General features: G+C 36.0%; 1 long non-coding RNA gene across 1 annotated transcript; it reads left to right on the top strand.

The window, feature by feature from the left end:
- The first annotated feature begins 46,925 nt into the window (after positions 1-46,925).
- On the top strand, positions 46,926-52,664 carry LOC141553315 (uncharacterized). The gene is made up of 3 exons (XR_012485392.1): positions 46,926-47,498; positions 47,757-47,856; positions 52,037-52,664. It is a non-coding gene; the product is annotated as an uncharacterized LOC141553315 (long non-coding RNA).
- Positions 52,665-72,089: the final 19,425 nt, after the last annotated feature.

Here is a 72,089-nt window from a genome sequence, read left to right as displayed (position 1 = left end):
ATGCTCCACAGTGACTTGGGGGCATATGACATTCGTTCTGAGCCGCATTCTTATCACAGGATTGTTGTGAGAAATGTGCTTCTTAGATCTCAAAGCATTATATAACCATGTTATTATTTTTATTACTACTTGTTTAGGAGGATCTATGATCTTATTAACATGAGCATTTCCTTTAATAGGTCAAATCTTAAATATCCATTCCTTTTCCTGATGTAATTCTTGTTTTTCCGTTAAGTTTTTTTTTTTTCTTGAGAGTCAATAATATGCAGTGAATTCAGCTCTCTTTGTATTTTGTAGCTACAATTATAGCAATATTCAAGCAATCTGTCCATGCTCTCTCCCCCCAATTATAACTCATGCTTTTGTTAGTGGAGGAAGCCCTAGTAATGGATGCCCTCTACCCTTGCAAATCATCATCCACTCTTCAAATGATAGTCTTGAAGAGTTTTGAGGGACACTAAGAAGTTGTGACCTACCCGGGCCTCCGTAGTTAATGTGCGTGACAAATAGGCTTGAAACCTGGATCTTCTTGAATTCAGAACGCAGTTTGCTTTCTGTTCCATTAAGTTGCCTCCCACCCATTGATTGCCCTTCATTTTTGCTATTCTCAACTCATTTTCTCTTCTGATTTATATATACATACATACATAGGTGCATATATATATAAATACTTATCTTTGATGGTATCTTTTATGAATTTTATGGTAATCTTTGTTATTAGTAATAATAATCAAGTTATATCTTAGAATATGCAGTCCAAAGATCTGGATTGAGCTAAAAGAGTATGAGTTCTATTCTCAGTATTATCACTGTCTCCTCCACCCCCAGCTGTACCACTTCAAACAATTCATTTTATTTTCTCTGCATCTCAGTTTTTCTCATCTGAAAGATAACAGGGATTCTAGCTTGAATATTCTCTTCTGTCATTGCTGCCTATATAAAATAGGCCTTATGCTGATATTCCATTTTAGCAAGAGAATGTTCACTTGTTCTGTCTCTAACTATCGCTGAAGCATGCCAGCTTAATGCATTTTGTTTTCCACGAGTTTTTGGCAGCATTAAAAGAAATGAAGTAGGTCAGTCCTGCCAAGACAAATTTAAAAACATGTACTGTCAGAAAATGATGTACATTTTAGTGCCAGTGTATTTAGGTCTTCTACATTGTACATCTGAATAAAAGTTTCAAGGCTTAAGAAATTTTCATTGTTGGATATTTATATGTGTTTAGTGCTGTGCCACATGCTATGTAAAATATAAATATTGTATGAAATAATTATTTTCCTGCTGAAAGTAAAATGGAAGGGAAGCTATCCAGATTAAATAGTCAGTACCCAAGGAAGAGATGAATATAATTCCCATAATTAATGCAACTACTTTATGCTTATCTCATTATAGTAAACTCTGATTGAGATGGCATTCAACCCAACATATCTAGCTTTAAATGAACACCTACTTTGCAAGCTTTAATGAATTAACGTAGACAAGTGATCATTATTTATGACAGTCATAATTGCCAAGAGAATCACTAGGCACGGTTTTGAATACAGTTGTGAATGAATCCTTTCTTGGCATGTAAATACCATTAGATCTGAGATAAAAGAGAATTTCTCCTAGTCATCTAATCTATTCCCCTGTTTCCAGGCAAATCTGTAGCCTCAATACTCCTAAAGATCAATTTTTTTTTTTTTCTAGAGGACAGTTATCACATTTTATTGTTTCAGACTCTGCTAAATTATGAAAAGTCTACATTAGGACTATCTATAAAGAAAAGAGTTGTTATATATGTTTAGAACATAAACAGGTGTTTCCTAGTGAGTATTTAGATTATGGAAGAAGATGAATTCTTAAAATACTCATGAAGATAATAGAAGTCCCCATTACTCAATAACATATTCATTGTCCATCCTATGGGACTTTTCACTATCTTTCTATAAATTCACCATGAGAATGCTGAGGGTCTTTTTGCTTTCTGTAGAAATCATTATTCATTGGTTATCTGCTCTTGACCCATGATTAGCTTATTTTTACTGTTCCATTTTATTTTGTTTTTCAAAAACTAATCCTTTGTTCAAATGATCCATTCTGCTCACTCATCACCCATTTCTCTCTTGTCTTACAGTGATCATTGATTTTAATCTTTGAAGACTGGACTGTTAAATCACTTGCAGCCATACAACTTCTGAAGAATATGGACCTTTGTTTCAGGAAGAAGCCGAGGGTCATTAAAATAACTTTGCAATTCACCAAAGTCACATCTAGTTCCAAACACATAACATCTATATCCATTTTTGGTGTTCTTCAAAATACATATGCTGGTGAACAAACTCTGTAAATCTTTATCCAACTGCCGACCCAAGTCTGGACAATCATCATTTTTCATGAGCTTTAGTTAGAGCAAACTCTTGAGTAGTGTTGGAACTCATCCAGAAGGCTCTGTAGTAGTCCGTGACTTGATGCAATTAGCATAAATGTCACTTACAGACAGGAGCATCTGAACAGCATGGAAGCATTTATTATAAACACTAGGCCATGCGTTTGAGGTAAAAAAGATTTCACAGCCAATCCACCCCCAGTGTACAAATGAGGAAGCTGAAACGTGGAAAAATGATGACTTAACTAAAATCACACAGTAGCAGAGCTGAAATTCAAATCCAGGTATTTGGACTCGAATTTCAGCAATTTTTACTGCACCACATTCCCTCAATTATTCTTATGAAACCATTAAAATTAGTTAACTTTAGGGCCTCCTAGAATTTTGTTCACACTATTCAAAGGGAGCCCATGCCCAGGGCTGAAGACTTAGGAGACTAGGGAGAAAACAAGGACAATGTGGCTTCTAACTTGTTTTTTGGTGTTATGGACCCCTATGTCAGTCTGTGGGCTCCTTCTCAAGTTAATATTTTAAATGCATCAAATGAAATGCATAGAATCAAAAAAGAAAGCAATCAGGAGTAAAATAAATTATTAGAATTTTTTTTTTAAAAAGTTTGTGGATCCCAGTTTGTCTAAGAGATAGGCAAGAACATTCAGGGATTCCCATTCTCCAGTACCTTTTTCAGTTATACCTTGTTGTTGTTATTGTTTGTCCTTTATTCTGGAAGAAGACCAAAGATACCAGGAGGGTAATGTTTTGATTTGCAATTAAATTGGATTTAAGTGAGCCAGAGCTGTGCAGAGTCACCCTCACTCTCTCCTCCAGAGTCCACAGGACAGTTGGCTATAACTCCAAATACAGTTGAAAAATGCTATGACTCCAAATACAGTCGGTCTTTTTAAGCTAAGGTCTTTCCCAGATCTCAATTTGTCTGAGGCAATACCCATTCAGTAGCTAAAGGCTAGATAATAATTGAGGCAAAAGATGACCTAGTTGTAACTACCCTGGCACATGAGGCCCATTTCTTGTTTTGCATCTGCTCCACCTCAATATCCCAGTTTTAAAAGTATTTCCTAACTTTTCAAGGTCAGGGTGACTACAGATTTCTCTCTGTCTAGACTCTAGAAGTCTGTGTATTGATGGTGATTCTAGCATAAAGTATGGCTACAATCCTGGGCAAATCAATGGTACACTTTCTGCTGGTCATTCCTCTATCTCTTCTCCTAGTCTCAGTCTATAAATCCTCTGCCTCTATTACCTATTTTCTGTTTACAATCTAATCCAATTAGATTATCATTTTTTTTTAAGGATTTAGCACAAGTGCTTGGTACTTGTTCCTTATAGTTTAGTCTCATCTGACTGCACAGATACTCATTGGTTTGCCATTTTCTTTTCCACTGAATTAAGACAGACATAAACTAGGTGACTTGTCCAGAGTCACATAGCTCTCTATCCACTAAGTGTACCTATAGATGACTCCAAGTAGGGACTAAATAAATGCTGATCAATTTATTTCTAAACACAAGCCTGACCCTAGGGGTTGATGAGTCTGTAAGTCACTCTCCAGTTGCCTCTTTTATAGATTCTCACTGTCCAAGGGTATTCAGCTTTTGTTGGTCCAAATACCCTAACCTCTTTATATTCTTTTCCCCATAAGGATCCCCATAAATTTCTAAGGGGGACTGTAAGGTAGTTGCTTTTATCCACAGTATTTCTAGTACAGCCCCAGATCAATACTTCACATTCATTTTTTTAAAAAAAAAATTTATAATAGTTTTTATTTACCAGATATTTGTATGGGTAATTTTACAACATTGACAATTGCCAAATCATTTGTTCCAATTTTTCCCCTCTCTCCTCCCCCCCCCCCCGATGGCAGGTTGACCAATACATGCTAAATATGTTAGAGTATAAATTAAATACAATATATGTATACATGACCAAACAGTTGTTTTGCTGAACAAAAAAAAAAAAAATTGGACTTTGAAATTGTGTACATTTAGCCTGTGAAGGAAATCCAGAATGCAGGCGGACAAAATTAGAGGGATTGGAAATTCTATGTAGTGGTTCATAATCATCTCCTAGAGTTCTTTTGCTTGGTGTAGCTGGTTCAGTTCATTACTGCTCTATTGGAACTGATTTGGTTCATCTCATTGTTGGAGAGGGCCACGTCCATTAGAATTGATCATCATAAAGTATTGTTGTTGAAGTATATAATGATCTCCTGGTCCTGCTCATTTCACTCAGCATCAGTTCATGTAAGTCTCTCCAGACTTTTCTGAAATCATCCTGTTGGTCATTTCTTACAGAATAATAATATTCCATAACATTCATATACCACAATTTGTTCAGCCAATCTCCAATTGATGGGCACCCATGTAGTTTCTAGTTTCTGGCCACCACAAAGAGGGCTGCCACAAACATTCTTGCCCTTTCCCTTCTTTAAGATCTCTTTGGGATACAAACCCAGTAGAAACACTGCTGGGTCAAAGGGTATGCACAGTTTGATAACTTTTTGAGCATAGTTCCAAATTGCTTTCCAGAATGGCTGGACATATGCACAATTCCACCAACAATGTATCAGTGTCCCTGTTTTCCCACAGCCCCTTCAACATTCTGCATTACCTTTCCCTGTCATTCTAGCCAATCTGACAGGTGTGTAGTGGTATCTCAGAGTTGTCTTAATTTGCATTTCTCTAATTATTAATGATTTGGAACATCTTTTCATATGACTAGAAATAGTTTCAATTTCTTTATCCGAGAATTGTCTGTTCATATCCTTTGACTATCAATTGGCTTGATTTCTTATATATTAGAGTCAATTCTCTATATATTTTGGAAATGAGGCCTTTATCAGAACCTTTGACTGTAAAAATGTTTTTCCATTTTATTGTTTCCCTTCTAATCTTATCTGCATTGATTTTGTTTGTACAAAAACTTTTCAATTTCATGTAATCAAAGCTTTCTATTTTGTGATCAATAATGATCTCTAGTTCTTCTTTGGTCATGAATTCATTCCTCTTCCACAGGTCTGATAGGTAAACTATCCTATGTTCCTCTAATTTATTTATAATCTCATTCTTTATTCCTAGGTCACAAACCCATTTTGACTTGACCTTGGTGTATGGTAAGTGTGGATCAATGCCTAGTTTCTGCCATATTAATTTCCAATTTTCCCAGCAATTTTTGTCAAACATTGAGTTCTTATCCCAAAGGCTGGGATCCTTGGGTTTGTCAAACACTAGGTTGCTATTTTTATTCACTATCTTGTCCTGTGAACCTGACCACTGATCAACTAGTCTATTTCTTAGCCAATACCAAATGGTTTTGGTAACGCTGCTTTATAATATAATTTTAGATCTGGTACAGCTAGGCCACCTTCATTTGATTTTTGTTTTTCATTAATTCCCTTGAAATTCTTGACCTTTTGTTTTTCTATCTGAACTTTGTTGTTATTTTTCCTAGGTCATTAAAATAGTTTTTTGGGAGTCTGATTGGTATAGTGCTAAATAAATAGATTAGTTTAGGTAGTATTGTCATCATTATTGTATTTGCTTGCCCTATCCAAGAGCATTTAATATTTTTCCAATTGGTTAGATCAGACTTAATTTGTGTGGAAAGTGTTTTGTAGTTTTGCTCATATAGTTTCTGATTTTCCCTTGGCAGATACATTCCTAAATATTTTATACTATTGGTAGTTACTTTAAATGGAATTTCTCTCTGTTTAACTCTAACTGTTGGACTTTGTTGGTGACATATAAGAATGCTGATGATTTATGTGGATTTATTTTGTATCCTGCAACTTTGCAAAAGGTGTGAATTATTTCCAGTAGCTTTTTAGTTCAATCTTTGGGGTTCTCTATATATACCATCATATCATCCTCAAAGAGTGATAATTTGGTTTCTCATTACCTATTCTAATTCCTTTAATCTCTTTCTCCACTCTTATTGCCAAAGCTAGCGTTTCTAATACAATATTGAATAGTAATGGTGATAATGAACAACCTTGTTTCACCCCTGATCTTAATGGGAATGGTTGCAATCTTTCTCTATTACATATAATGCTTATTGATGGTTTTAAATAGATGCTACTGATTATCTTAAGGAAAAGTCCATTTTTTCCTATACTTTCAAGTGTTTTTAATAGGAATGGATGTTGGATTTTATCAAATGCTTTTTCTGCATCTATTGAGATGAACATATGCTTTTTGTTAATTTGATTATTAATATGGCCAATTATACTGATAGTTTTCCTAATATTGAACCAGCCCTGCATTCCTGGTATAAATCCTATTTGATCATGATATATTATCCTGGGGATAATTTTCTGGAGTCTTTTTGCTAATATCTTATTTAAGATTTTAGCATCAATATTCATTAGGGAGATTGGTCTATAGTTTTCTTTCTCCATTTTCAGCCTACCTGGTTTGGGTATCAGTACCATGTCTGTGTCATAAAAAGAATTTGGTAGGACTCCTTCAATTCCTATTTTTTCAAATAGTTTATATAACATTGGAGCTAATTGTTCTTTGAATGTTTGGTAGAATTCACCTGTGAATCCATCTGATCCTGGGGATTTTTTCTTAGGGAGTTGATTAATACATTGCTCTATTTCTTTTTTCTGAAATGGGATTATTTAAGCAATTTATCTCCTCCTCTGTTAATCTGGAAAGCCTATACTTTTGGAGGTAGTCCTCCATTTCACTTAGGTTATCAAATTTATTGGCATAAAGTTGGGCAAAGTAACAATACTTCCCATTTAAATGAATCCCTCTACCAGGAAATCAGGACCTGGCCTGCTCCTGCCCTCCCCAACCCTAACCCCTCTACTTTATCTGATAGAATGTGAGTCCCTAGAGAAGGGAGACGTTTTTTCTTTTATATTCCCAACAGCTAGCACTGTGCCTGAAACTTAGCAGTGCTCAATATATATTTTTCTTCATTCATTCCTAGCTAATATTTTATAAATACACATAGCTACTACATCACAAAAATTCAGAGAGGAAATGTTCCTCCCTGGTCATCTATTTCAACCAAAACTGAAAAAAAAAAAAAAAAGCCAACCAGCTGTTGCTAAATTGTTCAAGAAGTTTTTCCTGCTATTAAGCCTAACTAAATGTGCCTCTTTACAACTTCTAGCTATCATTCCTGGCTGTCCCCTGGGGCAAAACAAAATAGATCAATACCTCTTCTAGTTGTGGCAATTCTTCAGATATTTGAATACAGTTATTGTGTACCAGCTAAATCTCCTTTTTTTTTTTTTTTTTCTAGTCTAAATGTTCTTAATTTCTTTAACCAATCCTCTTGTAGAACAACTTTGAGGCTTTTAAAAAAAATCTTGGTTGACTTCCTTTGGATATCATCCAGTTTATCAATATCCTCCCTAAGATGTGTTACCCCCAAATAGAATATAATACACTAGTGGCAGTGTGATCAAGTCAGTGCAGAGCATCTCCCTACTCTTGGACATAATGCAATTTGAGCTTGAATTTAAGGTAATTTAAGAACAATGGAAGAAGATGTTAAGATTTTTTTAGGGTGCCTGGAACCAAGGCAGATTGCACCAAGTATTAAAACAAAAGGGAAGGGCACATGGACGAAGGATGGGGGTAGGGTGAAAACACTGCCTCCTTACTGTCTGCCAGGCCACAGTGCTGTGTACAGATCCATTGGTACATGCCTCAGGCCAAATCAGGGACTAAGTAAAATGCAAATATTCTTACATGACAAATAAGTCTCTTGTCTAGTCAATTCTATTAATATTCTGGGACAGCCTAGTCTATTTAGCAGGAATTTATTAAAATAGCCACTGACTCTGTGATTAAAGAATCTGTTCAGCATAGAATGATAAAGATAAGGATATAGAAATAATAATGCATATTGCCATTGCATATTAAACACTTTACTTACACCTTCCGAATTAGACAGCAAAATTATTTTTAATCCCATTTTGCAGGTGAGGAAACCGAGACCCAGAAGGAATAAATTGACTTGCCCCGAGTTATAAAATAAGGAATTATCAGAATTAGAACCAAGATTTCCCAGTTTCAATAAAGTAATACCACTTACTTTATACTAAAACACTTTATTCTGTATGATGATGTGTTTCATTTTACTTGATTTAAATGATCATCATCACCACCACCACCCTCTTCACCAAGGAATCAACACTGCCCCTAGTAGAGCATAATCTGTTTATCTTGAATAGCCATGTAGCTACAATACAGAATAATGTACCCCTTAGGGCTACATTTCTTTTTTTTTTTAAAGGTCTCAGTACCTAATTTGCAACCTCAAATTATGCAGCTGCATGTGTGGCCAAGGAATGCTGTGCTCAGAACATGCATTCTTGTGTGATCTGTGGGGAACTGCATAAGCAGAGAGGACACAGGATGCAGGATAGGTCCAATTACCTGTCTCTGCCTGAGTTAGCAGAGGCCCTGGGTCTGTGTACTTGGGTGTGTGTGGGCCTGTGTTTGCCTAGTCCTCTTCATTTAATTAGGATTTAAAAGGCTTTAAGAGAAGAGATGCAAAGACCTATTAGGCTCCAGCTTTTTGAATATAATTTTCTTTCTGTCAATAGCTCCTTAAAACATGACAGATTCCACACAAGTTATTTTCTCTTATAAAGAGATTCCAATGAAAAAAGCACACATTTTCATAATCTTAATGGTAGTGCTTGGAAAGAGACCAGGCCTTCAGCCTTCTGCTGGGTCTCAGGAGGCAGTGACTGAGTATGGTGCTAAACATGGACTCTTTTTGACTTTAGTTCCAATGATAAGTGGGCTTCTCCTCTCCGATTTCTATCTCATAGAAAAGAACCAATAACAAATATCTGACTTAGTCTTAATTTGTTCATTATTTCAAGAACTATTCATTGGGAGTCTATCATAGGCAAAGTAATATAGATAACTATGATGGGATAACAAAGAATATATAAAATAAAATCTGACAACTTTATTCATTGTCTCCATGTACTTCCTGTTTTCCTAGGAACTTGTTCAATGAGATTGTCAAGACATGCTTTAAGATACAAGGTGAAAGATGAGGAAGTAGTAAGGATGTCTGGCAGTGCTTTCTTATTTCAAGCCTGACAGATACCATGAAATCCTTGCAATAATACTCTAGTGTGATTAGTGTTTTACTTCTAGGATATTATAATTTAGTGGGTCCAAACAATAGCAATTATTTTCTGTTTTGGCCAGAAACCCTGAGGGTCTTCTCCCCCCGATTGATTTTTTTTTTTTGACTAGGTAAAAGACACAATTTTCTGCCTCATTTCTTACCTATTCTTAATTACTGATTGGGTGTCAGTCAACCTCAATCAACCTGAAACCTGGCCAAGGTTTTCCATTGCATCCAGGGCTATCTCTAGTAATCTAGACTATATCTTGTCACTGAACCCAGATGGCTCTGGAGGGGAAAATGAGGCTGGTGACTTTGTACAGCCTTCCCTTACTTAAATCCAATTCACTTGCATGTCATAGTATCACCTTATCTCTTCAAGAGCAAAGGACAAATAACAATTAGCACTTGGGATTCTGCAAAGAAGAAACAACTGGATCTAGTTTAGTAAATAATTTAAACAGGGACCCCTTAAATAGCATAGTTCTAATGAGATTGAATCTCAAGTAAATTCCATTTTGGCTATCCTGACCTGTATTCTGTACTTCCTTCCCTTTCCCAGCCTTCCCTTCAATTCCTTCTCTGTCCAAATGAATTGTTCTGGGCATTCACATTTCTAGTTAATGTTCTGTGGGGAAAAAAAAAAATCTAAGTAATATTTACTAGCCAATTGTGAGCATTTACATTTTTCAGCGTTTCAGGTCTGAGCTTACCCTGACACAGCCAGACACACAGATAAGAGCTGACAGAGTTTGGGTGAGATTTTGTTCAGATTTTCTCATGACTTGAGTCTCATGATCTTATGGAGACATCTCTGGAATAAGAATCTCAAAGCTTGCCCATGGAGGAAGAAAGTAATAAATAAACGACTTTGGAAAGGCTGTTTCTCAAATGTCTGTAGTGTTATTATCTGTAGATCCCTTAGAGCAAGTAACATGCTTACTATGAATGTCATTTTTGTGATAATTAATCTGAGGCCTGCATCTTATCTTGGCTTTCTTTTTTCCTCTCCCCTAACTCTCCTTCCCCCATCAGAAAGACTGAAAAACCTCTGATGGCTGAAATCCAACATGTGGTTAATTGATAACATCCAAAGCAAGTCAAATCTCCCAGAGTAAGTATAAGCTATTAAATAGCTGATTATTATTTTAAACAGGGTAATAATAGCTCAAATTTAAATAGAGCTTGCTTTTTTATAACCTCAGGGTAGTGTAAATATTGTCCCTATTTACAGATAAGAAAATTAAAGTTCAGAGCAGAGCATTTAAGTGATTTGCCCCCCAGAACATATAGCTACTAAGTGATAGAAGCAAGGATCAAACCCAGATTTTTTTGTACAATGCTCTTTCCCCAAAACCACAAAGATCTTCATCATTTTAGGTTACTTTTGACTAAATCACAGGATTATAGATTTAGAGAGAGGATATTCAAAGTCATCTAATCTAACACTATTTTATAGATGAAGAAACTTTGGTCTTTGGGGATTAAATGGTTTGTGTGATGCTATACAGGTAGTAAGCAGGCTGAGATTTGAACCTAGCTACAATCCCTTCAAATTCAACTCTCAATCACATTATTTTGGATGCTTCGTGGTCAGCAATAGCATCTAGTAGTATTCTTTATGTTTGATGGTGGCAGCTATAGGGTTTTGTTTTCCCATCTGCCACCCTTGTTTGCTCACTTGATCTAAAAGTCCACTTGGAATGTTCTTTGAAGTTAGTACAGCAGTGATCCGCACAGGGAGCTGGGATTCCTGGGGGGATAAGATGGATGTTCAGCCCTGTATCCTTTCACCTGGAGATGCCAGACAAGTTGAATGGAGTGACACTGGGGGAGTAAGCCAGGGCCAGATTCCCTTGGTTTCAGTCTGCCTTCTGTACAGTTACAGATGGTGAGAGATGAGGGGAAATCCCAAAGGTGTGACCCCCCTCCCCCATATGTCTCCAGTGGGTTTGCCAGGCTCCTACACAATCCTGTGCCACAGCACCTCTTTAAAAACTGATTATGAAGCTGGTCCCCTTTGTGAACACTCTCATTATCATTTCATTGTGTTGGGGGCAATTCTTGTCCTGGGCAATGAATATTGACTCCATGCTTGCCTTTCTAATTGAATTAGAGGGGGAACAGCCTGAGTGACGGGCTTCCTGCTTGCAGTCCTGCTTCCCTGGCAGCAGCTTGAATAGTCCCAAAGAAAAGCTGTTTGCTTGAGCATTTAAGGATAACAGAGACCTGTCACAGAGCTGCTACAATGATTTATTAAAAGACAGAGGGAAATGGGAGAAAAAAGTCCTTGCTCACTTCTAGCACCAGCTGCTTCTTTCTTTCTTTTTCTTCCTTTTTTTTCTTTTTCTCTTTCTTTCTCTTTCTTTCTTTCTTCCTTCCTTCCTTCCTCCCTCCCTCTTTCTTTCTTTCTTTCTTCCTTCATTCCTTCCTTTCTCTTTCTTTCTTTCTTCCTTCATTCCTTCCTTTCTCTTTCTTTCTTTCTTTCTTTCTTTCTTTCTTTCTTTCTTTCTTTCTTTCTTTCTTTCTTTCTTTCTTTCTTTCTTTCTTTCTTTCTTTCTTTCTCTCTCTTTTTTCTTTCCTCCTTTCTTCCTTTCTTCTCTCTTTTCTCTTTCTTTCCTCTTTTTCCCTGCCTTCCTTTCCTCTTTCTTTCTTCTCTTTTCTCTTACTTCCTTTCCTCTTCCTTCCCTTTTCTCTTTCTCTCTCTCCCTCTCTCTCTTCCTTCCTTCCTTCCTTCCTTCCTTCCTTCCTTCCTTCCTTCCTTCCTTCCTTCCTTCCTTCCTTCCTTCCTTCCTTCCTGAAAGGGGAGGAAAAAGCCATACTATAAGCAGATGCTTGAGGAGAATTGGGTCTGTTTCTAACACCCACACTTCCCAGCCCAATAAAGATAGCTGGGTTTATCATTGGTGGGAATTAGCAGATAAGGAGACATTAACCACTTGTATAACTTCTGTGGTGCTAAAAACTGTAAACAGCTCATAGCTATTCTTGAAAGAGGAAATTTCTACTCACTAGATAAAACCTGGCAGTGACATTTTCTCCTACTGACACCTCTTTCTCCCAGCAGGAACTGAACTCAATTTAGATTTCAGGCCCTAAATTCTTAGTGAGTGTACTTGTATAGCAAATGAATGAATGATTAATCAGTTGGCAACTAGTTTTGGGTTAGACTTTATCCAAGTTATATTGGGCAGCTCATACAGTCCATTCATGTTTAAATCCTTCCTGGTCTCATGAAAATAGTTCATAATTCTATCCTCAAAGTTGGGTCTAGTTAAATTGATTATAGTTATGTCTGATGAATAACTTTAATGAGACATGCACTGGGAAAATTATGGGAGAAAAACTGAATCTTAAGATGGAAGAACAAGATCTACTTCTAGCTCGAAATAATTTGTCTCTTCTACAATTTCTCAAAATGTTTTGACTTGCTGGTTCTTTCCCTTCTGTTTTTCATATTCTCCCTCATATCACAGTTATTTTTACATCCTTCATTTCTCACCATTCTCTGTCTCTCTCCCTCCTTCCTTCCCTCTCTTTTTCTTGAGATTTTAAGCTTCTTGATAGTCTTGTTTTATATATATCTACATGTATGTGTGTGTGTGTGTGTGTGTGTGTGTGTGTGTGTGTGTGTGTGTGTATATATATATATATATATATATATATATATATATATAATTAAATATGTATGTAAATCTTTATGTATGCATACACACATTTATTTGTATCCCTGGTACAGAGCATGGATCTGAAGAGGAGTTCAGGCCCCTTATTCTTACAATTAGGTAAACTGAGACATGAAGATATCAAATCACTTGCTGAAGATCATATAAATAATAAAGACAGAGCTAAGATCTGAACTCGGGTTCTCTGCCTCCCAATGCAAACTCTTCTACTTCATTTTGTTTATTAACTAAATTGACCCTGCCTGAATTTGCAGAGTAACATTCATTAGGCTTGTTTCCTAATCTGTAAAATGGGATAACAAGCTTCATTCTTTTCTGGTTCTCCAGCTTCTTGAAAGATCATCAGCTAAACATTTCTGAGGTAACCCAGATGGTATTGTTACAGAGGGAACATTGCTCCTTTTTTCCCCTTTTGGAAACAAAGCAAAAAAAAAAATACATGTTAAAAAATGAGCAACAAAGAATGTTGTCTTCTACCTTATCTGATCCATTGAGGATTTGGGCTTTTTCTTCGTATCCCCTGGTGACTTTCCAAATGTAGCACACAGAGCCCATACATTATTTCTCTGCCTTTCTTCCCTTCCTTTTCTCTTCCTTTGCCCTCCTGTGCAGGCTGGCTCAGGCTCCTGTCTCCTTTTCATTTTTCCCCCCTCTTGGCCTGCCTGAGTTCCTACCTTTCATTATGTTTTCCACAATCCCCATTTGGTGGCTCCTTATCTTCCTTGGAGTAGCTCTAATTAGTCACCTCCCAAGCACATAAATCAGCTGCTCCGCCCCCTCACTCCTTTCTGCTGGGCTGTTGCTGAATACAGAGCTCACCTTTCCCAAATGATAAATCAGTAATTAATCTTGGTTAGAAAAGACTTTCATTGGCCCGGCTTCTCTTCAGTAGCTTCTAAAGTGTATGCAAACAAAGAGGAGGGATTTTAGTGACCTCAGGAGAGATAGGAGCCCACAGGTGTATTTATTCTCAGGTTTACAGGCTTTTTTTTTTTTTTTTTTATTTTTTTTTTTTAAGTGGTAAGAGCAAGCATGAAACTGGAACTCTTTCTGCTTTGCCTTTTTTTTTCCTCTCTGACCCTTGGGCTGGCTACTTATTGCTCTCTCCCTCTCTCCCTCTCTCCCTCTCTCCCTCTCTCCCTCTCTCCCTCTCTCTCTTCTCCTTCCTTCCTTCCTTCCTTCCTTCCTTCCTTCCTTCCTTCCTTCCTTCCTTCCTTCCTTCCTTCCTTCCTTCCTTCCTTCCTTCCTTCCTTCCTTCCTTCCTTCCTTCCTTCCTTCCTTCCTTCCTTCCTTCCTTCCTTCCTTCCTTCCTTCCTTCCTTCCTTCCTTCCTTCCTTCCTTCCTTCCTTCCTTCCTTCCTTCCTTCCTTCCTTCCTTCCTTCCTTCCTTCCTTCCTTCCTTCCTTCCTTCCTTCCTTCCTTCCTTCCTTCCTTCCTTCCTTCCTTCCTTCCTTCCTTCCTTCCTTCCTTCCTTCCTTCCTTCCTTCCTTCCTTCCTTCCTTCCTTCCTTCCCCAGGTTTGTTCCTATGGCCTTAGTTGGGCTGATCCCTGGAAGTAGTGAAAGAAGTCAGTTCACGTTAGTGACTATGCAACTCAAATAGGACAGCTACCAAGATGTGTTTATGAGCAAGTGAGGAGGTTAGAATCTGATTGCCTTAGAGTTAAGCAACAAGTAAACTAGAGGGTTTGAAGTCTATAATGTTTGGTGGTTAGAGGCATTTCTGACATGCTTTGCAAGGTGACACTCTGAAAAACCTGTAGATATTTCTTGTTGGTTTTTCCATGTGTTGATGGTGCAGTATATTTGATCTTCCTTCCCCCCCCCCCCCTTAGGTGGCAAGAAAGCAGCTAGAATTAGTTTGCAGCTTTGATTCATTCACTTATTCACTCTACTTACTCCTTTCCCCCCTTGATTTCTCACCATATTTTTTTTTAAAGATCATATTAAAAGCTAGACTTTATATTTTTTAAAGTTTGCAAAACATTTTAGTTCTTGGGAGTGTTGGATCTGGATTGGATCCCTCCTCTGTGCAATCTGTGACTCTTATTGCCATGAATGGAACAGTCAATTGTTATTTAACTTAAAGCCAATGGGCTTTTCCTGGCCTCCCAAATTTCTAAAAGGGGGAGAATAACACAAAGCAGAGTTAGGAAACTGTAAATCTTAGCTGGATCTCAGCTGCTATGGAATCAATCTGAGGAAAAATTGTCCAATGAAAGAATGTTTCTTTTGTGCTTTTCTTTTTCTTTTTTTTTTTTTTTAAACACATTTGGAAAAATGCAAGGTATTAAGAACTTCTATTCCAATATAGATGGATCATTGGGCCTGGAATCAGGAAAATCAGAGTTCAAATATGGCCTTAGGTACTTATTAGCTGTCTGACAATGGGTAAATTACTTAACTCTGTTTGCCTCAGTTTCCTTATCTATAAAATTATCTAAAGAAGAAAATGGCAAAATGCTCTAGAATATTTGCCAAGAAAATATTAAATTAGGTCACAAAGAATTGTACATGACTGAAACGACTGAATAATAACAACAACAAAACCATGTTTAGAAAATATTTAATTAGTATGGCAGAAATTAGGCAATGACTTAAACCTAACACCCTATACCAAGAGATGGTTGAAATGGGTTCATGATTTGGACATAAAGAGTGATACTATAAGCAAATTGGAAGAACTAAAGATAGTTTACTTCTCAAATCTGTGGAAAATGAAGGAATTTGTGGCCAAAGAAGAACCAGAGTACGTTATTGAATACAAAATGGATAATTTTGATTATATTAAGTTAAAAAGTTTTTGTACAAGCAAAACCAATGCAGACAAGATTAGAAGGGAAACAATAAACTGGGAATTTTTTTTTTTAAATATTCAAGGGTTCTGATAAAGACTTCATTTCTAAAATATATAGAGAATTGATTCAAATATGTGAATTCAAGCCATTCTCCAATTGATAAATGGTCAAAATATATGAACACTTTTCAGATGAAATTAAAACTATTTCTAATCATATGAATAGATGCTCTAAATCACTATTGATCAGAGAAAATGCAAATTAGACAATTATGAGGTACTAGTACACATCTCTCAGATTAGCTAAGATGACAGGAAAAGATAATGATGAATATTGGAGGGGTTGTGGGAAAACTAGGACATTAATGCATTGTTGGTGAAATATTTGATAAGATAATATTTGAAAGATAATGTAAAGATTAAATTGACAGGCTTTGGCAGCAGATTGGATATTGTGACTACTTTACAACTCCAGAAACTGTGCATTAAAGTAAAAATTTTCCCACATCCCCTGCAGCTTTTGTTACTTTTCTTTTTTTTGGTCAACTTTAACAGTGTGATGGGTATGAAGTAGAACCTCATAATTGTACATATAACCTCAATTTGTTTTTCTCTAAAATTAGTGATCTAAAGCATTTTAAATATAGCTATTAATAGCTTGAATTTCTTCTTCTGAATACTGTTTGTATATATTCTTTAACCCCTTATGAATGGAGAAATGGCTTATATTCTTATACATTTGAAACCTATACCCTATGTATTATGAAAGTGAGATTTATCTGAGACTTCCTATATAGAACTTTCCCTTCATTTATCTGCTTTACTTCTAATTTTAGCTGCATTGGTTTGAATTGTATAAAATCTTTTTAATTTTATGTAATCAAACTTCCTTTCTACTCTTGTTTCATCATTTCTTCTGCTATTTCATAGGCAATTTCTTTCCTGCTCTGTTTATAATGTCACTCTTAATATCTTAATATCTAAATTGGACTTTATCTAATTTCTATTGGACAGCTTTGGATTTTCCTAAATATGTTTATTGAATATTGATTTTTTTTCTAATAGCTGAGATGTTTGAGTTTATTTGGAAACATTAAGCTGTTATGCTTAATTTCTTTCATGAATTATGTATTTTATCTTCCACTGATATAACTCTATTTTTAAACTAATAAAAGTTGTTTGTGATGATTTATAGTGTATTTTGAGATCTTTTACTACTAGGTCCCTATTCTTCCCATACTTTCTCCTATTTCCTTTGAGATTTTTGATCTTTTGTTTCTCCAGATAAATTTTATTTTTTATTTCTAGTTCTATGTTCTAGTCCTAGTTCTATTATTTTTGCAGTTTAATTGTTATTTCATTGAATAAGTATATTTACTTAGGGACACTTTAATTTTTATATATTGGCTTGGCCTATCTATGTACAATTAATATTTTTCTAATTATTTAGATCTGCATTTTTTGTTAAAGATACTTTAATAGTTGTATTCATATAGTTACTGTGTGTGTGTTGGCAGGTAGACTTCCAAATATTTTGTACTTTCTGTTTATAATAGACATTCTCTTTTTATCTTTTCCTGCTGGATTTTGTTGGTAATATATAAAAATACTCATGATTTATGATAATTTATTTCATATTCTGCATCTTTTCTAAAGCTTATAATTCTCTCAATTAATTTTAATTGACTCTATTGTTCTGTAAATAAACAATCATAATCAAGTACAAAAGTGATAATTTTGTTTTTTTCCATCCTTGCTTATTCAATTTTTTTCTCAACTTATTAATTAATATATATAGCTAGTATTTTTGTCACTATTTTGAATAGTAATGGTGATAAAAGGCATCCTTGCTTTATATTTAATGTTATTGAAAATTAGTCTGTTGTTTATCCCTATTACAGATAGTTTTAGATAGATGCTACTTTTAAGGAAAATTATATTTATTCCCATGCTTTCTTGTGTTTTTTTTTAAACAGGAATGAATATTTTATCTTGTCAAAAGTATTCTCTAAATCTATTTTATGGCATCATATGCTTTTTATGGTCACTTACATTTATAGTTATACTAATATTGAATCAGTATTGCATTTCAGGTATAAATATAAATTAATCATTGTGTGTATAATATGTCATCTGTTCCTATTATCTCCTTGCTCATATTTTACTTAATTTTTTTTTCTATTAATATGCACCAGGAATACTGACCTGTAGTTCTCTTTCTGTTGTAATTCTCCACAGTTTGAGTATCAAAACCATATTTGCATCATAGAAGGAATTTGATAGGACCTCTTCTTTTTTCTATGTTTTTCAAAGTTTATGTTATATTTGAATTAATTGTTCTTTAAAGGGTTGAAAGAATTTGGTTTTAGATCCATTTGGTCTGTCCCCGCCCCCCTCCTGCTTTGGGGAATTCATTTTTGGCTTATTCTATTACTTTTCCTGAAATTCAGTTATTCAAGACTTCTATTATTTTGTTAATCTGGGTATTTGACACATTTATAAATATTTATCCGTTTCATCTAGATTGTCAATTTAATTGCCATAGTATTGGTTGAAATAGTTAAGATAATTAATTGTGTATTTTCTCCATTCTTTTCTCTTATATTTTTTCTTTTTCTTCCCTCTCCTCTCCTTTGTAATAGAGAAAAGAAGCATAGTGAGAGAGGAGTGAACTCAATAGCAGTCCGTTAGGTTTAGTGTAATTTGTTTTTGCTCTCTGGCCCTTTTTCTTTTTTCCCTCATATAGACCCCAATAACATGGTTTTTATCCTTTTCTGCCTTTCTTGTAAATATTTCTTCAAAATCCTCTTTCCATTTGTTTTGCTTAAGAAATACTGAGTTCCACACAGCTAATAGTTTACATTTATATAAGTATTTTAAGGTTGGAAAAACACTTTACAAATATTATCTCATTCTGTCCTTACAATAATACTGGAGATAAGTTCTATTATCTCCATCTTCCAGGTGAGGAATGTCAGACAAAGGTAAAGTTGTTCATGAACATGCACCTTCTAAGAGTCTGAGCCTGGATTTGAACTTAGGTCTTCCTATCTCTAGATTCAATAGCTTGTTTAACAATATAACTTTTCTCTTTTAATCTTTTTTCCCTTTTATTTTCCCCTTCCTCTCCCATTTTTCTCTTCTTCCTTTTTCTACCATTTTTCTATTGAGTGAAACATATTTCTGTACCCAATGGTATGTATATTCTTTCCTCCTTTGATCAGTTCAGATGATAGTGAGTTTCAAGTATCACCCAATTTTCAAACCTTAAGCCTTAACTATATAAACATCTACTTGTATACCTCATATGGGAGACAGACTTTCTCTAATCTTCTTTTACCTTACCCTTAACCCAGCATATCCCTCTTTTTCTATTGTTTTAAAATCATCAAAAACACTCTTAGAATTCTGTCCAATTAGATTCCCTTCATGATCCCTGATGATAGAATTCTAAGATGAAATCTATCAACCCCTATATTAGAATGTAAATAGTTGATATTTGATTTGTCTCATGATTTCTTAATCACGCTTACTTTTTTATGATTATCTTGTCTCTTATATTTGTAGTTCTAGTTTATTTTTCAGAAGTGCTTAAATATTCTTTATTTTATTGAAGATTAATTTTCCCTTCTATATGATTATACTCAATTTTGCTGAGTAATTTATTTTTGGTTATTAATCTATATACTTTGTTTTCTCAAATATAATATTCCAAACTCTCCACTCCTTTGTAGCTATGGTTGCTAAATTGTGTGTGATTCTTATTGTGACTCTTTGGTAGTTGAATTTTTTCTTTCTGCTTTCTTACAGTATTTTTATTTGATTTGGAATCTTTGGATTTTTGTTTATACTATCTAGTGAAACCATTTTGTGGTTTTTTTTTAAGAAGTGACTGGTGCATTTTTTCCATGTTCACTTTGCCCTCTGCTTTTTAAGAGTTTGGACAGTTTTCTTTTATGATATCTTGTAATATGATATCCATGCTCTTTCATCAATAAGTAAATTTATTAGTTTATTTATTTAGGTCATGGCTTTGAATTACTTCAATGATTCTTAAGTCATCTCTCTTCAATTTGTTTGCTAGATTAATATGTTTTTGCTGTGAGATGCTTTATGTTTTCTTCTATTTTTCCAATTTTGATTTAAAAATATTTTATATTTTTCATCATTCTTAGCTTTTATATGGTCCATTCTAATTTTTAAAGATTTTGTTTCTTGAGTGTGTATATATATATATGTACACACTTTATATATAGTATATATTTATATACATATACATATATACACACACAAACACATACTCCTATTAACTGCCATAATAATGAGAAAGTTCTTTTTTTAATTTTTATTTTATAATTATAGCTTTTTTTTGGACAGTATATATGCATGGGTAATTTTTTACAACATCCCTTGCACTCACTTCTGTTCCGATTTTTCCCTTCCCTCCCTCCACCCCTTCCCTAGATGGCAGGCAGTCTTATACATGTTAAATATGTTATAGTATATCCTAGATACAATATATGTGTGCAGAACCAAATTTCTTGTTGCACAGGAAGAATTGGATTCAGAAGGTAAAAATAACTTGGGAAGAAAATGAAACAGTTTACACTCATTTCCCAATGTTCCTTCTCTGGGTGTAGCTGATTCTGTCCATCATTGATCAATTGGAACTGAATTAGATCTTCTCTTTGACGAAGATATCCACTTCGATCAGAATACATCCTCATACAGTATTGTTGTTGAAGTGTATAATGATCAATGAGAAAGTTCTAATGAGTTATAGGTATCATCCTCCCATGCAGGGATGTAAATGAATAAACCTTATTAAATCTCTTATGATATCAATTTCCTGATTACCTCCTTTAGTTTTTGCAGAGTCCTGTATTTGAAAATCAAATTTTCCATTCACCTCTGATCTGTTCATCACAAATGCTTGAAAATTCTCTATTTCATTGAATGACTACCTTTTCCTCTGAAGGATTATACTCAGTTTTGATGGGTAGGTGATTTTTGGTTGTAATCCTAGCTCCTTTACTTTCTGGAATATCATATTTCAAGCCTTCTGATTCTTTAATGTAGAAGCTGCTGAATTTTGTATTATCCTGACTGTGGCTCCACAAACTTGGATTGTTTCTTTCTGGAAGCTTGTAATATTTTCTCCTTGACCTGGAAGTTCTGGAATTTGGCTTTAATATTCTTGAGAGTTTTCCTTTTGGGATCTCTTTCAGGAGGCAATCAATGGATTCTTTCAATTTCTATTTTAATCTCTGGTTCTAGAATATCAGAACAGTTTTCTTTGATAATTTTTTTGTAAGATGATATCTAGAATTTTTTTTTATCATGACTTTGAGGTAGATTAATAATTTAAAAATTCTTTCTCCTGGATCTATTTTTCAGGTCAGTTGTTTTTCCAATGAAATATTTCATATTTTTTATTTTTCATTTTTTTTGTTTTGCTTTATTGTATCTTGATTTCTTATAAAGTCATTAGCTTCCATTTGCTCAATTACAATGTTTAAGGAATTATTTTCCTCGGTGTGCTTTTGTACCTCCTTTCCATTTGGCCAATTTTGCTTTTTTAAGCTGTTCTTCTCCTTACTAGCTTTTCATATTTCCCTTTGTACCATTCTCAATTCTTTTCATAATTTTTCTTTTTTCTCTCTTATTTGATTTTCAAAATCCCTTTTGAGCTTTTTCACAAACTGAACTCATTTCTTGTTTTTCTGGAGGCTTTGGATGTAGGAGCTCTGACTTTATCATCTTCTGAGTGTGTGTTTTGTTCTTCCTTGTCACAATAGTAACTTTCTGTGGTTAGAAACTTTTTTGTTGTCTGCTCATTTTCCTAGCCTATTACTCAGCTTTGTTAAAGTAGGGTTCTATTTTCAGGGTGGAGGGTGCACTGTCCCAAACCCAAAATGGTTTCAATGAGATAGTATAAACAAAAATACAAAGATTCCAGATTGGGCAGCTATTTTCAGAAATCCTCCTAGGAATCTACAAATATTCTTTACTGCCGTGGAGCTGTTAACCTGGCCCTATTGCAGCTGTGCTGGTTGGGGCTAGGGCTAGTTATTGGCACTGCGCTGAGTGGGGCTGCACACAGGATTCTAACCCTGGTGCCACAGACCCTCACTGCTGACCTTCTGAATCTGCCCTGGTGTCCCAGGCCAAGAGGTCCAGAAGTCTCCAGCACTGCTGCTGATTCAGAGGTCCCACCCCGCTGAAGCCAGAGTCCTGGCTAGGGCTGGGACCAAGGCTGGGCTGGGGCTGGGCTGGGGCTGAGTCTGTGCTGGGATTATACACTGGGTTCCCACTCTGGTTCCACAGTCCTTTTCTGCTGTCTTTCCACCTCTTTGATGTCTCTGAGCTACTACTGAGCAGTACTACCGCTGATTTAGAGGTTGGGTTGGGACTGGGGCTAGAGCTGTGCTGGTACATCCTGCACTAGGACTGTGCTAGACTCCCATTCTGGTGCCACAGACCTTTGATGTTGACCTTCTAAGTTGCCTTCAGCTGGAAAATGTTCTATTCTGTTTTTTTTTGTTTTGTTTTGTTTTTGTTTTTTTTGGTGTTCTGATGCTCTAAAATTTGTTTAGAGTCATTATTAAAGGAATTTGGAGAAGTTTGGGGGAGAGGCCAGGCAAGTATCATGTTAGTTGGATAGGGGAGATGCTTTCCAGTATCTTTTACCCTACATTAATAAAGTTACTGATGACTTTGCCAATATTTAAGACCACCTCTGCTCTTATACATCAGGGATGAGAATGTTTCTTGAACATGAAATTTAATGACAGTTTTTTTTTTCCTGTTATCCTATCCTCCAAGGAGCTTTGTCCTGTCCAACATTTTTATCAGTGATTTAAAATCTGCAATATAATAATAATTACAAGTACTTGGCACTGGATAAAGAATAGAAAAGTAGATCAGTAGAATAGATTAGCTAAAGAAAAATCAGAAACAACTGACCTCAATAATTCAGTCCTTAATGAATTTGAGAATATAAATAACTTGGAGAATTCCATTTCTGATAAGAACAGCAGGAAAGTTGGAAAACAATCTGGAAGAAGTGAAGTTGAGTCCAATATCTGACATCATTTAGTATATTAAGTGCAAAGTAGATATGCAACTTGGATATTAAAGATCATATAATTAAAATAATTAGAAGAGAGCCAGATTCTTTTATAGTTATGTTAGAAGGGGAATTTTTAACTGAAAGAGGATGGAGGAGATTGAGGAACATAAAACTGCTATCTTCAATCACATGAAATTTAAACAAAAACCTTTTGCATGAACAAAATCAATGCATCTAGGCTGAGAAGAGAAACTATAGATTGAGAAAAATCTCCACATAAGTATTTCTGATGGAGATCAATAACCAAGATATATGGTGAATTATCACAAATATAAAAAAAATCAAAGTTATTTTCCAATAGATGAGTCAAAAGAGAGGAACATATAGCTCTAAAAAAAAGAATTTGTAAACTATTAGCAACCATATGAAATATTGTTCTAAATCATTAATAAGATAAATATAAATCAGTCTGACCCTGAAGTTTGACCTCATCCATCAAAAGACAGAAATAGTTTTTGAGAGGATTTGTAAGGACAGATTCACTGGCAATGGAGCTGTGAATTGGTCTAGTCACTCTAAAACGTAATTTGGATTTATGTCAACACCTATTGAATCCAGAAAATCCAATGCTAGACATATAACTGGTTTAACAATGACTAAAACCGAAATATCTAGTAAATATCAAAATTCTTCAAGCACCATCTTTTGCATTAGCACAAACTAGAAAGAAAGTGGACATATATAAGCACTGTGTGACTTGTCCAGGATCAAACAGCTAGTAACTACCCAAAGCCCAGGACTTGAAGCTTCAACTTTTGCATTCTTTCACACTATAATGTACTATTCCTATTTTTTTCTCCCTTTCCTTTTACCTGGGCAGCTTCTTTTTTATCCAGTCCTTTCCTGTGGCTAGTGGTAGAGATAGGACTGGGGACCCTCAATTAAGTTTCCACCTAGGGCAATTGCTTTGGGGACTTGCACCTTTGTTATAGCCATACTATAACCTTGGTACCTTATCACTTTGCCAGGGGTTATAGAGTTAATAATTAATGTACTGTTCTTCAAAGGAAAAAAGTTTTCTTTATACTATTACTTCAAAGTATTCTTTATAACACTACTGATAGAGGTGGGTTTATTTTTTTTTTAAGCTCTTCCCACCCCACCCCAACACAATATTGATGATGGCTTTGTGATGAATTATTTTGGTCTTTTCAGGAGATTTCATGGAATCATGAATGTTTAAAGTTGAGTGGGACCCAAGTAATCAACTTCCAGGATGACTAGTTGATGCAGGGGAAATTTCAGGCCTGGAGTTAGGAAGACTCATCTTCATGAATTCAATTCTAGCATGAACTTGTAGTATATGTGTGACCCTGGGCAAGTCATTTTGTTTACCTTAGTTTCTTCATCTGTAAAATGAGCTGAAGAAGGAAATAGCAGAATCACTCCAGTATCTATGCCAGGAAAACCCCAAATGGGGTCATGACTCACACACAACTGAAAAAGGACAACAAGAGAACAATGATTCTAAACCTTTTTTATTTTATAGAGGAAGAAATCAAGTTCAAGGAGCTGAAATAATGATTGTTTGATATCACAGAATTGTTAGTAGAATAGTTAAGACAAAAAACCAGGCCTTTGGATACTTAGTCCTGTGAGTTTTCCAATTTACTAAATTTCTCTTTAGTGACAGTTGTAAGATGGTTGTCAGTGTTTAGGGAACACAGTCTGCGACTCTGAAATGAGAGTCAAGTAAATGACTTACGAGTTGATAGAAGAGGTGATGCTATATGAGTATGAAAATAGCCTAGAAAAGCCCTTTTTTTTGGTCTTACTGTTATATAACTCAAAAAATACTTAGAGGATCAGATGCAAAAAAATTGATAAATGATTGGTAACTTTATCTCTTAAATACTACTGTTTATTTTTGAACTATTATTATTACTATTTTTCATATTATATAGTAAGAAGAATGTCAAATTTGGAGTCAGCATTTGGGCTCCAATTTTAGCTGCCATTTATTTCTTGTACAATGTACTTGAGCAATTAACTTGACTTTTTAGGTGTCAGTTTCCTCATCTTACAAATGAGAGACTTAGACTTGATGACTTCTAAAATACCCTTTAGCTCCAATTTATGGTTCTTGGATTACTTGGCAATGTGACCTGTTAGATCACTTCTAGCTTTAAGTAAGTGGATGTGGATGAAAATGTATGTAGGAAATGGGGTAGGGAGAATGGTCTAAATGAGAAAGGCCAGATTTATATCAGTCAGTCAATAAACATTTATTAAGCACTTTCTTTGTGAAAAAGACAGTTCTTGCCCTCAAGGAGATAACAATCTAATTGGGGGAGAAAACAAGCAAACTATATAAATGATAAATAGGAAATAGCTAAAAGAAGCAAAGCTCCTAATAAATGGTAAGATTTTAGTTAGGACTATGTTCTTCAGTCATTTTCAGTCATGTATCATTCTTTTTGACTCCATTTGGGGTTTTTCTTGGCAAAGAATAGTTTGCAGTTTCCTTCACCAGTTCATTTTACAGATGAGGAAACTGAGGAAAACAAGGTTAAATGATTAGCCTAGGATCACATAGCTAGTAAATATGTGAAGCCTGATTTGAATTCAGGAAGATGAGATCAGAACTTTATCCATTACACCACCTAGCTGCCCCATAGCTAGGACTTAAAGCCTATTTAAAGAGATAGTGCAAAAATAAAATGGACTCTTCTTAGCAACAGTTTGGATGTGGGGGAGGGGAGGTGAAAGAGAGGGAGCAAAAGTTGGAAGAAAGTTCACTTTTTATCTGAGGTTGGAGATCAGACAGGTACAACAGGATATGTAATTCTCTTTGGGCAGATACAAGAGGAAGTCATTTTGGAGCAGATGAAAGTTGGCTGCTTCCCTCAAGAGAAATGGGAAGCAAAAGATAGAAGGCTCCTGCTTAGAGGAGGGCAGTACAGTTCTAGTCTTGGAGACAGGAAAATATAAGTTCCAAACCAATATCAGACACTTAAGAGTTGTATAACTGTTAGAAAATCACATAACCTATGTTTCCTTACTTTCCCAATCTATAATATGGGGATAATAATAGCCCTTACCTCTCTGGTTATTGTGAGGATCAAATGAAATAAGATTTCTAAAAAAAATGGATAGCACAGTTTCTGGCATATAGTAGGTGCTTATTTCTTTCTTTTATTCCCTACACAGAAACACTTGACTAAAAGGCTGTGACAGACAATATAAGAAATTAATCCACATTTTAGTCTGTCCTGGCACATACTATTTACATTTCTTGCTTTAATATTTCAGGAGTCAATGTTCACTCTCAAGATACCAAAAAGAAATAAAACATTCTCTCAATCCATTCAATCCTGAGAGCTTCCAAATATCTTCATTTGGATATCTGTGAGAGCTAAACACATCTATCTTAGAGAAGGCTTTGACCCTCAGAATTATGGATTTGCTAACTAGAAACTTGTGATGGCCTCTGTCAGGAGAGGGAATTTTAAAAGTTGTCTCCTCAAAGTGCAAAAGGTCCATATTTCCAAAGTGTTGAATGTACTGTGTTGAATACACAATAATGAGCTTTCCTGGCATTTCTCTGCTCTGTGTCTGACAGAGGAAATCCATGTATCCCCAACATTGCTAGACTTTGGGGTAGAGCCACAATTGAGCCTTTGAAGCATCAGGATTAATTTTGATCTTTTGCTTAGATTTGAGGTTAAAATAGAAAGGAAGTTTTCTGTAAACCACCTACATGCTGTTTCTGTGCAAAACTAAAGTCTTTGATTAAGAAGCTGTTCACATCCGTAAACTGGGTGAACAGGCTGAATGTCAGTCACAAACAGGAAAGACGAGCTCCTGTGAACTTGAAACCCATTCCCATGACTTATTGTGCTCAATCAAAAATATGGCTGAAATATGAAATATTTAACCCTTGCTTCTTCACTTTGTTAAATATAGTTCTAGTCATATTGCATCCACATTTTATTTATCCGAAATCCTTTTTTTTTTTTTTTTTTTTTTTTTTTTTTTTTTTTAAAGGGGAAAAAATATGAGCTGGTCTCTGAATACAGATTTCAAAGAAGTTTTATGTCATATATACCAAAAGTAAATTATAAAGTAGTAAAATGCATCTGGCACTATAAAATTCAGGCAACTGATTGTATAGTAGACAGAGCACCGGACCTGGAAGCAAAAAGACCAGAGTTCAAATTTGGCCTCAAACACTAGCTATAAATTGCACAAGACTGGATCACTGACTTATAGACTGGATCACTTTCCCATGTATCTGACAAATTTCCCCACTACCTCTTCCTTCCATCCCTTCTAAAGTCTACCCTTCTTCCTCCTTACAGATCCATTCAGATATGTGAAGACTGAGGATAATGTTCATTTCTGTTGAATTGACAAATGCTTGATCTCCCCAGTTACATGTAAAGCAATTTTTAACATTTGTTTCTAAAACTTTGAGTTCCAGATTTTCTGGTCATAAGAAAGCAATGATGAAAATGTTAATACTGCAAGTTAAGCTTAAAAATGTTTTTTCTCTGTGAGGGAACCTTACTCTCATCAGAATTGGCTCAAAAAGGGCATAACATATACATTTAATTGGGTATAGAAATCCATCTCACCATACAGGAAAGTAGGAGGAAAAGAGAATACAAGAAGGGGGAAGGATGACAGAGGATAGTAAGAAATGATACACTTTTGAGAAGAGTTAGTGAAAGAAGAGAGAGAATGGGATAAATGGGGAAATACAGTTAGCAATAATAAATGTAAAAATAAATTTGAAGTAAGTTTTTCTGAGAAAAATCTCCTTTTCCAAGGAGCAGCAGGATTTGTGTGTCTATTGTCTGAGAAACAACCTTAATAAATAGGGGAAGTTTCACTATTAAAATATTGGTCACTAGATACTGACATTTTTGGGCTGCAAAAAGTCATGTAAATAATTTACTAAGACATTGAAAGGATTGCTGTTTATATCAGTGGAGGAAATATCAGTGATATAATCACTGTTCTTGTGAAGTATTTGAAGTGTAGAATATTTGTAAATCTTACAATAATGATCAATATTTGCATAGAATCTATAAGATTTTGATCTTTTAATTTTTCCAAAGTCTTTAAGTGATTTTCTGCTTTTATTTTGAATCCAAGAGTTTTCTTCTACTTTTTTTGGTGATATTCATTCATTAATTTAAGATACTTTGTTTAATTATTCTGTTCATTGGCAGAATTCTACCAGAGTACCTATTAATTAAAGCTAAATTTCCTTATAAATGCCATCCCTGAAATGAACATTGTATTCTGTCTGACAAGAAAGAAGCAGAGATGTCGATAAGAAATGAATAATTTGAGTGCTAACTTATGTTCATAATTAATCATTTATTTGGGAATAAAGTTTTTCTCTAATTGTTTTCCTTTCTACTACTGTAGCCACCATCTTGGCTCAGATGCTTATCACTTCATGTCTAGACTATTGCAATAGTGTCTTATTTTCTGTAGCTGTTTTAAACTTCTCTCTACTATAATCCATCCTCCACATAGTCATGAAAGTAATTTTCCCAAAGCTCATGCCTAACTAGATTACCTCTCAACTCAATAAACTCCAGTGATTGATTCTCTATTGCTTCTAGGATCACAACTCTCCCTACTTTGGCATTTGAATACAAAGCTCAGCCCCTTCCTACTTCTATCATCTTCTTTTGTTATTCTTAGCTAAAAACTCTATAATTCAACAATGCTGGGCTATTGTTCCATACACATACCATTCTATCTTTTGTCTCTCTGCCTCTGCATATTCTTGGAAAATATTCTCTTCCCCCCTTGACTTTTTATAGTTTTTGCTATCCTTGAAGATTCACCTCAAACACCACTTTGTGGATGAAGCATTTTTTGATCTTCCCCAGATATGGGTGCACTCCCTATCTCATATTATTTTGCATTCATTTTATATACGAACATGGGATGCTCTGGTTTTCTCTTTCAGAGCAACATTGGTTACATATCCACTCAGAGTGCTAGGATAATCTTAGGGTTTTGTAAGTATCTTTTTTTTTTTTCCATGAGCTCATGCTAAATTCTAAGTTCTGGCTAAATTCCATTTGTTGGAAGATAAGTAAGGAGGGCTCCACTTAATTGAACAACTTAATACCCAGTAGCTTTTACAAAGGGATATTTATTTCAAAGATATAGCAAGTTCAAAGTACAATCATTTCTCTCAATAGGGCCTAATTTCCCTTATCAAGAGGGAGGGGAAGGGAGGAAGGTTGGGCTTCAAACTTAACTCATTTTTTCACATAGCACTAGTGCAGATATTATATCACTTTTGAGTATCCTGCCACTGTGCGAGGGTCCCCAAGGTCACTACTGAAGATTATTCCTTGCTTCCCAAGGCATCAGTGGTAGTTTACTCAACTCCTATATTCCTATAACCTGCCCTCCTTACCACAGCTGAAGAATCCATCCCCTTCTGTAATACAATAAAAAAAAATGAATAAAAAGAAAAAAGACAGAAACTTACTTCTCCGGGGCCATATCTTAAGCAAGGGGGAAGAAGGTCTTCTGAGGTCTTTTCCCTTGCAACATAGTCTCCCACTGAATGCTGTGAATGAAGGAGCCACCTCAGTGCTTCACTCATGAATGTAGAGAGAGTCAAAGCTGACTCAGGCCTTTTTGAGGAAATTATCAATTCTGTCTATTCACCCAGTGAAAAAAGTCTCCTCCCAAGCACATAACCAGATCAGCCATAATTAGCTGCAGAATATAGTCTCATACTCTATAGTATAAAATCTGTCATCATGCTTTTTCTGCAAGCAGTTCCCTCGTAGAGAGATGGAATCTGAGCAAGCTTAAGGGGTATGTATATGTGCTAGATCCCTATTTATATATAGTTAGATCTTCCATATCATTTTGCTTAGAGCTTGGTGCTCCCACAACCTGAAAAATCCATGTAAAATTTTTTTCAACCTCCATATCAGAGAAATCTGATTTTTTATGGGTTACTTATAGTACTTTATTGTAAAATATGGCTTAAGTTGTTTGGTCATAGTATCTGTGTTGTCTTCTGGATTTTGAGTGTCATCTGTGGCTTCTACAAAACTTCAAAAAAAATTCCCATTTAATTTCTTATGCTGACTTACAATATTTTGAAACCACATTGGGGAAAGTTGTCATATGGGAAGGATAGCTACATACAATGCACACATGTGTCTTTCCTTTTAAATTCTTTTCTCAGTTCTTATTGGTTCATTTTTATCTTTATATTCCTAGTAGATAGCACAGCTCCTGGCATAGAACTGCCATATAATAAATGTTTGGTTCATTGATTGTGGCCTATCAAGGTACTATCACAGTTCTTTCTCAAGGAAAGAGTTCAGAATCAGAATATATTACTTTATCTTGTGCTAAAAAAAGGATAGCTTCAATTAACCCAACAATATTCTCTTTCTATCTTTGTTTTTGTCAGGCCAGTCTGAATGGTGTAGGAGCAGAAGAATGCATGGAGATAGGTAAGCCTCAGTCTTCCTTTAACTGTGTTTGGCTTTCTGGAAGTTTTTAGACTTGCCTTGATCCTATTCATACATTTTGTTCTTGAAAAAAGTGTCTGTAATTTCAGGTAACATGCCTTCCTCTTTGAGGAGGGAGAAGGATTTGATGCAGGGAGTCAATTCCTCTGACAGTCAGTGAACTCCCCAAGTCTCATCATTCCAGGACTTCTACTACAGCATGAACATGTGCTAATAAAAAGCAAAACAAAAACAAAAACAAAAACCAACCAGTTTTGGTTTCTCTTTTGTGGAAGTTGATGTATAGTTGCCCTAGACTGACATCAGAGGACCTGGTTCCTAGAATTGGGGTGGAGTAGGGTCTGGATGTTTATTATGGTTACTATATATCTTGACATTTGCTTTTATTGAATTTAGCACTTCAGTCTAATCTGTCTTTTATTACTTTCATTGTTGAATGGGAGTCTGTCTTGCATAGTTAATGGGGCCAGAAGTCATGTCTTCTAATATTTTGCTATCCCCTTAGTATCTTGTGTAGTCATTTATCATAGATCATATCAAGTATGAGGGTGTATGAAGTGCTCAGAGAGAACTAGTACCTCGGGTGTGAGGGCTAAGGAGCCCTTTTCAGAGCTACTCACCTGACACACACACCTCTCACCTGGTAAATTCACCTCAGAGAGTGGGCTAAACTAGACTGAGAGTACCTGACAGACCTCCAAGTGTCAGTAACTTAGAGAGGAGTCTACCTCAAGCTGCGAAGACTTGCTCTGATAGAATGGGTGGGTGAAAACAGTTAGTCCCAACAGCCACCAAGACAGCTGAAGCAGGGAAGCCTTAGAGCTTGGGCAGACACCTAAGTTACCAAGGTTATCCACTGCATCCCAGGCCATCCCCAGTCATCCTGGCTTCTGTCTGAACGCTGAATTTCAATGACTTTGGAAGAGAGAGTCATCATGATGACTGTGTGCACTGAAATCCAATTCAAGCACAAGTCAAGACATCACCCTGTGATATCACTGATCCTTTTCCAAAACGAAGGATAAACAATATCATAGCGGAGCATGTGGAAAATGCTCAATACATATTTGTTAAATTAAATTGAACTTTTGGATAAAAAGCTAGAGTCAATAAATCAATAAACATTTATTTAGTGTATACAAGACCTTGTATTAGATGTTGTCAGGCTACCCAAGAAGGAGAGTGGTAGGGAAAGGAAGGATCTTATATCTTATAGGCAACATGTGCAAAGTATATACAAAACATATACAAAGTGTTTTTAAAGGGAGATACTACTAGTTGAGGGAAATCCAGGAAGACTTCCTGAGTTTTAAAGGAAAAAAAAAATCATTCAGTAAGAATTTAAAGAGAGAATTTAAGAATTTTAAATCCCATGATTTGTAAGGCATTCCTTGTGTTGGACTTCAGTGATACAAAGATTACCAAAAAATTCTTGCCTTCAGGGAGTTTACATTTTATTGGGGGGGACATACATAGATAATACAATACAAAATATATACAAAGCAAATATAAAAGCTGTTTCAGGGAGGGCACTAATGACTGCAGGGATCAGATCAAGATTAGTAAGAGAGATGCGAACCATCTGTGGACTGCTGAAAATTTGTTTCATTTCCAGCCAAGATAAATAAATATTTTTAAGTGTAAGGAAATTTATCATTTCTGTGTTTTATATAAAGCTTCCACTTTCCAGGTTTCCTGCTGCCAGCCACCCTCGATGAACTTGGTGGCCTCCCAAAGGGGATGACTTTTTTTTTTTTTCTGGGAAAGCTTTGTCTTGCAATAAGAACTCACTCTTTCTTTCTCTCTTCTCTCTCCCTCCTTCTTTCTTTCATTCATTCTTCCTTCTTCTTTCCCTCCTTCCTTCCCTCCTTTCCCTCCTTTCCTTCTTCTCTCCTTTACTCCTCCCTCCTCCTTCTTCCTTCCCTTCTCCTTTCCTCCCTTCCCTCCTCTTTCTCTCCCTCCCTCTATCTCTCCCTTCCCTCCTTTCCCTCTTTTCCCTCCTTTCCCTCCATCCTTTCCTTTTTCCTTCCCTCCCTCCCTCCTTCCTTCCTTCCTTCCTTCCCTCCTTCCTTCCTTCCTTCCTTCCTTCCTTCCTTCCTTCCTTCCTTCCTTCCTTCCTTCCTTCCTTCCTTCCTTCCTTCCTTCCTTCCTTCCTTCCTTCCTTCCTCCCTCCCTCCCTCCCTCCCATCCATCCTTCCAAGCTTTCATATTGACTTAATCTCTCATGTAGCAACAATGTAACTGAGATAATCTTAAATTAAATCTTTAATCTACATGTTGCAATGTGAAAGTAGCAGTTATTTCCTCCTTCTAACCAAGTTTCTTGGGAAATAGAGCTGGACAGGGCCTTTAGAAGTGATGTAGTGTAAGTCCCTCATTTAATAAGGCCTGGCAAATTGAATAGTTCAATCAAGGTCTTTAACACAATTTTAAAGAGTAAAACTAATATTTGCAGTCAGTTCCCTGGCTTCCCAATCCAATGTCCTTCTGACCACCACAGTTCTTCTTGGCAACTTTTATCTCATGGAGAAAAGTATCTCAAAGTAAGTGAGGCAAAGAAAAATGTCTATTTCTCTCAGTTTAATCGATGACTTTCCTCTTTTGAGCTGATACATGAAACAAAGTCACTGGAATCCATTATTTTTTCAAGAAATTATCTTTTTTATTAAAAGTTTTTAATTTTCAAAAATTATCATGAGTAATTTTTCAAAATTTCCTCTTGCAAAATCTTATATTCCAATTTCCCCCCTCCCCATCTCCTCCCCATAGATAGCAAATAATCCAATATATGTTAAACATTGTAAAAATATATGTTAAATCCAATATATGCATACAAAAACGAGAAAGAAAATAAAATGCAAGTAAATAACAAAAAGTTGTGATCCACATTTAGTTCCCAAAGTGCTCTCTCTGGATGTAAATGACTCTCTTCATCACAAGATCATTGGAACTAGCTTGAATCGTCTCATTGTTAAAAAGAGCCCTGTCCATCAGAATTGATCATTGTATAATATTGATGTTGTTATATACAATGATCTCCTGGTTCTGCTCATTTCACTCAGTCTCAGTTCATGAAAGTCTCTCTAGGCCTCTCTGAAATCATCCTGCTGGTCATTCCTTACAGAACAATAATATCCCATGACATTCATATACCACAATTTATCCAGCTATTCCTCACAGATGGGCATCTCCTCAGTTTCCAGTTTCTTGACACTACAAAGAGGGCTGCCACAAACAATTTTGCACATATGGGTCCCTTTTCTTTCTTTAAGATCTCTTTGGGATATAGACCCAATAGAAACACTGCTGGATCAAAAGGTATGCACAGTTTGATAACTTTTTGAGCCTAGTTCCAAATTGCTCTCCAGAATGGTTGGATCTGTTCACAGTTCCACCAATAATGCATCAGTGTCTCAGTTTTCCTACATCCTCTCCAACAGTCGTCATTATCTTTTCCTATCATCTTAGCCAATCTGAGAGGTGTGTAGTGGTACCTCAGAGTTGTCTTAATTTGTATTTCTCTGATCAGTAGTGATTTAGAGTATCTTTTTATACGACTAGAAATGAAAACTATCATTTTTTACAGAAAAAGAAACTGAGGCTCAGAAAAACCCAGGTCAAGTTGAGAAGGGTAGAAGTTTCCCAATTGTCTATCAAGGGCTACAAGTAGCAGTTATAACTTCAGAGCTGCAGGAGTAAAGAGACTTATTGGTCTTTAGAACTTAAAATTAAAAGCAAATAAGTATCTAAATGTGTGTAACTCAACTCATAATGACCCCAATTCACTGGAAATCATCAGGCAAAAGCACTGGATGATCACTTGTGGGTATGTTTTAAAGGTTATTTTTTTATATGTATGGGTTGGACAAAAAGATGACCTTTAAGGTCCCTTCCAACTCTGAGAGTTTGTGATATGCTAGGGGAGAAAAACAGGCCTTTTTGATTTGTGCTCTTACAGGATGCTGAAAAGTATTAGCTATTTGTAAACCAGAGGCAGTGCCCAGTACTGAAATATAGAAAGAGTACTGAAATAGGAGCCAAGAAATCTGTATTCTAGTTTTGAACCATTGTGTAATTCTCCACAAGTTTTGGCTTTTCTGGATCTTATTTTGCTTACTTATTAAATGATTGGCTTAGATATTCTCTAATGCCCCTTCCAATTATCACATGCTATGAAGTCCCATAAAACTTTCAGATTGTTCCAATTTCCTTCTATCTCTTTTCTCCTGACTGACCTTTGGCTATCTAGATATTGCTTCTATAACTCAGACTACCTTATCTCTCTCTTTTTTTTTATTAAATTACATTTTAAAATTAATTTTATAATTATAACATTTTTGACAGTACATATGTATAGGTAATTTTTTACAACATTATCCCTTGTACTCCTTCTGTTCTGAATTTTTCTCCTCCTTCCCTCCCCCCCTCCCCTAGATGGTAGGCATTGCCATACATATTACATATGTTATAGTATATCCTAGGTACAATATATATGTGCAGAACCGAATTTTGTTGTTGTTGTAGTTGTTGGAAAGGAAGAATTGGATTCGGAAGGTAAAAATAACGTGGGGAGAAAAACAAAAAAAAAATGCTAACAGTTTACACTCATTTCCCAGTGTTCCTTTTCTGGATGTAGCTGATTCTGTCCATCATTGATCAATTGGAATTGGATTAGTTCTTCTCTATGTTGAAGATATCCACTTCCATCAGAATACATCCTCATATACTATTGTTGTTGAAGTCAGACTACCTTATCTTGCTACTGTCTTTGAGCCATTACATTTTTATTCCTTTCCCAGGGTTCTTTTTATATCCTTGGTGGATGGTGAGGGGTGTCTAGCATCTACCATTGGATCAAAGCCCACACTTACTGCATTTTCCCAATTTTAGGGGCGGAGCATGCATCCTACTGCCATTGAACAATTTAACACAGATTAACTTTTACAAGAAAATATTTCAAAGGTATAACAAGAACAAACATGTAAATTTTCCTCCTCAGTACCTGGAAGGCATGATTCTCATTCTTTGGGGAGGAGTGGGAGGTGAGATTCACAGCTTAATTTAGTTCCTAAATAGCAATAGTTTCACCAGATTTCAAGTCCAGAACTTCCCTGGGCTTATATCCTAGGATTCTTGCTTTTCAGGCCTTTTCTGCTGGATTGATAGCAACATACAGCCTGGAATCTTGGCTGTGAGATCACTATGGCTCAAGCTCTTAGGTCAGGGACTTTATTCACTGTGCCTAGAACTGAAAAAAAAAATCAAATCAAAATGCAAGTCCTTTTCTTGGTGCCATGGGGCCTAAGGGAAAGGAGAAAGTAGCCCTTCCCTCTCCTAGCTTAGTGAATGCTTCCTATGCTATGAATGAATTAGATTTTAGAATATCCTGGAAAAACAGCAAAACCCTTTCAGTCTGGTAGTATGAGAGATATAGCCAGTTTCACTATTTATTCATTGGAAAGAGACCACTCATATGATAGGGAACTTAGAATGTCTTCTCCCTGAAGAAGGTCCTTGCTGCCTCTCACATGGGTACTTCTAGTGCCATAGGTGATCCTGACATGTGCAAAAGCCCAGTTATAACTCCAATACAGATAGGTCCCAGGAAAAAGGGAAAATTCAAATCAGTCATTTTTTCAAATTGTTAGAAGTTTTGCTAATTGTTTTGATTCATAGGGGAATTTAATTCGTGGTTCAAATGAAGTTTCTGTATTTTTGGATTTAAGTCATCTTTGACTTTGCTTTTCCCAAAAGAACAGAGTTGGTTTTAAATAGATGTGCATATGCTCAGTTCCATGTTAAGTATACACAAGTGTATGTATACTTTTAAAAAGTCATTCAGTCAACAAGCAGGAAGTGTACGGAGGGGAATAAAGTATAAGGGGATTGCAAAAAAAAAAAAAAAAAAAAAAAATATATATATATATATATATATACATATATATATATATATATATATATATATATATATATATATATATATATATATATATATATATATATATCTAAGAGTCACCTGCAGTATTAATTCAATTTAATTAAATATTTATCAAGCACTAAATATGTGTAAGGCACCAAAAATGCAAAGGTGAAAAATGATAGTCACAGGATTTACTATGTATATAAGGGCAGGGGATATTTCATGTCTATATTTATAATACAAGGTAAAATGTGAGAAGGGCAAAGGAAAGATTGTGTTAGCCAATTAACAAACATTAAAATGCCTACTATGTGTCAGTCATTGTGGTAAATGCTGGAGATATAAATACAAAAAAAATAGTCGTTGCCTTCCAAGAACTCACTATCTAATGGAGGAAGACAATTCACAAAAAGAAGCTAAAAGGGGGATGAAAAGGACATAAGGTAAAGTTCAAAGGATTTGCCAAAACAATAAAGACTTACTACTTCAGACAGATTATAAGGCAATCTCTTACCTCATTGCAGAAGAGCGATGGACTAGAGGATGAAGCATGCATTTCTAGATATGGTCACTGTGATTTGTTTCATATTATTGTACTTATTTATTATAAAGGAGGAAAAGGAAGTAGGTAAAAAGTGATAGTGACTTAAGGGGGAAAAAGAGCAAAAACTGATCAGTGAAGATAACACACTAGTGCATGGTGGAGGAGATAAGGACTTGATGTAAGTTATTACATTGTGAGTGAAGAAAATATGCTATAACATGGAGTTAGTATAGATAGTTCTAAGCAACTAAAGTGAGAAAATAAGGAAGAGTCAATAATGATGACTCCTAAATTTTTATCTTAGATGCCTGGGAAGATGGGGATTCCATTAATAGAAATAGAAAAGTTGGATGGAAGACAGATTTGTACAAGGGGAAAGAATGAGATTAATTTTGGATAAATTAGATTTGAGGGTGAATGTCCACATGGAGATATCCAGCAGCAGTTTGAGATACAGGACTAGAGCTTGGGGAAGAAATTAGAGTTGGTTATCATCTGCATAAATATGATTGTTGAAACCATGAAAATGGAGAGAGTATATGAGAGAAGAGGGATGAGAACCAAGCCTTAAGTTACGTTTCCACTTGGAGGGTCATCTGGGTATGAAGAGTTAGTGCCTTTCACACTGATGGTAAGAACTTTTAACAGGGGCATTTTGGGTTTAGATATGAAATATATCAACGAAAGGCAGGAAGAGATAAACATTTATATTGAGCATCTGCTAAGTGTCAGTGTACTAAGCACTTTATGAATATTATTTCATTTGATCCAATGAGAAATGTATATTATAGCAAAAGAAAGGTTTAGAAGAAGTGGTCAGATATGGAGGAAAAGAATCCAAAAAGAGCAGTTCCATTAGACCAAAGAGAAGGAAAAAAATATCCAAAATGTGGCCGAGTATCAAACAAATCTAAATTGTATTTATTCTTCCAATGACCTATTTAACACATTTATGTATTCTATTGCAACACATTGTGTAGTTACTTACCCTTGACATAACACAGAATTAATTTGATCATTGTTATAGGTAATATCATTGTTCCCAAACCAAAGCAATGTGGGAGGTAGGAGGGTCACTTTCTGCCTCATGTTACATTATATCCTTTCTGGTTAAATGATGGTAACATGAACCAGAACCTCTAAGTGCTTAGTCATGGATACTATCAAATTTGTGTGGAACAAGCTCCCTATTGGATAGCTGAATGGAACAGAAAATGGTAGGAAAGATCAGTGTGGGGGAAATTTGGATGCTCCAAATTTCCATAAAGTTCCTTTTTAATCATGTCACTTGCTTTAGTAGTTTTTAATTGTTGAGTTACTTTTAATAACAGCTGACATTTATGTAGGGCTTTAAAGTTGCAAAGCCCTTTATAATACATTATTTGATCCTCACAGCAATCCTATGAGGTAACTACTCGATACTGGGGTGTTATTATCCCCATTTTACAGATGAGAAAATTAGCCTGAGAGTTTGTGACTTTCCCATGGTCAAATATTTATCACAAGGCAGATGCAGTACTATTGAATCTGATGTCTTCTTCTATTTTTCAATATGTCAAGAATCTATTATTTCATTAGTGTGGGAACACCCTTCAATAACCCAGATTGTAACCCATCTCTAGCATAGAAGATATGTCTTAGAAAGTTGTATGAGACTCAGGAAGTAAAATGACTTTCTAGTGTTGGGATGGGAACTCAGGCCTTCTTGATTATAATTCTAGTACTTTATCTATTATATATATATATATATATATATATATATATATATATATGTTTGTGATATACATATAGCCATGTATATGATGTATAATTATTATTATAAAGTTTTTTTTTTTTAAATTCAGACGTGATTATATTTTCCTTTAGACTGAAAATCTCTCCATAAGTGCAGATCACCAATTCCTTTTGCAACTTTTAGTCTTAAAGAGTAGCCTGGAACATTTAGAGATCAGGTGATTTGTTCATGGTCCAAAAGCCAGAGTGTGTTAGGGGCAGAACTTTAACCCCATTCTTCCTGATTACGATGCCAGCTTGATTCTCTATCTGCTCGCCCACGTCACCTTTCCCTAGTGCTGTTGTTATAATGATAACAAGGCTATAGCAAATCATCCTGTAAAGTGATTGGTTAACTTAAAGAAGGAGATGAAAGCACTTGGCCTGCAAATAACATCATGAATCCTCTGTCCTGTTGCCATTCCAACCACATTGCATAGATATGTTTTCCAATTGAAGTGGGAATGAACTTCAATCACAGCTCTATTTCCACGCACGGGGCACACTACTTGCTCGATACTGGCATCAACTTGCTTAGTACTTCAACCACTTATTAAAGTCTAGACGCAACATAAAAGCATGCAAATTGGTTCCAGTCATTGCTAGTAAAAACCTCAGCTTGAGCTGGAGAGGGATTGGTGCATCTTTTGCTGTAATTAAAATGGACTGTTAAAGTTTCTCTAGTTTAATTGGTAACACTTTCTTTGGAAGTCAGTGCATCTTGCTGGGAAGCTTAAATGCATTCTGTATATAAGATCAGAATTCAAATATAGTTTTATGGGCAGATTTACAGTTATGTTCTACCCGGGTGGTCTTTTTTTGCTTCTATCTTTCCTATTTAAGATTTATGCTGTCATTCACCACAGTCTAATTGTGTTTTGATAAAAAAGAAAAAAAAAGACCCATTGCTGACGCATTTCATACTGAGAACTGGGAATATTCTGAAGTTTTCAGTAAATTTGTCTGAAATTTGGCCCAGACCAAACTCCTTCTGTATCAGAGCCTCAATTTAGGATCCCAGTACTGTAGCTTTTCTAGTAAGCTCTGAAATGAGAAAGTTTGACCATTAATTATCTCAGATCTAAGATCGCCATCAGGGGGCAATGCATTTGTTCTGGTCCAACACATTAAGTCCCCTTAAGGTAATTAGGTGGATGTGTGTCAGTTAGTTTCTGTGTACTGGGAGTTCCTCATACACCTTGTCTGATTCTCCAAGGCATGAATGGCACAAGCTATCCTGATATCCCTAATGTGAACATGGGAAAGGACTTTGCTTATTGTGTGGTTCAACTTCCTCATTGTTTTTGATGAGTCACTTTTTGATGAGCTGAAATTCTCTCCAGGCTGCCCTCTGGACTTTCTATACTGTGCCCCAGAAACCTCTTCCTTCTGGAAGCTCACTTCAGTCCTGGAATTCACTCATTGGAAGTACCTTTTTCCATGGCTTCTGCCTCTGATTGAATGGCTCTTTCCATAAGCTCCATTTGGGGAGGATGCTCAGGCCAGCCTTGTCTTTATTCCTCTCTAAGCAGGCTATACTCCAGAATTCCCTGAATTCCTTTTGTGTGTTGTCTGAGGCAAGGGCTATCTTTTTATTTATGGTTATAGTCCCAGCACTTAACAGAGGGTTCATTACATAGTAAGGGCTTAATAAATACATGTGCACTGACTGAAAGGTTGACTGACCTACAGAAAGTAAAGTGATTTGTCTCAAGTCTCATAGCTAGTTAATGACAGAGATATAGTGTTCATACTTAGGCCTCCTGATTATTGTCTATTCCTGTCATATTATGCCATAATATGCCAAGGGAATTGAATTGTAATATAGCATACAAACATATGTAACAATACACAATACATTTGTATTTATTAGGCACTAACAGATGCCTAATGATTATTAGGCAATAGGATTATATAAGGATTATTAGGCTTTAGATGATAATTGATAAATACACTTGTATATTTGGTAGCTCTTAACAAAACAAAAGTTTCCATTATGGGCCTGGTAACAGACTATAGGTATAGCTAGAGAAGAGATTAGTGAAATTTGGAAAGGCTTAGTCACTAGAAATTTGTTCACTAGGCGGTTGTTTTTCTAGTCATGTTAACTTTTAAGTAACTGAAATTTGTGTTAGTACAGGGGGATTCCCACTGATGAAATCATGGATTTTTTGAAATATCCAATATTTATGTATATATTTAAGTATGTATGTATGTATGTATACAGAAATACCCACAGGTAGGGTAGTCCAGAGGCAAGTGCAATGGATTTGGAGTTGGCAGACCTGGTTAAATTCTAGTTCTGATATTTGCATGAATATGACCTTCTTTAGGCCTCAGATTTACTACTTAATATTTTTGCTAATTTCCTCACAGTCTTGTTTTGAGGAAAGTCATGAAAAAAAATGACATAGGTGATATCTTTTCATTTATCCAAAATTGGATTTATGTGAAACGGTTGTGAGAAGTTGGTTTCACTCTCCCAGATTTATTGGAGTACAGTAGCAAGACAAAAGTTAAAATCACTGGTGATGATCTGAGATGCAGCCTGGTGCCTTTGATATCTGACCAAGCTCTAAGCACACTATAGAACCTGCTTCAGCCCCTTCATGACTGTTGGAACAAATTGTTTTCATCTACCCATTCTACCAGGGGAAGTCTTCACATCTTTGGGCTAGCCACCTCCCTAACTCACTGACAAGTTTGAGACCTGTCGGTTACCTTAACCCGGTTTAGTCTGTCTGCTGAGACAACTTGCTGCAATGTGGCCACTTTGTATGCTACAGCTTCTTGGAGCCACAGGTGAGAACTGGGTGGCAGGTAGATACCAAAGATAAATAAGCCCTGGAAAGAACTCACATAGAGAGTTACTAGTCTCCCTTGAATATCCAAGTATTTATTAAACAGCTACTCTGCCAGACACTATGCTAAAAAGGATGAGTAAGGTAAGCAAGTACCTGACCCAGTCAGGCCACCTTAGGAGAAGTCCTATCTAGTACAACCTGGTGGGAAAGGAAGAGTTGACTGGGCCTGAGTGCCCCTCCTTAAATAGGATTCTAGGAGGAGTCATGGAGTCAAAGGGAGGAGCCCCAGGGTGGAGGTTAGTGAATTCCAGTAATCTGAAGTGATCTTCCAGGATAATTCTTCGTCACTACTAGGGCAAAGTGGAGAAAATCCAGAGGAATGTAACCTAGTGGGAAATAAAAATCAGAGTGTTACATAAACTAAAGAGTCTTATGGAGCTGAGCTTTTATACACACATATTAATCCACATCCACATATATGTACATACATGTATATATATATACACACATATCACAAGACTTATATGTATATACATATAACAAAATGCAATCTATATACATTTGCATAATAAGACTCACATGTACCTTCCTATATATACCTTTAAACATATATGTGTATGTAACATACTGTTGTCTCCAGACAGTTGCCATTAACTCTCGTCCAGAGAAGTGACTTGCCTTTCTGCAGAGAGCCGTGTCAAGCTTGGTCTAGAGCAGAGATTCCCTATCTCTGGAGTGCTGTCCTCTTTATCCTCCCAGAAAATGGGCGTGGGATAATGCAAGGGCTTCTGGGAAGAATTACTTCAACCAATGAGCTTGCTCCTCCTAAGCGTGCAAGCTCTTCCCCAGGAAAGGCTGGAACTAGAGAATTGTCAAGTACCGACTTAGCACTTAGTAAGAACCTGATATCTCATTATCTCATTAGCACTTAGTAAGAACCTAACATGTGTATACACAAATATACCTATGCATATATGCATAACATTTACATTCATAACACACAATACACATAACACAGGCAACACACCTAGCATATATATTTATGCACAATGCATATGATGCCATATACTTAATAGAATCCACATATAACACACATGTATACACACATCTAATGTGTTTATACATATATGTATGCACAGAAACTAGGTTGGAAAGAGTGAACATGTGGCTAGTGATAGATTGTGAATTTGTTGTCTTAGAGCCCGTGTAAATTTAGATGGACTCAGCCTATTGGCCACAGGGTTGTCTTATGGAAAAATAGGGCACTGGACTTAAAAGGAGGAAGATTTAGTTCAAATCCTGACTCAGAAACTGAGTCACAAATACCTTTGTGAAATAAAGGGGTTGGATTAGACACTCTTCAAAATTTCTTTCAGTTATGATTCCATGATTTAAAAAAAATTATGTCAATTGTGTTTCTGAAAGACCATTACCAAATGTGTGGGGGAATTATTATTTGGAGAGAGTAAACAACCCCCCCTCCCTCCCCCCCCCCAATCAAAGATCTATGGATTATTAGACTTGAAGCATGTGAGGCAGCTTGGTACAGGGAAGAACCTGGGCTCTTGGGTCAAAAGATATGGGTTCAAATCTTGCCTCAGACATGACCTGTGTGATCCAATTGTTGCTTGTCTTTCATTTTTAAAGAAGACCATTGGCATCATGTGTGTCCTGTCTTATGCTTGAATAGGATTTAAGTGAGTCAAGTTCCACAAAGTCATCAGACTCATTTTCTCTTTCAGAGTCATTACAGTCCATTGGCAAGACAAGAGTCGGGACAGCTGGAGCTGGGATGCATTAGACAGACTTGGTCTCTTGATGTCTGACCAAGCTCTAAGTGTTTGCTTCAGCTGCCTTCGTGGCCATTGGAACAAATTGTTCTTAGCTCCCTATTTCATCAGGGGAAGTCTTTATGTGCTTGGGGCAGACCCCCCCCCCCCAATTCACTGTTTATGGCCCGTCCATTATCATCAACCAGGTTTAGCCCATCTGCTGAGATAGTTTGCTGCAAGGTGGACACTGTTCATGCTATAGCTTCTTAGAGACTGGGTGGGGGGAACATGTATATGTGCATACATGTACATCATATTGTGATGAATATGTCTATGCACATGTGCATCACATGTTGTGGGTTTTGGGCACATGATATAACATGTATGTGTAAATGCACACAGATTACATGTGTTGTGCAGACTTATATATACACTGTGATATATGTACGTATATGTATGCATATATGTTATGTGTGTGCATGCTATGTATTGTATATTAGGAATGGGGATATTATGCATATATATGCATAGATGTATGTGTATCTGTGTGTACACTTGTATGTTTAAAGGTATATATAGGAATATGCTTATGTAAGTCTTATGTGCAAAGATAGATTGGCAAGCCCTCACATCAGAGGTGCTAGTTCTCATTGAACACCCATATACCAATTTAGTATGATCTAGTACAAGTCATTTAACTGAGACTTTCCCTGGGACTCAGTTTCTGTAAAATGAGGGGATTGCACTAGGTAGCCATGAAATCTTTTCTAGTTCTATTTCTACAATCCTAACATGTGTGTGTGTGTATGTGTGTGTGTACACATTGGTAATAACATTACCAATCGCCTTAATTTGCTCGAGTTCCTTTACTATCCAGAAGAGGCCAGACTGCCTGGGAATCAGATAAAACTGAGCATTCCCTAAGCTGGTTGTATCTGAAGTTCTTGCTGTATTCATGCATTGGAAGTTCCTTGTGATGGCATACTGAACCCAGAATTTCCTCTGCCATGCCAGATAACCAGCTCATACTGATTCATATCAACTCCCAGTTCTGAAAAACAACCCAGCCCAGAGATGACCTGATAAGACCACTGTGTTCATTTTATTTTTATAACTGTTGCTGCCTATGCCCTAGAACTCAGTTCTAACTGTGCTCCCATTATACATGTCTACATACTTAGGAGGAATAAAGTCACAGGTACCACCTGTTTTGTCTTAGACTGAACTCCAGAAAAAAGATTGACAATGCAAACATATACATGTCTACACATACACACACATACATACATACATATGTCTAAAGATTTGTGATCTGTAGGGTCCATCAGAAAACCAGATGGTAATGTGTCTTTTTAATGACATTTCCATGAATAAAACCATAACAATTTCTGATATTTTACCACTTAACAGTGTCAAGGACTTTGGTGACAGAAACTTTTCTTTCTGTGTCTTCAGGGACTGTGCTTGCTGAGGAGTCCAAAGCAGCAGTGCCTGCCAAGCCAGTTTCCAGCTTATCGTTCCACATGGGATGATTCCTTGGACTATGACTGTAGGGACCAAAGGGTTTCTGGCCCAGGGGTTACTGATTTTCTTGGGGCCTGTTGGGTTAAGGATCCTAGGCTATATCTATCAGGGTCTGAGGGGGAAGTGGTGATAGAACTGCCTTGACTGCCTTTGTACATGCTATTCATTTTCTTTCCCTCAGGCTGCTTTGCTGTTTCAGCTAGCCTGGCTTATTTGCCTTGTCATTGGCAATTGGTCAACATTTGAGTAGATTGGATCATCTTGTTTTATTTTCTTCCCTGTGAAAATCTCCCTTTTGTACCTGGATTTCCATGATTTACTACTCAATTTAAGAAACAATTTATTAAGTACCTATTTTTTTGCTCGGCACTGGAATTACAAAAACAAAAATAAAATAATTCCTACCCTCAAGGAGCTTACATTCTACTGGAACAAATAAATCTGTGTACAAATAAAGTGTATACAGATAAGCAAATTATAAATATGATAGGCCAGGGTTCTTTTGTCCTTCTTAGTCCCCCCTCTACCTCTACTTCGCTTCCCCCCAGTCTTCAACATATAGGTTAAACTAGTTTTTAAAAGACAAAGAAGCTATATCAAGACTTAGTCTTCATACATGGTAGAAATGCCAAGGCTGTGTAAATCACAAACATTTCATCAGATGCCCCAGCCTACCACAAGAAAGCATATGTGTACTTTGACAAAGTTTTTTTCAGGAAGAAGAGGACACTCATATCTGGGTGGGAGAAGCTCCAAAACTGTCTGACATAGGAAGTTCTTGAGGTGCGATTCCTTGGAGGAAGTTAGGAATTATCCAAAGGGTGAAGATGAGAAGATGGTACATTCCAGATATGGAAGGCCATCTGGGCAAAAACATGGGGGCTGCCATTGTGATTTTCTTTCTTGTTTTTTAATATGTGTACCTTTTCTGATTTCAGAGAAGAAATTCCTCTAGGAAAGTTTTATTTATCTATCTATCTATCTATCTATTAATTAATTAATTTATTTATTTACTTATTTACTTATCTATCTGTCTGTCTGTCTGTCTGTCTGTTTGTTTGTTTGTTTATTCATTTATTTATTGTTTTTGTGGAAAAGCTCACTTTGGCCATTAGCTCTCTATTGGAACATGGGACACCTTTTCCTCAAAGATTCAAAAGTTTGCAAATATTCCTTTTTCTCATGCTTAGAGTTAGAAGAAAGACCTGAGTTTGAGAAATGCTTCAGATACTTACTAGCTTTACTTTCCTTGACATTAGTTAATAATAAATTTCCATTTCAAGAAAGCATATATAATAATAGAAAAAATTATATTTATGAGTGTCCATCTTTTCTTTGCTTCCTTGAAGGTTATTTTTTTGATTTCTGCTGCACATTTTTTACTTTATTCTTTGTTTTCCCTTTCATGTCCCCTACTTTCCCAAGTAAGCTACAGTTAAGCACAAATATATTTATATGTATTCACACCCACTCACAGACCCACCCACATATGCATATATCTCTCTATAAAATACATAGACTTGCATGCATGGTCACATGTATTCACATATATGTCTATATGCACATATACATTTACCCATATGTAAGCATGCATCTAAAACAGTATTTTATATAGCTGTTATAATGTAGATTTCTCTCAATCAAGAGAACTTCTGATAAGTAAATATTCTTTTAAAATAAAAAAGTAGTTAAAACAACAACAATAATGGCATATGCTTGTGTAAAGGACTATAAATACTCCTTTATATTTTTCTAAGTGTTTTTACATCCATTTACTGTTACTTTAGATAAGTGCTTAATTTCTCTGAAATTTTCTTTTTATAAAAATGAATGATTGAGTCTTAAGAATAGTGAGTCTTAAAGGTAAAAAAACTGGACACTGATCCAAGGACTGGCTCTATCTATTAGTTTTATAACCTTAGACAGATCCTAACCTCTTCCCTGATATGTAGAATGAAGAGAACAATACTTTCACTACTTATTCTATAGGTTGTGGTGAGAGTCAAATGACATCATCCATGTGCAGTAGATATCATAAACACTATATACTATATACTATATAAGTGTAATCTGTAAATTTAAATAATTTGATTTTCAAAATATAACTCATGACATAGACTGAAAAAGGTTCTTCTAGCCTAGTTTGGCAGATGAGAAAAATAAGGCACAAAGAAATCAAGTGATTTGTCTAACTTACTGGCAGAACCAGGTCTAACATCTAAGGCTGCTGATTTCTCTGCAATGCACACTGTTGTCAGGGTTCTGGGTAATATTACTGCTCTATGAAATGGAAGATCAGAGAATTGTATTCAGGAACAGGTGACTTCCTGCTCTCCATTCCCTTAAATTTGGACCTTCACCACTGTTCACTTACCCTACAAAATGTCCATGTTCAAGTTTTCTTGGTTCTAGGCTGACCCAAATGGCCATCCAAGTGGCACTCAAGGTATTGTGGTATAGTGGAAAGAGTGATTATGTAAAAGTCAAGATATCTGGATTTCAGTTTTGTATTCTTGGCAGGGATATGCTGGAGCTAGTTCCAACTTCATCTCAAGAACTGATTGTTAAATTTTTCAATGTAAGTATTTATATCTCAGAAATTAGCAAACTTCAAATGATTCTTGTTTCATTGATTATCTAGACTGAGGAAAATATTAATATGTAGATTAAACTTAAAATTATTTTATCTTTCCTAAGTTAATATGATTATGGTCATTTCATACTAGAAGCTGGGGGCTTGAGTTCAATAGGAAAGAATTTATATATATATATTATCTTTTGCCAGACCTGGAGAATATGATCCCAAGAACTCCTCTTTGCTGTATTCTATGTCCAGGCTTAAGAAGAGTGTGAGATTCAACTTCATACTCTCAGATTCTTAAAAATACTTTGGGAACATAGACATCTGCAGAGATCCTGACAGTTTTTCCCAGAGGGTAAGAATTCAGAATAAACACAGCAAATATTTAGGAAATTGAGAATAAACATCAAATTACCATATTTGTACCACTGCTAACTCTCTGAAGCATAACTAGGCTATTTATTAATAATTTTCAACACAATATACCATGAACCTTGGAAAATTTGACCTGCCTTGACAATCAGATTCTGGAACTAGATGTAGTGTGGACTTTGCTTAAATTCTACCTCTCCCATTTTACTCAGGCTCTCTCCAGTTGTCTTGATCTAGATCTCAACACTGCACCCATATAAGGAGAAAGTGAGATGGGTGACCTTGCACAGCCCTCCTGCACTCAAATCCAATTCACTTGCATGACATGCATTACCTTCCTGATATCATGTCCTCTTCGAGGATGAAGGGCAAATAAAAACAACAGCAATCTCTAACTTAGGTATGGGGAAAGACTTTGGGGTTCTCTTCAAGTGTTTGCTCCCAGTTTCTTGACTCATTGTTAATGCATAGTTTTCTTACCCAGATAGGCAAATAATAAAACATGTGGAAAGACCAAAAGAAATGGAATCAGAGAATCTGAGTTCTAATCCCATCTGTAAATTTGTAATATTTCATGAATACAGGAGTAGTACTTGATCAATCAATCTGTTATTGTTCAGTCTTACTTTATAACTATTTCAATTCCTATTCTTTCTATGAATGTAGTTTTGATAACATCTTTAAAGTCACACAAAACTAACTTAGATGGGGGCACAACCATGGAACTATAGATTTAGAGCAGGGCAAAGAAAAAGGACAACTAAGCAGCACCGAAAATAAGCACCAGGTCTGGTGTCAGGAAAATCTAAGTTCAAACCTGGACTCAAGACACTTACTATCATGTGACCCTGGGCAAGTTCCTTGTTCACCTTAGTTTCCTCCTTTGTAAAATGAACTGGAGGAGGAAGGGGTAAAACACTCCAGTATCTTTGCCAAGAAAACCCCAAAGGAGATCATAAAGAGTTGGACATGACTGAACAACAACAAATGAGATGAGGACTTCATAATGGACCGAGTAATGATAATCATTCTAGTATCACTAGTATTTTCTAGCAACCTTACCAACAACTATCTGGATTCTAATTAACCTCATCACTTATTAAACACTTTTATTAAGAGTCTTCATTACTTGTTTTAATTTTTAAACTTCATTAGAGCATGTTTAAAAGGCTCAGAGATTTTCAGAAATACATTTTGTGGGTTTTTTAAAAATCAAAGTAAAATGGCTTTTACATTATGAACCAAAAATTATTTTCTTGAAATAGTTTCTTATTTTTAAGTTCTTTGTTGTTTCTTGGAGGAAAGGCTTTTGAGATTTTTTAAAAACTTTTTTTTTAATTCATGTTTTTTAGAAGTGTGAATATGGAAGCATTTAAGCCTAATATATAGAAAGTATATGTGTGTGTGTGTGTGTGTGTGTGTGTGTGTGTGTGTGTATTGTATATGTGCAAAAGTTGGCAGAAGCCGAAAGGAGAAGCAGAAAATATATTTAATTGTGAGGCATTACAATTCTTGGCAGTGCCCCTTTAAAGAGTGGTTGTTTGTGACAATGAAATCTTGCCTTTGAAAGATGTATTTCTGGTGATTGAAAAGATGAGGGCTTCTTGGTTTGTTCTTTAAATCTCCTCTTAGCCAAGAACAGTGGGAGAGGAATGATGATGAGCGTGCTAAAAGCGATTGCTTTAAGCATATTGGGTTTTCTTTTCATATCTGCAACATGATCCCATTATTTTGAAGCAATGAGGTCATTTAAGTGTGCCAGGCCAGAGGTTTGCTGTTTTTCCTCTATTCTTTCCCTTAAATCTTATTGTCAACCATATTCTCCTTGACTGGCTGAGCAGCTGCCCGGGTAGTTATAATCCCATTAAAAAGGCCTCTATTATGTCAATAATATATTTATAGATAAATTAGTCACCTGGGGTTATTGGGCGATTCTCCTATTTAGGCGTACTGTACCCAAGGAGAAGCTGGACTGATCCCCTTCTTGTTAGACATGGCTGGCTGCTTTTGTCAGAGTGCCATATTGGCTGAAGCAGATTAGCAATTAACGCGGAACATGCCTTCCTCTGTTTGCAAAGTCTCTGTAATCTTTGCCACTGATCATATTCCCATCAAGCTTTTCTGATAATGCTGAGATTGCAGATGTGTCGGAGCTTATGAAGCTTATAGTATTAAGTGAAAATATGACAGGCATTAAATGAACATCCTGGCAGGAGAGGTGAGGAATCTGGCCAAAGGGACTCTTTCTAAACATGTTCAAGTGCATTTGACCAATGTCCTAAAATTAGAAGTGGGTCTTCCTCATTAGGCTCCATCCAGGGAACAAAATACCTTTTTTTAAAAAGGAGATTTATATACTTGCCATCTGAGTCCAAGTTTAATTATAATCTAAAAGGAAGCCAGGAAGGAAATCAAGGAGAAGAAGTATGTTAAGTGGAAAGAGAATTGTGTTTGAAATCAGAGGATTTGAATTCAAATATTAACCTTGGATGAGTCAGTGAATCTGTTTGGACCTCAGTTTCCTCATCTGTAAGAATGATGGACTAGTTTGTCTTCAAAGTATCTTTCAGCTGTAAATCTATGATCCTATAGTCTTGTTCAGTAGCAAAGAATTTAAGTTACAATATAGGAATATACTAGAATATTAAATAGTCTGCTATTTGTGGCTTGAGGTTTGCTTTTTGGAAATATTTAGATATGGCAAACCACAAGACACAAGGCAATTTCAGTTCCCCCTTTTTTACAGAGGAAGACAGAAATAGGTCTAGAAGATCTAGAAGATAGAGGCAGAGGAACTGGGTTTTAATTCTAGCCCTATAACTTATGTGTTATAGGAGCATAGAAAATCCACTTAAATTCTGAGCCACCATTTCCTCATCTGAAAATGGGGAAAACAAAACTTGTACCTCTACTTAGTAGAGTGATTATGAACAAAATGTTTTTCAAACTCTAAAGTTCTATATAATAATAATAGCTAACAATTGTATGGCACTTATGATGTGTCTTAGTGCCTTGGGAATTAGGTACTATTTTTATCACTACATTGTTTTCTCAGTCGTATCTAACCCTTTATAACTCCATTTGGGGTTTTCTTGGCAAATATACTGGAGTGGTTTGTCATTCCTTCTCCAACTCATTTTATAGATGAGCAAACTGAGTCAAACAGGGTGCTGACTCAGCTAGTAAGAATCTGAGGCCTGGTCCTAACTCCAGACCCAGCACTTTATCCACTGAAGCTTTTAGCTGCCCTGACCCTTTACTACAGATGATGAAACTGAGGCAAACAGAGGTAAACTGACTAGCTGAATTCACAAGAACTAGTGACTTGTCTATAAACTAAATGGTTGTATTGGAATTTAGATCTTTATAACTCCCAGTCCTAGACTGTTTTCATTCTACACCATGATCAGAACATAGAATCACTGGGTTTCAGAATTAGAAAAGACCTCAATAGACATTTCAGACAATTGAAAACCAACACTCCCTTCCCCTGTCTACTCTCAACTAAAATAATTCTTTCTACACATACTTGACAAGTGATTATCTGAGATTTGTTTAAAGACCTCTGGTAAGGGAGGGGACAATTTCTCAAGTTAGCTTATTTTTCTAGATGTTAGGATATTTCTCCTTATTTCATGTCTATATCTGCTTCTACAACTTGTTCTCATCATTATAAGCTCTATTCTCAATTGCCAAGAATAAAATTTTAAATTTTCTACATGATAGCCCTTCAAATTCTTGAAGATACTTATTATATTCTCAGTAATATTATCTTCTTTGGGTTAAACATCTTTATGTCTTTCAATTAATTCACATAGCACATGGACTTGAAGCCCTTTGCCTTTATGATTGCCATTTCTTGGATGTTCTCTAACTTATCAAGATCCTTTCCATACTGTGATGTCTGGAACTGAAGATGGTACATGAAAGGGGTAATTCTTGAGACACAATACCATCTTCTTTAGACAAATAAAGGCTTTTCTGTAGGACTGAATGAGTCTTGCCTAAGTGTTTATTTCTCAGTTACTTAAAGGACTTTGAAGACCCAAGTGTAGAACAGCTACACTCAGAGTTTCTTTGTTATTTGATCTCAGAATGTTTATAAGAGGTTTGAAGAAGTTGCAAATGAAAGATAAAACTGGAAAATGTTCTTCTTGTTTCAGGTGTCACCATAAATCCCCCAAATCATGTCAACATTTTAAGGAAGCCTTGATCAGATTTCGGAGCACATCTTCAGGTTGTCTTGCTGGGGTAAAAAGAAAACTGAATTAAAAACCATGGAAAGGGACTTTGAGGTTTGGACTTCAGCTCAATTTTTCTTTATTGTCTGAACTTTTCCAAATCCCAAATTCAAATTGGGATTCATAGAAGAAACTAGTTTTTGTAAGATCCTTTTTAAAACTCAGAAAACCCGTCAGGTTTCCTGAGAACCCTTAGATTCAGACTCACAAATTCCTTACTAGAAGATATATCCATTTATCCTCTTTTTATTTGTTGGAGTTGGAACTCCCCAGTCATTATAGTCCATGGAAATTGCTTAAGTCACTAATATTCCAGTGATGTTGAAAGATCTCCCTCCCAAGAGACTTTTAACAAGACAGAAATTCCTTGGTCCTAGAGAAGTTATGTGTTAGCTTGATTAGAAAGCTTGATTAGAAAGCTTCCATCCAAGGCTATGATGATCTGAAAAGCACTGTGGATAAAATGAAGTGTTTCCTTTAAGTGGTCACAATGTGTGTTTGGCAACTTAACCACTGACCATATATTATTAAATTTTTTTGGTTATAAATTTAGATAAAATCTCAAAGTTTCTTTTATTCTCATTGTTTCACAATATGACTCATTTTATAATTGATATATTGTAAATTATCATCTTTCTCTCTGGAGTTTTAACTAGGGTAGAGAGAATAGAACTTTGACTTATTAGAATTGAATTTAGAGGACACATATCCTATTTGCCTCTTTTCACATAGGGGAAAATTGCTGAGCTTAGCATCTGACTAGCAAGAGTAATTATTGAAAGTAGGAAGCAACCACTTGGTAGGTACTTCGTCCCCTATGTAGGTCTTATTTCAGGTGAATTTCTCCCCAACCTGGTCTTGCTCTTGGTATCCTATTATTATCCTAGACCTAGAGTTCCTGTTTTCCTCTTTGTACACCTTAAGTGATCTTCAAATTTGAAGCCCAAATCATTCAATCAATTAATAAACACCTACTAAACACCAATTATTATGGGAGGTTGGTTAGCTAAGTGGTACAGTAGATAGAGTGATAGATTTGAAGTCAGGAAGGTCTGAGTTCAAATCCAGACATGGGCATGTCGCTTCACACCATTTGCCTCAGTTTCCTCATCTGTAAAATGAGCTGGAGAAAGAAATGGCAAAACCACTCCTGTATATTTATCAAGAAAACCTCAAGTGAGGTCATAAAGAGTCAAAGTGACTAAAAATGAGTGAAAAACAGCCTATTGCAGATATACTGCTAAATTCTGGAGATTTTTTTTTTTTAAAGGAAAAAGATCTGACTTCTTGGCAGCCCAAGGCATGATCCCAAAGGATATGAGATAGATCACAGAAGATAGGAAGAAGATAACAAAAAACAGAGTACCTAATTTACAACAAAATATTCTCTTTGCCCATTATGGCCCAGCCCTTTCCTAATCTTTTCTTCCCACTTACATTCCAGGGCCATACAAGTTCCCAACTTCTTCCCTTCTCCTGAGGATATTATCAGTACTTCAGGGCAGACATAAGTCATCTGCAATCCTGCTACATTCACTAGCAGTGCAAGCAGAATCTTCCTTTCTTTTGTCTCCCCACAGGATCCCTCCCCTGATTCCCAGATATTCCCATGGTTTTGGCAAGCCACCCTGAGAAATTAGACTTCACATTTAGAGCATCAACCAGAAAAAGGGGTCCTGACTTCTGTCTTCATTTTGGTGGGAGACCAAGTTGTATAGTATGGGCAGGAATTGGTAAATTGCACCATTTCAGAATTGATTAAATTGTCTTTCCCTCTCAAACCCCACTATCTTTGGGCTTGTCATTTCTTTTGAGGGCACTCCCTATCCTTCCAGGCACTCAGGCTTGTAACAAATATTTTTCAAGATTCTTCACTCTCATTCATCCCATATATTCAGTCATCTACCAAATCTTGCTGTTTCTGCCTTCATAACATTTCTTGCATCTATTTCTTCTCTCTACTTACAGATAGAACTTTCCTGATTCAGAAATAATCGTTTATAGCTTGGATAATTACAATAGTCTATTACTGTTTTCCCTCTCTCCTCATTTCAACACATTTTCCACACAGCTACAGAAGTGGTTTTCCTAAAAGACAGGACTAACCATGTCACTTCTCTATTAAACAAAATTCAGTGGCTTTGTGTTGGTTCTAGAAACAATTATTATTTCAGCTTCATCTCATGCCTTTAAAGATCTATCTTTAGCAAGCAAATATAATAAAGATGACAATACTACCTAATCTATTAATTAAATACAATTAAAAACAATCAGACTCCCAAAAAACTATTTTAATGACCTAGAAAAAATAACAACAAAGTTCATATGGAATAACACAAGGTCAAGAATTTCAAGGGAATTAATGAAAAAAAAAATCAAATGAAGGTGGCCTAGCTGTACCTGATCTAAAATTATATTATAAAGCAGTGGTTACCAAAACCATTTGGTATTGGCTAAGAAATAGACTAGTTGATCAGTGGAATAGGTTAGGTCCAAAGGACAAAATAATCAATAAGTCTAATAATCTAGTGTTTGACAAACCCAAGGACCCCAGCCTTTGGGATAAGAACTCAATGTTTGACAAAAATTTCTGGGAAAATTGGAAATTAATATGGCAGAAACTAGGCATTGATCCACACTTAACACCATACACCAAGGTCAGGTCAAAATGGGTTCATGACCTAGGCATAAAGAATGAGATTATAAATATATTACAGGAACATAGGATAGTTACCTCTCAGATCTGTGGAAGAGAAATGAATTTATGTCCAAAGAAGAACTAGAGATCATTATTGATCACAAAGTAGAAAACTTTGATTATATCAAATTGGAAAGTTTTTGTACAAACAAAACTAATGCAGATAAGATTAGAAGGGAAACAATAAAATGGGAAAACATTTTTACAGTCAAAGGTTCTGATAAAGGCCTCATTTCCAAAATATAAAAAGAATTGACTCTATAAGAAATCAAGCCAATCTCCAATTGATAAATGGTCAAAGGGTATGAACAGACAATTCTCAGATGAAGAAAATGAAACTATTTCTAGTCATATGAAAAGATACTCCAAGTCATTATTAATCAGAGAAATGCAAATTAAGACAACTCTGAGATACCACTGCACACCTGTCAGATTGGCTAGAATAACAGGGAAAGATAATGCATAATGTTGGTGGGGATGTGGGAAAACTGGGACACTGATACATTGTTGGTGGAATTGTGAATACATCCAGCCATTCTGGAGACCAATTTGGAACTATATCAAAAAGTTATCAAACTGTGCATACCCTTTGACCCAGCAGTGTTACTACTGGGTTTGTATCCCAAAGCGATCTTAAAGAAGAGAAAGGGACCTGTATGTGCAAGAATGTTTGTGGCAGCCTCTTTGTAGTGGCCAGAAACTGGAAACTACATGGATGCCCATCAATTGGATATTTGCTGAATAAATTATGGTATATAAATATTATGGAATATTATTGTTCTGTAAGAAATAACCAACAGGATGATTTCAGAAAGGCCTGAAGAGATTTACATGAACTGATGCTGAGTGAAATGAGCAGGACCAGATCATTATACACTTCAACAACAATACTATATGAAGATCAATTCTGATGAATGTGGCCATTTTCAACAATGAGATGAACCAAATCAGTTCCAATAGAGCAGTAATGAACTGAACCAGCTACACCTAGCGAAAGAACTCTGGGAGATGATTATGAACCACTACATAGAATTCCCACTCCCTCTAATTTTGTCCACCTGCATTTTGGATTTCCTTCACAGGCTAATTGTACACTATTTCAAAGTCTGATTCTTTTTGTACAGCAAAACAACTGTTTGGACATGTATACATCTGTTGTATTTAACTTATACTTTAACATATTTAACATGTATTGGTCAACCTGCCATGGTGGGGGTGGGGAGAAGGAGGGGAAAAATTAGAACAAAAGTTTTGGCAATTGTCAATGTTGTAAAATTACCCATGCATATATCTGGTAAATAAAAAATATTAAAATAAAAAAAAAGATCTATTTTTTAAAAAAAATTACATTATTTTCATAACTATATTATTACTATGTAATACACAAATAAGTAAATCTATAGAAGTACATTGATGGTATTCACCATCAAAAAACCTTGGAAGTTACTACTAAAACTAATTGCTTTTACTGATACCATTCCTAAATGATCTCAGCAGTAATGAATTATATCTTAATAGTGTTTTCTATGAAGGATTTCAAAAGCATGCGGGCAAGTTGTAGTAATTTAGCTACATGGTAGGAAATCTTCACCATAAACAGGTTGAGACTTGCTTACAGTGACACTGAGAATCTCTTGTGACCTTCTTAAAAGATAATCTTTGTTTAATCCTGGAAGGGAAACTGAAAGATTCTCTATTGAGTCTTTGCAGCTTTCAAGCTAAACTACCCCTAGGCATTTAAGGCCAATAGCCTGGTATCCTTATCTGAAATAGCTCTTGGGGATGAAATTCTACACTGTCCTTTCCTGTTCATTCCTCAGTCTCCCAACCTTCACTCTCAGGAAGTTTAGGTTTACCTGTCGTCTGCCCATATTTATTATGTAGATTTTCAATTTAGCAAGGAAGAACTAATATGTCTTAACAAGTGGCAGATATTTGGGATAGTAATTGAATATTAATAGTAATAATGATGATGATTACAGCAATTTTGCAGGCTTAAAAGTTTACAAATTTTCTTTTATTTCCTTTTATCTCATAATTTAGGTGTTAGCTGTTATTATTAACCTTACTTTATAAATGAGGAAACTGAGGCAGAGATTAAGTGATTTGCCCACCGGGACCACACCAATGTCTGAGTTGCATTCCTGCCTCCAGGTCTGTTGTTTGATTTGCTGTGTTACCTCCTTGCCTAGGTGCCACTGAAGGTGGGATAAAGAAAGTGAGGGACTTTTAAGAATAGGATTACAAGTGATTTGGAAATCTAATGGGTTTTTGTGTTTGGTTTTGCATAGAATTCAGTAAATAGCAGATTTGAGTTTTCATTGTTTGAGAGGGGAAAAAAATAGCATTCTGAGTTGCCAGGTGACTTTCAATTTTAAGAAATCCAAATTTCTAAACCTCTGCATGTCTTGATCTCTGTTATGCTGTGTACTTTTATCAGGTCTTGGTCTGTAATCTCCCATTTTATGTGGAAATCCTTTATATTCATTTCTAGAGAACTATTTTCTGGGGGGGGGGGAAAGTTAACATGGAGCAGTTAGATCCTTGTCCAGTTACCCTAGATTAAGGAGGAAGGAAAAAAGTATTTCTTAAGTGCTTATTATGTTCCAGGCACTGTGCTAATGGCTTTTCAAGCATTATCTCATTTGATTCTCACAGCAATCCTGTGTGGTAGCTGTTATTATTATGATCGCCATTTTCCAGCTGAGGAAACTGAGGTATATAGAGGTTAAGAGTCACACATCTAGGAAGTGTTTGAGATCAGATTTAAACTCAGGAAGATGATTCCAGATACAACATTCTATCCACTGTGTCATATAGGATCCAGCATAGTCTTTTTTTTTTTTAAGAATTTCTAAAGAAGATAAAGGGTAGCAATGATTATATGACTCCAGGAACTTATTGTGCACCTAGTGTATACCCAGCACTGTACTAATGAACATGGGAGAAGAAAAAAAATCTACAACTCTATTCTGAAAAAAATTATAATCTAATTGGAGTTACATATGAAACTTTTCCTGGTTCCCATTCATGCTGACACTTTGCTTTCAGAAAGTTACTTTATATATATATTTCAATATACATTTATCACTTCAGTTAGAATGTTGTTTCCTTGACGTCAAGAACTTTTATTTTACTTTATTTTTTAAACCTCAACTCTTACCTAAGTGCTTGGCAATATAGTTGGTGTCAGATAAAATTCTTATAATTGATTGTCAGTCTTTCCTGGAAATGGATGATGATAATGGTGATGGCTGACATTTTTACATCATTTTAAAGTTTGCAAAATTGTTGCACAGAAATGACTTCATTTGAGCCTCTGTAATTAGGGACTATAGAAACTGTCCTTCTATATAAGGTGGAAAATCAGCTGGGCCGGTATCAGAGAACTTGGGTTCAAATCTCACTACTATTTATTTGACTTTAGTCAAGTCATTGATCCTCTGTAGGCCTCATTTATAAAATGACATGGCCTGTAGGGCCTTGGAGCTCTGATTCTGTGATCACATCATGATCATGCTGGTGCCCTCTGGAGTCCAGTTTTGCTTTGGGCTGGGGACACCAAGGACTGGCCCTTTGGGTGGATTAGCACAATTGAAAGCTTTATCTTCTCCCTTTGAGGTTTTCCCAAGGGCTTCTCAGGATTAAGAGGCTTAGTTTAGTGTTTTCTTAGCAGGAGGACTTTGTAACACTTGATTGGGGGGTGGGGATGGGAGTGGATAAAGGGGTGGGGGGAGAGATTTTTCTAGAGAGATCTCCTGCTGGGAGAAAGAATTCCTCAGCAAGGACTTGCCCAGGTCATACATGTGTTCAACTTCCAAATGGGTGCTCCCCTAGCAAAAGTTTGTTTGCTTGTGAGTGAATGAGGTAGTCTTTGAATTTAAAAAAAAAAAAAAAAAAAAAAAAAAAAAAAAAAAAAAAAAGGAAATCACCACCCCTAACAAGCCCAGACAGCCAGGAACTTGTGGAAAGTGAATTCATGCTGTCCCGCTTTCCCAGTCTTTTCATTGCCCAGGGTAGGGGGAGGGTAAAGAGGGAAAGTTTCTCCAAGGATCTCCAGGATTTTTTTCACACAGCTGTTGGAGGGCTCATCTCACACTCTGTCTGCCCTTTATCACTGCCTTCCTCTCAGGCTCTCAAATGGCTTTTGAGAAGAAACAAGTGCTAAGGCTGGCTGAGACAGCCTGAGCGAGCCCCTCCTGCTCCTTCTCACTCTGACACTTCCTGTGCACGGAGGCTCATTCGTCTGCTATTCAGTAGCCTCACCAGCCCCAGGCACTTCCCTTAGGGAGTGTTGGAGATGCTTTCCAGCTAGCTCAGGGGGAGATGCTGCTTTTTCCTTTCAAGATCCAAGGCTGGGGCCTTAAGCTTTTGATACAGCCTATTCCCTGTATCCTTGGATGAAGTTGGGACGTCTGAAGGGTTAGCAGAGGCCTCTTACATACAAAAGCTCTCTTAATCATTTCAAGTTCTTTAGTGCCTAGAGGGGGACTCCTTGGCTAGACCAGGAAATTCCTGTGAATAGCTTGTTTCTTCTCAGTGTCAAGAATCAAAGGGGACTTTAGTTGAAGCTTCAAGTTGAGATGTCAGAAGATTGATTCTTAGCTGCATAAAATGATTTAGGTATGGCCCTTGTTCAAAAAAAGGGATGGAGGAAGACACTTCTTAATAATAACTGTCATTTATGTAGTGCTTTAAAGTTTATGAAACACTTCCCAACAGTCTTGGGAAATATGCAGAGTAAGAGAAATTGCTAAGTGCCTAAATTAAGCAACTTGCTCATGGTCATCCAGTCAGCAAATATTGGAGTCAGAAATCAAACCCAAGCCCCTTTTCTTTGGGTTCAGCGCATTTGTCACCACTGTACATCACCTCTCCCCATGATGAAGTTCCTTGAAGGCCCTAAGAGTCACTTAGTGAGGCTTTCAATCCATTAGTCAATCAACAAGCATTTAATTAAGCTCCTATTATGTTCTAGGCGCTGTATTAGACATTGGTTATCAAAAGCAAAAGCAGTTCCTATTCTGAGGAGCTTATATTCTATCAGGGGAAAAAGACAGCACAAATACAGATAAAAAGATTAAAAAACATACAAAGTAATTCTAATAAGGTAATGTTGAAGTAAGCAGAGGCAATAGAAGACAATGGAGTTGTTTTTCCTATAGTGTATACTTTCACACATATTTTAGTAAAGTTTTCTGAAAGCAAGTTGAAGGGAGTCACCACATATCTGAAAATATATGAGCAAGGTGAACTTACTCAGTAACGAATGTCATGCTAAAAGAAAAAAAAAAGCACAATCATTGATTAAAAACTTTATAGTTCAGAGGATCATGGATTTAGTGTTGAGAGTCCTAGAAATCATAAAGTCCTTAGTCTTTTTACAGATGAGTAAAGTGAGGCCCAAAGGGCATAAGTGACTTGTTCATGACTGTCCAAGTGGTGACAGAGGCAGAATTTGAACAGGTCTTCTGACTCTAGTGTAGTAAACTTTCTATTATGGCATACTACCTCAAGATCTTGGTCTCAAAATTTACTTCCATCAATGGATTTAGCAATAATATGGCTCCCCAAATTGACAAATAAATGGGCATGTTCTATGCTTTCCATAGGAGAAGACAGGGAGCAAAGATAAAAAAGGAATGATTATTCCCAAGCAACTTATAAAAATGACTTCCCCATACTCCTCCACTGACTCCCTCATCCCTTTAACCTTTTGACCCATGTTTCACTGAAGCTTTCAATAAGGTAGGGAGTGACTTCCAGGTATTCTTTACACCTCCTTGTGGGATGTATCCTCCTACTCCCTGTTAAGCCCTAGGGAGGGAGAGATGGGATAATGATTCCTTAGTCCTTTATACATTATCATATTCCTCATAGCATTCCTTTGACATGGGTCAGTACTAGCTATATTTCATCACAGTCCCTGGGAATTTGCTCCAGTCTAAAGTCAGAGCTTTGACTTCACCATGATTTGGCCTACTAATCAAAAGTTGAGAGATTGAAGAACAGAGGGACGAGTTGTGTGAGAAGAAGTTGAAGATTGACACCTTGCCAAGATGACCCACAGAGAAGGAAGAGGCCCACAGAAGCAATTCTGGGGCATGGAGATGGTGGCAACTCTGGAGATTGAAAGTGTAGACTCAGCCAGAAGTATTTTAATGGTCAGATACACCAGAGAAAGAGATGTTTTTTGTTCATCAGAGAGCTACTTTCCTAGCTTTGTTCTGACATGGAGAAGGAGAGAGATAAAGAATAGCCTTTTCTATCATAGAGCATCCTATATCACCCAACTTTCACTTATTCACACTAATCAATTGATGCACCTCTCCACCCACCAAGATGTGTGTGTTTAAGTTGTGTGAAGGGTCTGCCCTAAAATTAACCTCTGGTATTGCTATCAGATGAGGTTCCATTAGTCAAAAAGAACACATTCCATGTTTTTGAACCAAAACTTTTGCCTTTGGCTCAAAAAACAATAAATGAATCTTCCCAACTTTTAAACAAAAAACTTTAGACATTTGGATTTAGGTGAAAAGGCCTCTGGTTCCCTTCATATCTGCTGTTTTTTGTTCTCTTTTTCATATTGTTCTACTGATCTTTTTTTTCTTCCTCTGATTGGACTTTTCTGCTAAGAGCTAGGAATAGTTTTACAGCATTTCTCCATTTCTGCCAGTCATGATCTCATGTGTAGTGCTGTTGGCAGATGCCTTAAAATTGACCCTTCCCACAGATGGTGAGTTGTTGGGGATATGGGATGAGGAAGGACAGAATTGTTATAATTATTCTTCTTTGAGTCTTATTGTTTGGAAATCATAAAATCACATATCTAGAGTTAGAAGGAACCTCAGAGAACTTCCAGTTCAACCTCTACATGTTTAAATAGAAGGAACTGAGGAGACTGAATGATTGCCCTAATTACAAAGGTAATGAACATCAAATGAAGGATTTGATCCCAGAGTTAATACTATATCCATTGTATTCTGCTCCCTCCTGTTTTCTTACACCATTTACCATTAAGCTGATGGGGTAAATCTAGAGTAGATGGACAATTGTTTATTTTTAGGACTGTTCACCTATATTAGTTTATATAGTATGATCAATTGATATAAAATATAACTCCACAAGTCTGGTCACATTGTCTTAGAAGTACACAGAAGTCCATGGGAGAATGAGTTCTGACTATAAAAAATACTTGTGGTCAAAGTATAAATTCACAAGTCCTGGTTACAGGAACTTTCTTGAGTCCAGAGTCAGCATTCCTCATTATTTCAAGGAGTGATGTTCTTTGAGACTGTTTCCTTCCTTATGTAGCTATCTTGTGTCTATGTCTGAAGTCATCTTTGGTATGTCACTCTCTGGTCCTAGTTGGATACTTGTATTTATTGGTCTATCTTCTCTAATAATATGGTTAATGGGGGTAAAGAGACATATAACATTCCTTTTGGCTTTCTCTCTCCCTTTCCTTACTGTCCACTCATATGTGAAAGGCCAACTTATTTCCAGCACTGATAAGGTTTATGTCTGTCATTGCTTGAGTGCTTTGCTGCTGGGCTGCCTTTTGCTGAAATTCCTTTTGGTATTTTAAGCACCCAGAGGAATGGTTAGCTTTTTTTTTGTTAACCAATCTGCTATACTTTTCTTGACCTAATAGAACATGAGATATGAACCACTCCATTTATATATTTAAAATTCTACCATTCACCACTAATTACATTATATTACATTAATTGAGGTAGGGCTGTTGAACATGGCTTCTCAATAGCAAAAAAAAAAAAAAAAAAAAAAAAAAATTATATGAGCAGTCAGTCTTGTAAGCTTCAGGTCCCTTTATTTGCCATTGATGTTATTTATCCTTTGTTCTCAAAGAGCACCATGACATCAGGGAGCTGATACCATGACATGCAAGTGAATTGGATTTGGGTGAGGGAGAGTTATGCAAGGTCACCTGCCTCATTTTCCCCTCCAGAAACATCTGAGTCCAGTGGCCAGATATAGATAAAGAGGACTGGAGATGGCCCTGGATGAATATTTTCCATACTTAAGTGAATGCCCCAAGGGAAAGGTCAGTCATGTGACTTGGAGATATCCTTTGTTCTTGAAAAGGACCAAAGACATCCAGGGTGATGTCTTGGCAACAGGGACAACATTATTCCAAAATGGAGTATTTCCCCAGCTGCTTCATACTGACGAGTGACTAACATATATCCAAAATGAGTCTGGGAAGGGACTAGGGAAAGGCTTTGACTGGGGAAGTTGTCAGGGATCCTGTCTTGATGGGAAAAAAAAATGGCAATCCATGCTCAGGGCAGCTCAGGAAGTTCTGGGGATGGAGCTTCTCAATTATTTTATGGTGAAGGACAGCTCCTAGTCAGCTAGGTTTGATTGATTACTTACCCCTGAAATTACAGATAGAGGAACCAATCAATTAAGAAGTTGGAAATTTATAGAAGATCCATATATGGAGGAATTATAGAAAAAGAGTGGTACAGGACTAAGGCAGAACCAAAGCAGGAGGAGTAAGAGAACTGGCTAGGGAATAGATAGCTTCCTTGAATTGGATTTTTTTCTAGATTATAACACCCTTATCTGTTGTGTCCTGCTTTCTAGAGCGCCCAAGTTGGGATAACAAAACTTACCATGTTTTATAGAGCCCCCATGTCGGGGTGATTAAAATATACTTTCCTAGTAGAGAAGTGATGAAGCAGGACTGCTGAGGATGGTGGAAAAATGGAGTCCATTTCAAGGACTTTCCCCTTTTTATACCCTTATACACCCCAAAACACTGGGCAGGTGCCCAATATATACTGTGCACGAGGGACCACATGAACAACTTGCTATTGTATGTAGTTTGCCACTTGGTATCACTCTTCCACTTGGTATCACTCTGCTTCAATCACAACACAGGGTGTCACTGCTCCCGACTTCTCAGGAAGACTGAGAGCCCTTAGAGGAGATGGGGAGCTGAACCAGACATTGTTAGCAGGTTCCCTCTGGGTTGAAGGTTCTTATATCTTATCTAGAGTTCCCCCACTGTCTGTGACTCTCTACATCTCGCCCTTTCTTTTGCTTTAATTGAAGCAGGTTTATACCAGTGGTTAAATCCATCACCATGGGAGGAATCACACAAGCAAGTTGTAATATCATATAAGCAAGTAGTAACATAACAAACAATATGAATAAACAAGATACTATAAAAGATTTCCATGAGTCCCAGAAGAAAGGTGTAAAAAATAACTATCAATTCATAATTACACATACATCTCCTTAAGCAGCCAAGATATAGTCCAAAACCAATCTATTGTCCATCACCTCATGTCTCAGGGAATCCAATGATTCCTGCAGGTTTTGAAGTTCTGCATTAGTCTCATTGAGAATTATTTTTGACATTCATGAGTCATTTGCCATACACAAAGGGTTAATTGCCAGTCACTTTCAGTGGTGGGCACAATCAGTGATGGAACCACCTGATATATCTTGGGTCTTCTCCATTTCGAGTGTCTTCTCTGTTTCTCTCCGATGGACAAGTTGAATATGGTTCATCAGCACCCATGATTCCTTTTCCATCTGTAGAGATACAAGCAAACCCTCTTCCCCAAGCAGTTAACCTATCTGGTCCCTTCCATTCATCACTCTCCAGTTCTCTCTACATCACTTGGTGATTATTTAAAGATATTGGAACTGCTCACATTGGACACTGCTTTTCTGGTGGGTTATAAAACCTCTCTGTCGGAGACAGTGCATCTTTGTCAAAAAAAAATATATATATAATATATAAAGTTAAGTTTAGAAATGCTCTAGGATTATCTGTGGCTCCCCCTCTCTTTTATTTTTGGAGTCATCTTACCCATTTATGAGGTTCCCCTTTTTTAACTACAAAAGGAGCAAAAACCTCTGCTCCATCCCCAAGCTTCCATTCCAAAGGGGCAGCAACTAAATTTAACTGCTATTGATCCTCCTATGCCAGACACATGGGAACTTGCCAGAATCTTTGGCCAGTGACTGCGATATTAGCTACACATTCCCTAGTTTCCCGTATCAGTGTATGGATGGACACTATTTTGTAAGCACTCTCAGGAGGCAAAATGATCAAGCTTACTTTGTGTGGAGGCAAGGGGCCCATAGGCTGGAGAGGAACAGGTTTCAACTCTCCATGGGATATCTCAGTATTCCCAGGAGCATAGCTCTATTCTCCCTAATTGCAACCCCTTTACCCCCCTTGCTTAAAGTCTCTCTGGGTGTAATAGTAGTTGCCATCATGCCCCAAGTATTTTTTGCATGGGGTCTTGGAGCCGAACCCTGCTTCTTATATTGAGGACTTAGGGGGTGGGTAAAACTGCTTCACAGGCAGTGCTGATGGTGTCATTGCCATTCCTACTCCTCCTCTTCCTCCTGCCCAGGAAGGCAGAATTGAGGGAAGAGTCAGGAAATGGGGAATACTCTAAGCACAAACTCAGGTGTAGGCAGAATTGAAAAAGAGCTTTGAAGGTGAAAAGCAAACTCAGCAGCAAAGTACTTAAGGTATTTAATTCCTTTTTTGCCCAACAGGCAATGGTACTTAAGATACTTAACTGTTTTCTTGCCTCACTGGCCATGCCCTGCAGTTCTCCCAGAGGAGTAACAAACAAAATAAATCAGTAAAAAGCTAAAAAAGATTTCCTTAGCTCTGCCCCAGGTGCTGTACTCTCCTAGGCTACAGGCACCACCCCTCTGCTTGTTTTTCTCCTTATACTTCCTTGTCTAGCTGCCCAAGTTAAAATTTTTCCTTTTTTTTTTTAAAACTTGTGGGATTCCTTAAAACCAATTTTATTCCATTGTATTCAGTTGTTCTCCCACTAATTTCCACATCTTTGGCTCCAAATTCTCATTTTTACAAAGCCACAGAGACATGCACTCCTGAGCATCTGAGAACTCAGTGATCTGTTTTCGAGTTACCAACAAGTTTTGTTTCTCCGTTAAACTAACTAAGCCTGCTTTATACTTCCCTCGGTAAAGAGGCTCTTTTCTTAATATTTGCCTCATTTAGGATGAAAAACCAAAGTGACTAGATTACCCCTTACCAATTCTTCTGGCTTGCCTATGTTTATTCTTACCCTATACCAGGTCACTGGGACTACTTCACTGAAAAAGCTGATCATGTCAGTCAAGCTGATGTGTATAGGACCTCACCTAGAGCCCCAAATTGGGGTGACAAAAGTACCATTGCTTTCTAGAGTCCCCATGTCGGGATGATTAAAGTTATGTGCTTTATAGAGCCCCCAAGTTGGGGCAACAAAACATACCATTGCTTTCTAGAGCCCCTCTACCAAGGTGATTAAAATATCCTGCTTTCTAGAGCCCCCACAAAGGAGGGATTAAAATATACCATCTTAGTGGAGAAGTGATGAGGTGGGACTCCTGGTGGAAAAATGGAGTCCATTTATTTCAAGGACTTTTCTCTTTTTATACCCTATACTCTTATATAACAAAAACACTGGGTATGTGCCCAATATATACTGCACATGAGAGATCACACGAACAACTTGCTACTGTATGTAGTTTGCTACCCAGTATCACTTTGCTTCAATCACAACACAGGTTGTCACCACCTTCTGACTTCTCAGGAAGGCTGAGAGTCCTTAAGGGATATGGGGAGCCGAACAAGACTTTGTTAGCAGGTTCCCTTTGGGCTGAAGGGTCTCACTCAGAGTTTCCCCACTGACTGTGACCCTCTACAATTATCCTATTCTTCCTTTCCCTTTTCTTTACCTCTCCCTTTTCCTTCTTCCATTATTTTATGGCACAGAGCTTTCAGGATACTATGGAGCTTGGGGCTAAAGGTTTACTGACCCATGTGGCAAATGCTTTTCCACTGAATGACTTTAAAAATTGAATCCTGGATAGTTGAAGAGTATTTTGCCAGAAGCTAAGCAGATGAACCTCTGAAGTTTCCTTCAGGATAACTTGAAAAGAAATCATCCTTCTTAAAACAACATTACCTTCTTTAATCTGTTATAACTTGGAGAGAGTGTGAGAGAAAAAGAATGCAGGTAAAAGAAAAGAAGGAACAGAGAATAGTTGAAGAAGGAAGGGAAATGAGTTGAAGAAAATTTCAAGACTAGAAAATACCTTTGGAAATAAAAATATATAACAGGATAGTGAGATTGGAGGAAGGGAGGAAGGGAAAAAATCCAAGGAAACTAGAATTTGAATTATCTTTTTTGAAAAGTTCCAAGTTTCATTGAGAGCTGGCATTTGTGAACTATAGTCAGAAAGTCTATGGTTTTGCAAACTGCATTTTTACAGAATGGCAAATGCAAATTCATACTACCAGAGTCTAAAAGGAAATATCTGAGGATATTTGGAGCCTGGAATCTTTGACAGATTCAAGGTTCATTTGTTTTAGAATTTCAAGTTTTTTTTTTTTTTTTTTTTTCCCCTTCAAGTTTAGTCTTCCAAACTGCCTTGCTTCACTAAGAAACTTTATTTCTAACAGAATTGTTCTCTTGGTGGCATCTTTTAAACTCTTGTTGTGGGTTGGTTCCTAGGAAGGAACCTTTTTCATTGTCCATCTGTACCTTTTTCACTGGTCCAGTTTCCTTGGAGTTTGGGGCTTTGACATTCTCTTTGACTTCTATTAAAAACTACAATTATGAAGCAAATGCCGCATTTTTCCTTTAAAAGTTTAAAATGAAGAAAAATGCTTGTGGGGTTGGAAACTTGGGAGAGATGTGCTGTGGTTATCTGTCCATCCAAGAATAAAATTCCAACGGGTTTGTAAAAAAGTAAAAAGAAAGACTTGCTGTAGTTTGGTTAGTTTGAAAGTTATTCTCTGACAACACACCTTATTTTCAAAGAGTAGTGCTTCCTGCTTAGACAGGCTTTTAAGGGTATAATTTCTTAAACGATGAAAGAGAACATCAGCTTGAGGGTGAGCAAATATCTGAGGACATTTCTATGATGCTTTCAGGTCTCTTTTATAGAGAGATAGATTTCCACATGTAACAAATAGTCCTAGTATTGAAAGGAACTGGGCAAAGTGTAGGACCACTTCTGCAATGAATTTTTTTCTTTACCAATCTAAATTCCAGTTGTTTTCCAAGATCTGTTTCAAGTACCTCTTTCTTTTAAAAGAATTAAAATTTTTTATTTGTTTTATAATTTTAAGCACTTGAATTTTTTTATTCTTTTTCTTTTTTTTCAGTTCCAAATTATCTCCCTCTTCTTATGCCTTCCCCCACTCAATAAGAAGGCAAGGAAAACAAAATCTATTGTGTACAGTCTTGAAAAATACATTTCTGAATTAATTATATTCCAAAAAGGAAAGAAAGAATGAAAAAATTATGCTTCAATCTTCATTCTTCATCCATTAGTTTTCTATTTGGATTCTTTTGGAATTGCAGTAGATCATAGTGTTGATGAAAATTACTAAGTCTTTAATAATTGATTACTTTTACAATATTGTGTTGCTCCTGGTTTTTATTCCTTTCATTTATCATCAGTTCACACAAATTTCCCCAGTTTTTCTGACACTATGCCCCTTTATCATCTTAGAGCACAGTAGAATTCCATCACATTTATGTATAAACCATTCCCAAACTGAAACTAAGGACAGTTTTCCCTTAGTTTCTAATTCTTTGTTACCACAAAAAAGGCTGTTATAGTATTTTAAAACATATTGATTCTACTTCTTTTTCTTTGATTTTTTTTTTTAGAGTATAGACCTAGTTTCTGTATTGCTGAGTCAAAGGGTATATACAGTTTAATGGCCTTTTGGGCATAGTTCCAAATTGTTTTCCAGAATAATTTTATTAGTTCACACTTTCACCAATAGTGCATTTTCCTATAGTTCTTCCAACATTTTTCCATTTTTGTTATTTTAGCCAATCTGATGAGTATACTTCAGATTAATTTTTAATATGCATTTCTCTAATTATTAGTGATTTGAAGGTTTCTGTCCCTTTCCCCATCATGGCTCTCCATAACTTTGATTTCTTTCTCTGAAAGTTATCTATTAATATAATTGGAAGATTTATCAAATGGTCAATGGTGCTTATTTTTGTAAATTAATTCAATTCTCCTATATATTTTAGAAATGGGAACTTTATTTGAGTAACTTGTGGCAAAGATTTTTCCTAGTTTTCTTCCTTTCTTTTAATTTTAGCAGCATTAGTTTTGCTTGTTCAATATATATATATGCATATATACATGAAAACCGGTCTTTTTTATTTCTTTGTGAATCTCTTTATCACTTGTTTGCTCATAAACATTTCAGATATTCAGAGATTCTCATAGGTAATTTCTTTCCAGTTCTATTAATTTAATTTTATTACTCCTTTTGTCTTAATCATATGCCTATTTTGAGTTTATCTTGGTATCAGGTATGAAATATTGGACCATTCTTACTTTTTATCTCACTATTTTTTTAGTTTTCTCAACAGTTTTGTCAAATAGTGAATTCTTGCCCCAGTAGCTGGGATCTTTAAATTTATCCAATAATTTGTGTACCTAATTTATTCTATTTATAAGCCATTTTTTCATATCTAATACCAAACTACTCTGGTCATTACAATTCTGTATTATAATTTGAGATCTGGTATTGCTAGGTCACTTTCTCATTTCCCCCTTCCTAATGGTGAGCCTCCATTAATTCTTGATGAATTGTTTCTCTCTTGATAAATTGTATTATTACTTTTTCTAGTTTTAGGAAGTAATTCTTTGCCAATGTGATTGTTGTGCCACTGAATAAATAAATTAATTTAGCTTGTATTGTAATTTTTATTATATTGACTTGGCCCACCAATGAGTAATTCTTATTCTTCCAGTTATTTAAATTGACCTTTGTTTGGGTGAAATATTTTGTAATTATATTTATATAATTTTGGTGTGTGTCTTGGCAGGTAGATTCTCAAGTGTTTTGTTGTTTTTGCTATTGATATGATCATTACAGCTATAGTTTTCCTAATATGAAACAAGCCATGCATTTCCAACCTTGACATAGTATGTAATCTTTGTAATATATTGTTGAAATCTCTTTGCTATTATTTTATTTAAAATTTTCCCACCAATATTCATTCATTTTGAATCTCCCTGCTTTAGGTAACAAGATCATATTAGTAGGATCACTTTATTTTTTTTTTCAAAAATTTTTTTTTAGTTTTGGAATTATTTGTTCTTTAAATGTTTGATAGAATTTACTTGAAAATTCATCCTGGCGATCCCTTTGGGAACTTATTTACGGCTTATTCATTTTACTCTACTCCTCCTCCAGAAGGGTTTTAAAGTATTCTATTTCCTGTTTTATTAATATGAGCAATTTATATTTTAAAAAATATTCATCTGTTTCTTTAAGATTCTTTAAGTCAGTTTTATTGGGATATAGATGATCAAAATAGCTCTGAATAATGATTTTTATTTCTGCATTGATTGTGATTTCATCTTTTTAAATTTTGATATTGATGATTTTGTTTTTTCTTTTTAAAAATAAAATTAGTGAATGATTTTTTAAATAGTGCCTAGTTTTATTTACTAATTCAATTAAAATCATTTTGCTAATCTTTCCTTTGATTTTCAGGATTTTTATTTTGAGATTTTTACTGAGGATCTTTAATTTGTTGTTTTCTCTGTTTTCTTTTTTTTAGTTGCATACTTAATTGATATGTGCTTTTTCTCTTTTATTGATGTATATTTAGAATTATAAAACTTCCCCTAAATACTGATTTGACTGTTTCTCAGAGATTTTAGTATGCTGTTTCATTATTATCATTATCTTTGAGGAAATTATTGTTTCTATGACTTGGTTTTGACCCCTTATTTTTTTAGAATTAAATTTATTAGTTTCCAAATGGTTTTAATCTAAGATTTAAAGCCACTAATTGGATGTAATTTTTATTGCATTATTGTGAGAAAAAGATGTATGAGTATTTCTGGTTTTTTGCTGTTGTGAACATTTTTACATGATAATAAATGGGCAATTTTTTTGGAAAGTTCCTTGCACAGCTGAGAAATAGGTATACTTATTTCTATTAAAATTCAATATTCTCCAGAGATCTATAATACTTAATTTTTCTAAAATCTGTTCATCTTTTAAAATTCTTTTTGTTTATTTAATGGTTAGATTTATCTAGGTTTGAAAAAAAGGAAAATTAAGGTTTCTCACTAATATTATTTTACTGTTTCCTCCTAAAACTCATTTAATATTTCCTTGAATAATTTGCTTGCCATCCCATATGGTGTGTATATGTTCAATATTGATAAGAATTAATTTTCTATGGTGCCTTTTATTAAAATGCTATTCCCCTATTTATCTCTTTTAATTAGGTCTATTCTTGCTTTTCCTTTGTCTGAGATCTTGATTGCTACCCCTGGTGATGGTTGTTGTTGTTTTTAACCTTAGCTGAAGTATAATAGTTTTTGTTCTACCCTTATTTTAACTCTATGTATATCTTTCTGTTTCAAGTATCTTTCTTATAAACAAAAAAATTGTTGAATTCTGTTTTCTAATCCATTCTGCTCTCATTGCCCATCACTATCTTCTTGGAATATTTTTTCCTCTCAAATGATTGAAAAGAGAATCTTTCTTTTAGTCTTTGTATTCTAAGCACTATGCACTTAGCACTATGTCTAATAAATCTTATAAATATTTTAATTGGTTAATTGAATAATTAGAGGTAAAGTCTGAATTAGAGGCTTGGATGTTAGTTACATGATATAGAAGTGTTCTTCCCCCCCCCCCCCCACCAGTGCATCTTCATCTTGAATGTACCTTTATATGAATCTCTTGTCAAGATGTTAGTCTGTAAAAATCGGTTGATTTCCATTGGGTTGAAAGAGTTGGATTGTATGTAGGTGATATGAATCAACTAGTGCCAAAACTCTTTGTAGCTCAGTAGTTTGTCATCCATTCTAACCAGTCATTTTCTTTTTTTCTTTTCTTTTTTTTTTTTGGAAATTCAAATTCTGAATTTATTTCTTTTTTAAAATTTTTTATTATATATATATATTTTTATAATATTATCCCTTGTATTCATTTTTCCAAATTATCCCCCCCTCCCTCTACTCCCTCCCCCCATGACAGGCAATCCCATACATTTTACATGTGTTACAATATAACCTAGATACAATACATGTGTGTAAATACCATTTTCTTGTTGCACAATAAGCATTAGATTCCGAAGGTACATGTAACCTAACCAGTCATTTTCTTAAAGGCTTCTCTGCTCTTCTATTTCCTTATTTGCTCCTCTGTGGAGGATGAAGGAAAGTAAAAGAAACCAGGGATGGGTTGCTCATAAACTG

The sequence above is a fragment of the Sminthopsis crassicaudata genome, chromosome 2 (assembly GCF_048593235.1).
Source record: "Sminthopsis crassicaudata isolate SCR6 chromosome 2, ASM4859323v1, whole genome shotgun sequence".
Classification (NCBI taxonomy): Eukaryota; Metazoa; Chordata; class Mammalia; order Dasyuromorphia; family Dasyuridae; genus Sminthopsis; species Sminthopsis crassicaudata.
Note: the sequence above shows the minus strand (reverse complement) of the source record. Positions and strands in the feature narration are given on the sequence as shown.